The sequence below is a fragment of the Agelaius phoeniceus genome, chromosome 22, assembly GCF_051311805.1.
Source record: "Agelaius phoeniceus isolate bAgePho1 chromosome 22, bAgePho1.hap1, whole genome shotgun sequence".
NCBI classification, from domain to species: domain Eukaryota; kingdom Metazoa; phylum Chordata; class Aves; order Passeriformes; family Icteridae; genus Agelaius; species Agelaius phoeniceus.
This window is the reverse complement of record NC_135286.1, coordinates 8,830,323-8,901,756: the sequence shown is the minus strand read 5'-3', so window position 1 is coordinate 8,901,756 and position 71,434 is coordinate 8,830,323.

Sequence of the window (71,434 nt, the reverse complement as noted above, 5' to 3'; positions counted from 1 at the left end):
TGGCTGCAGATCTTCACAGCACAGACGCTTTCTTCTGCATGCTGTTCTTTCCCAGTTCAGGGCTCCTTCAAGGCTCTCCCTGAATGGCTAAGCCGCCCCCTTTTATCCCAGTTCTCTTCAATGCTCACAGCTGCAGCCCATCAAGGACAACCAGGACCTGTGGGACAGATATTCAAATAGAATCCATTTCCTCTACTCTAGCCAGTAAGTACTACCCTACAAGTCCTCAGAACCCCAAAGGCCACCTTTCATCTGACACCCAGACCCTGGGGAAAGGACTTCTTTTTCCCATGGCAAATGGCCTCCCTTGGCAGCCACTCACCCTGGCAGAAAGTGGGAGCCTAGCTAGAATGATGCAATCGTTGCTGGATTTTTCCAAAAGAAAAGCTGGCAGCAACTAGGGCCCTGGAAGTACTTAGAGCCTCAAACGCCACCTTGAACATATTACTGAGACCCTGGGGAAAGGACTTCGTTTTTCCCATGGAAAATGGCCTTCATTTCTGGCCACTTGGCCTGGCAGGCAGGGCAGTGCCAAGCCAGGAATCTACAAACTGTGCTGGATCCTTCCAGAACGAAAGCTGCCAGCAACTAGGACCCTGCAAGTCCTTACAGCCCCAGATGCCACCAGTCATCTGACACCCAGAGCCTGGGCCAATGACTTCGTTTTCCCCATGGAAAATGGCCTCCATTTCTGGCCACTCGCCCTGACCAAGAGGGTGGTGCCCAGCAAGAAATTTGCAAGCTTTGCTGGATTGCTCCAAATCGAAAGCTGCCACTTGTTGTTGTTCTATTTCTCTAGAGTCCCATCATGCTGTTCTCAGATTGCTAAAGTCCATACCTCCTCGGTGTGTTCTTATGGCTGCAGATCTTCACAGCACAGACGCTTTCTTCTGCATGCTGTTCTTTCCCAGTTCAGGGCTCCTTCAAGGCTCTCCCTGAATGGCTACGCCGCCCCCTTTTATCCCAGTTCTCTTCAATGCTCACAGCTGCAGCCCATCAAGGACAACCAGGACCTGTGGGACAGATATTCAAATAGAATCCATTTCCTCTACTCTAGCCAGTAAGTACTACCCTACAAGTCCTCAGAACCCCAAAGGCCACCTTTCATCTGACACCCAGACCCTGGGGAAAGGACTTCTTTTTCCCATGGCAAATGGCCTCCCTTGGCAGCCACTCACCCTGGCAGAAAGTGGGAGCCTAGCTAGAATGATGCAATCGTTGCTGGATTTTTCCAAAAGAAAAGCTGCCAGCAACTAGGGCCCTGGAAGTACTTAGAGCCTCAAACGCCACCTTGAACATATTACTGAGACCCTGGGGAAAGGACTTCGTTTTTCCCATGGAAAATGGCCTTCATTTGTGGCCACTCTGCCTGGCAGGCAGGGCAGTGCCAAGCCAGGAATCTACAAACTGTGCTGGATCCTTCCAGAACGAAAGCTGCCAGCAACTAGGACCCTGCAAGTCCTTACAGCCCCAGATGCCACCAGTCATCTGACACCCAGAGCCTGGGCCAATGACTTCGTTTTCCCCATGGAAAATGGCCTCCATTTCTGGCCACTCGCCCTGACCAAGAGGGTGGTGCCCAGCAAGAAATTTGCAAGCTTTGCTGGATTGCTCCAAATCTAAAGCTACCACTTGTTGTTGTTCTATTTCTCTAGAGTCCCATCATGCTGTTCTCAGATTGCTAAAGTCCATACCTCCTCGGTGTGTTCTTATGGCTGCAGATCTTCACAGCACAGACGCTTTCTTCTGCATGCTGTTCTTTCCCAGTTCAGGGCTCCTTCAAGGCTCTCCCTGAATGGCTACGCCGCCCCCTTTTATCCCAGTTCTCTTCAATGCTCACAGCTGCAGCCCATCAAGGACAACCAGGACCTGTGGGACAGATATTCAAATAGAATCCATTTCCTCTACTCTAGCCAGTAAGTACTACCCTACAAGTCCTCAGAACCCCAAAGGCCACCTTTCATCTGACACCCAGACCCTGGGGAAAGGACTTCTTTTTCCCATGGCAAATGGCCTCCCTTGGCAGCCACTCACCCTGGCAGAAAGTGGGAGCCTAGCTAGAATGATGCAATCGTTGCTGGATTTTTCCAAAAGAAAAGCTGGCAGCAACTAGGGCCCTGGAAGTACTTAGAGCCTCAAACGCCACCTTGAACATATTACTGAGACCCTGGGGAAAGGACTTCGTTTTTCCCATGGAAAATGGCCTTCATTTGTGGCCACTCTGCCTGGCAGGCAGGGCAGTGCCAAGCCAGGAATCTACAAACTCTGCTGGATCCTTCCAGAACGAAAGCTGCCAGCAACTAGGACCCTGCAAGTCCTTACAGCCCCAGATGCCACCAGTCATCTGACACCCAGAGCCTGGGCCAATGACTTCGTTTTCCCCATGGAAAATGGCCTCCATTTCTGGCCACTCGCCCTGACCAAGAGGGTGGTGCCCAGCAAGAAATTTGCAAGCTTTGCTGGATTGCTCCAAATCGAAAGCTGCCACTTGTTGTTGTTCTATTTCTCTAGAGTCCCATCATGCTGTTCTCAGATTGCTAAAGTCCATACCTCCTCGGTGTGTTCTTATGGCTGCAGATCTTCACAGCACAGACGCTTTCTTCTGCATGCTGTTCTTTCCCAGTTCAGGGCTCCTTCAAGGCTCTCCCTGAATGGCTACGCCGCCCCCTTTTATCCCAGTTCTCTTCAATGCTCACAGCTGCAGCCCATCAAGGACAACCAGGACCTGTGGGACAGATATTCAAATAGAATCCATTTCCTCTACTCTAGCCAGTAAGTACTACCCTACAAGTCCTCAGAACCCCAAAGGCCACCTTTCATCTGACACCCAGACCCTGGGGAAAGGACTTCTTTTTCCCATGGCAAATGGCCTCCCTTGGCAGCCACTCACCCTGGCAGAAAGTGGGAGCCTAGCTAGAATGATGCAATCGTTGCTGGATTTTTCCAAAAGAAAAGCTGGCAGCAACTAGGGCCCTGGAAGTACTTAGAGCCTCAAACGCCACCTTGAACATATTACTGAGACCCTGGGGAAAGGACTTCGTTTTTCCCATGGAAAATGGCCTTCATTTCTGGCCACTTGGCCTGGCAGGCAGGGCAGTGCCAAGCCAGGAATCTACAAACTGTGCTGGATCCTTCCAGAACGAAAGCTGCCAGCAACTAGGACCCTGCAAGTCCTTACAGCCCCAGATGCCACCAGTCATCTGACACCCAGAGCCTGGGCCAATGACTTCGTTTTCCCCATGGAAAATTGCCTCCATTTCTGGCCACTCGCCCTGACCAAGAGGGTGGTGCCCAGCAAGAAATTTGCAAGCTTTGCTGGATTGCTCCAAATCTAAAGCTACCACTTGTTGTTGTTCTATTTCTCTAGAGTCCCATCATGCTGTTCTCAGATTGCTAAAGTCCATACCTCCTCGGTGTGTTCTTATGGCTGCAGATCTTCACAGCACAGACGCTTTCTTCTGCATGCTGTTCTTTCCCAGTTCAGGGCTCCTTCAAGGCTCTCCCTGAATGGCTACGCCGCCCCCTTTTATCCCAGTTCTCTTCAATGCTCACAGCTGCAGCCCATCAAGGACAACCAGGACCTGTGGGACAGATATTCAAATAGAATCCATTTCCTCTACTCTAGCCAGTAAGTAGTACCCTACAAGTCCTCAGAACCCCAAAGGCCACCTTTCATCTGACACCCAGACCCTGGGGAAAGGACTTCTTTTTCCCATGGCAAATGGCCTCCCTTGGCAGCCACTCACCCTGGCAGAAAGTGGGAGCCTAGCTAGAATGATGCAATCGTTGCTGGATTTTTCCAAAAGAAAAGCTGGCAGCAACTAGGGCCCTGGAAGTACTTAGAGCCTCAAACGCCACCTTGAACATATTCCTGAGACCCTGGGGAAAGGACTTCGTTTTTCCCATGGAAAATGGCCTTCATTTGTGGCCACTCTGCCTGGCAGGCAGGGCAGTGCCAAGCCAGGAATCTACAAACTGTGCTGGATCCTTCCAGAACGAAAGCTGCCAGCAACTAGGACCCTGCAAGTCCTTACAGCCCCAGATGCCACCAGTCATCTGACACCCAGAGCCTGGGCCAATGACTTCGTTTTCCCCATGGAAAATGGCCTCCATTTCTGGCCACTCGCCCTGACCAAGAGGGTGGTGCCCAGCAAGAAATTTGCAAGCTTTGCTGGATTGCTCCAAATCTAAAGCTACCACTTGTTGTTGTTCTATTTCTCTAGAGTCCCATCATGCTGTTCTCAGATTGCTAAAGTCCATACCTCCTCGGTGTGTTCTTATGGCTGCAGATCTTCACAGCACAGACGCTTTCTTCTGCATGCTGTTCTTTCCCAGTTCAGGGCTCCTTCAAGGCTCTCCCTGAATGGCTAAGCCGCCCCCTTTTATCCCAGTTCTCTTCAATGCTCACAGCTGCAGCCCATCAAGGACAACCAGGACCTGTGGGACAGATATTCAAATAGAATCCATTTCCTCTACTCTAGCCAGTAAGTACTACCCTACAAGTCCTCAGAACCCCAAAGGCCACCTTTCATCTGACACCCAGACCCTGGGGAAAGGACTTCTTTTTCCCATGGCAAATGGCCTCCCTTGGCAGCCACTCACCCTGGCAGAAAGTGGGAGCCTAGCTAGAATGATGCAATCGTTGCTGGATTTTTCCAAAAGAAAAGCTGGCAGCAACTAGGGCCCTGGAAGTACTTAGAGCCTCAAACGCCACCTTGAACATATTCCTGAGACCCTGGGGAAAGGACTTCGTTTTTCCCATGGAAAATGGCCTTCATTTGTGGCCACTCTGCCTGGCAGGCAGGGCAGTGCCAAGCCAGGAATCTACAAACTCTGCTGGATCCTTCCAGAACGAAAGCTGCCAGCAACTAGGACCCTGCAAGTCCTTACAGCCCCAGATGCCACCAGTCATCTGACACCCAGAGCCTGGGCCAATGACTTCGTTTTCCCCATGGAAAATGGCCTCCATTTCTGGCCACTCGCCCTGACCAAGAGGGTGGTGCCCAGCAAGAAATTTGCAAGCTTTGCTGGATTGCTCCAAATCGAAAGCTACCACTTGTTGTTGTTCTATTTCTCTAGAGTCCCATCATGCTGTTCTCAGATTGCTAAAGTCCATACCTCCTCGGTGTGTTCTTATGGCTGCAGATCTTCACAGCACAGACGCTTTCTTCTGCATGCTGTTCTTTCCCAGTTCAGGGCTCCTTCAAGGCTCTCCCTGAATGGCTACGCCGCCCCCTTTTATCCCAGTTCTCTTCAATGCTCACAGCTGCAGCCCATCAAGGACAACCAGGACCTGTGGGACAGATATTCAAATAGAATCCATTTCCTCTACTCTAGCCAGTAAGTACTACCCTACAAGTCCTCAGAACCCCAAAGGCCACCTTTCATCTGACACCCAGACCCTGGGGAAAGGACTTCTTTTTCCCATGGCAAATGGCCTCCCTTGGCAGCCACTCACCCTGGCAGAAAGTGGGAGCCTAGCTAGAATGATGCAATCGTTGCTGGATTTTTCCAAAAGAAAAGCTGGCAGCAACTAGGGCCCTGGAAGTACTTAGAGCCTCAAACGCCACCTTGAACATATTACTGAGACCCTGGGGAAAGGACTTCGTTTTTCCCATGGGAAATGGCCTTCATTTGTGGCCACTCTGCCTGGCAGGCAGGGCAGTGCCAAGCCAGGAATCTACAAACTGTGCTGGATCCTTCCAGAACGAAAGCTGCCAGCAACTAGGACCCTGCAAGTCCTTACAGCCCCAGATGCCACCAGTCATCTGACACCCAGAGCCTGGGCCAATGACTTCGTTTTCCCCATGGAAAATGGCCTCCATTTCTGGCCACTCGCCCTGACCAAGAGGGTGGTGCCCAGCAAGAAATTTGCAAGCTTTGCTGGATTGCTCCAAATCGAAAGCTGCCACTTGTTGTTCTTCTATTTCTCTAGAGTCCCATCATGCTGTTCTCAGATTGCTAAAGTCCATACCTCCTCGGTGTGTTCTTATGGCTGCAGATCTTCACAGCACAGACGCTTTCTTCTGCATGCTGTTCTTTCCCAGTTCAGGGCTCCTTCAAGGCTCTCCCTGAATGGCTAAGCCGCCCCCTTTTATCCCAGTTCTCTTCAATGCTCACAGCTGCAGCCCATCAAGGACAACCAGGACCTGTGGGGCAAAGCCTCTAGACAGATATTCAAATAGAATCCATTTCCTCTACTCTAGCCAGTAAGTACTACCCTACAAGTCCTCAGAACCCCAAAGGCCACCTTTCATCTGACACCCAGACCCTGGGGAAAGGACTTCTTTTTCCCATGGCAAATGGCCTCCCTTGGCAGCCACTCACCCTGGCAGAAAGTGGGAGCCTAGCTAGAATGATGCAATCGTTGCTGGATTTTTCCAAAAGAAAAGCTGCCAGCAACTAGGGCCCTGGAAGTACTTAGAGCCTCAAACGCCACCTTGAACATATTACTGAGACCCTGGGGAAAGGACTTCGTTTTTCCCATGGAAAATGGCCTTCATTTGTGGCCACTCTGCCTGGCAGGCAGGGCAGTGCCAAGCCAGGAATCTACAAACTGTGCTGGATCCTTCCAGAACGAAAGCTGCCAGCAACTAGGACCCTGCAAGTCCTTACAGCCCCAGATGCCACCAGTCATCTGACACCCAGAGCCTGGGCCAATGACTTCGTTTTCCCCATGGAAAATTGCCTCCATTTCTGGCCACTCGCCCTGACCAAGAGGGTGGTGCCCAGCAAGAAATTTGCAAGCTTTGCTGGATTGCTCCAAATCTAAAGCTACCACTTGTTGTTGTTCTATTTCTCTAGAGTCCCATCATGCTGTTCTCAGATTGCTAAAGTCCATACCTCCTCGGTGTGTTCTTATGGCTGCAGATCTTCACAGCACAGACGCTTTCTTCTGCATGCTGTTCTTTCCCAGTTCAGGGCTCCTTCAAGGCTCTCCCTGAATGGCTACGCCGCCCCCTTTTATCCCAGTTCTCTTCAATGCTCACAGCTGCAGCCCATCAAGGACAACCAGGACCTGTGGGACAGATATTCAAATAGAATCCATTTCCTCTACTCTAGCCAGTAAGTACTACCCTACAAGTCCTCAGAACCCCAAAGGCCACCTTTCATCTGACACCCAGACCCTGGGGAAAGGACTTCTTTTTCCCATGGCAAATGGCCTCCCTTGGCAGCCACTCACCCTGGCAGAAAGTGGGAGCCTAGCTAGAATGATGCAATCGTTGCTGGATTTTTCCAAAAGAAAAGCTGGCAGCAACTAGGGCCCTGGAAGTACTTAGAGCCTCAAACGCCACCTTGAACATATTACTGAGACCCTGGGGAAAGGACTTCGTTTTTCCCATGGAAAATGGCCTTCATTTGTGGCCACTCTGCCTGGCAGGCAGGGCAGTGCCAAGCCAGGAATCTACAAACTCTGCTGGATCCTTCCAGAACGAAAGCTGCCAGCAACTAGGACCCTGCAAGTCCTTACAGCCCCAGATGCCACCAGTCATCTGACACCCAGAGCCTGGGCCAATGACTTCGTTTTCCCCATGGAAAATGGCCTCCATTTCTGGCCACTCGCCCTGACCAAGAGGGTGGTGCCCAGCAAGAAATTTGCAAGCTTTGCTGGATTGCTCCAAATCTAAAGCTGCCACTTGTTGTTGTTCTATTTCTCTAGAGTCCCATCATGCTGTTCTCAGATTGCTAAAGTCCATACCTCCTCGGTGTGTTCTTATGGCTGCAGATCTTCACAGCACAGACGCTTTCTTCTGCATGCTGTTCTTTCCCAGTTCAGGGCTCCTTCAAGGCTCTCCCTGAATGGCTACGCCGCCCCCTTTTATCCCAGTTCTCTTCAATGCTCACAGCTGCAGCCCATCAAGGACAACCAGGACCTGTGGGACAGATATTCAAATAGAATCCATTTCCTCTACTCTAGCCAGTAAGTACTACCCTACAAGTCCTCAGAACCCCAAAGGCCACCTTTCATCTGACACCCAGACCCTGGGGAAAGGACTTCTTTTTCCCATGGCAAATGGCCTCCCTTGGCAGCCACTCACCCTGGCAGAAAGTGGGAGCCTAGCTAGAATGATGCAATCGTTGCTGGATTTTTCCAAAAGAAAAGCTGGCAGCAACTAGGGCCCTGGAAGTACTTAGAGCCTCAAACGCCACCTTGAACATATTCCTGAGACCCTGGGGAAAGGACTTCGTTTTTCCCATGGAAAATGGCCTTCATTTGTGGCCACTTGGCCTGGCAGGCAGGGCAGTGCCAAGCCAGGAATCTACAAACTGTGCTGGATCCTTCCAGAACGAAAGCTGCCAGCAACTAGGACCCTGCAAGTCCTTACAGCCCCAGATGCCACCAGTCATCTGACACCCAGAGCCTGGGCCAATGACTTCGTTTTCCCCATGGAAAATGGCCTCCATTTCTGGCCACTCGCCCTGACCAAGAGGGTGGTGCCCAGCAAGAAATTTGCAAGCTTTGCTGGATTGCTCCAAATCGAAAGCTACCACTTGTTGTTGTTCTATTTCTCTAGAGTCCCATCATGCTGTTCTCAGATTGCTAAAGTCCATACCTCCTCGGTGTGTTCTTATGGCTGCAGATCTTCACAGCACAGACGCTTTCTTCTGCATGCTGTTCTTTCCCAGTTCAGGGCTCCTTCAAGGCTCTCCCTGAATGGCTACGCCGCCCCCTTTTATCCCAGTTCTCTTCAATGCTCACAGCTGCAGCCCATCAAGGACAACCAGGACCTGTGGGGCAAAGCCTCTAGACAGATATTCAAATAGAATCCATTTCCTCTACTCTAGCCAGTAAGTACTACCCTACAAGTCCTCAGAACCCCAAAGGCCACCTTTCATCTGACACCCAGACCCTGGGGAAAGGACTTCTTTTTCCCATGGCAAATGGCCTCCCTTGGCAGCCACTCACCCTGGCAGAAAGTGGGAGCCTAGCTAGAATGATGCAATCGTTGCTGGATTTTTCCAAAAGAAAAGCTGGCAGCAACTAGGGCCCTGGAAGTACTTAGAGCCTCAAACGCCACCTTGAACATATTCCTGAGACCCTGGGGAAAGGACTTCGTTTTTCCCATGGAAAATGGCCTTCATTTGTGGCCACTTGGCCTGGCAGGCAGGGCAGTGCCAAGCCAGGAATCTACAAACTGTGCTGGATCCTTCCAGAACGAAAGCTGCCAGCAACTAGGACCCTGCAAGTCCTTACAGCCCCAGATGCCACCAGTCATCTGACACCCAGAGCCTGGGCCAATGACTTCGTTTTCCCCATGGAAAATGGCCTCCATTTCTGGCCACTCGCCCTGACCAAGAGGGTGGTGCCCAGCAAGAAATTTGCAAGCTTTGCTGGATTGCTCCAAATCTAAAGCTACCACTTGTTGTTGTTCTATTTCTCTAGAGTCCCATCATGCTGTTCTCAGATTGCTAAAGTCCATACCTCCTCGGTGTGTTCTTATGGCTGCAGATCTTCACAGCACAGACGCTTTCTTCTGCATGCTGTTCTTTCCCAGTTCAGGGCTCCTTCAAGGCTCTCCCTGAATGGCTACGCCGCCCCCTTTTATCCCAGTTCTCTTCAATGCTCACAGCTGCAGCCCATCAAGGACAACCAGGACCTGTGGGACAGATATTCAAATAGAATCCATTTCCTCTACTCTAGCCAGTAAGTACTACCCTACAAGTCCTCAGAACCCCAAAGGCCACCTTTCATCTGACACCCAGACCCTGGGGAAAGGACTTCTTTTTCCCATGGCAAATGGCCTCCCTTGGCAGCCACTCACCCTGGCAGAAAGTGGGAGCCTAGCTAGAATGATGCAATCGTTGCTGGATTTTTCCAAAAGAAAAGCTGGCAGCAACTAGGGCCCTGGAAGTACTTAGAGCCTCAAACGCCACCTTGAACATATTCCTGAGACCCTGGGGAAAGGACTTCGTTTTTCCCATGGAAAATGGCCTTCATTTGTGGCCACTTGGCCTGGCAGGCAGGGCAGTGCCAAGCCAGGAATCTACAAACTGTGCTGGATCCTTCCAGAACGAAAGCTGCCAGCAACTAGGACCCTGCAAGTCCTTACAGCCCCAGATGCCACCAGTCATCTGACACCCAGAGCCTGGGCCAATGACTTCGTTTTCCCCATGGAAAATGGCCTCCATTTCTGGCCACTCGCCCTGACCAAGAGGGTGGTGCCCAGCAAGAAATTTGCAAGCTTTGCTGGATTGCTCCAAATCTAAAGCTGCCACTTGTTCTTCTATTTCTCTAGAGTCCCATCATGCTGTTCTCAGATTGCTAAAGTCCATACCTCCTCGGTGTGTTCTTATGGCTGCAGATCTTCACAGCACAGACGCTTTCTTCTGCATGCTGTTCTTTCCCAGTTCAGGGCTCCTTCAAGGCTCTCCCTGAATGGCTACGCCGCCCCCTTTTATCCCAGTTCTCTTCAATGCTCACAGCTGCAGCCCATCAAGGACAACCAGGACCTGTGGGGCAAAGCCTCTAGACAGATATTCAAATAGAATCCATTTCCTCTACTCTAGCCAGTAAGTACTACCCTACAAGTCCTCAGAACCCCAAAGGCCACCTTTCATCTGACACCCAGACCCTGGGGAAAGGACTTCTTTTTCCCATGGCAAATGGCCTCCCTTGGCAGCCACTCACCCTGGCAGAAAGTGGGAGCCTAGCTAGAATGATGCAATCGTTGCTGGATTTTTCCAAAAGAAAAGCTGGCAGCAACTAGGGCCCTGGAAGTACTTAGAGCCTCAAACGCCACCTTGAACATATTACTGAGACCCTGGGGAAAGGACTTCGTTTTTCCCATGGAAAATGGCCTTCATTTGTGGCCACTCTGCCTGGCAGGCAGGGCAGTGCCAAGCCAGGAATCTACAAACTGTGCTGGATCCTTCCAGAACGAAAGCTGCCAGCAACTAGGACCCTGCAAGTCCTTACAGCCCCAGATGCCACCAGTCATCTGACACCCAGAGCCTGGGCCAATGACTTCGTTTTCCCCATGGAAAATGGCCTCCATTTCTGGCCACTCGCCCTGACCAAGAGGGTGGTGCCCAGCAAGAAATTTGCAAGCTTTGCTGGATTGCTCCAAATCTAAAGCTACCACTTGTTGTTGTTCTATTTCTCTAGAGTCCCATCATGCTGTTCTCAGATTGCTAAAGTCCATACCTCCTCGGTGTGTTCTTATGGCTGCAGATCTTCACAGCACAGACGCTTTCTTCTGCATGCTGTTCTTTCCCAGTTCAGGGCTCCTTCAAGGCTCTCCCTGAATGGCTACGCCGCCCCCTTTTATCCCAGTTCTCTTCAATGCTCACAGCTGCAGCCCATCAAGGACAACCAGGACCTGTGGGACAGATATTCAAATAGAATCCATTTCCTCTACTCTAGCCAGTAAGTAGTACCCTACAAGTCCTCAGAACCCCAAAGGCCACCTTTCATCTGACACCCAGACCCTGGGGAAAGGACTTCTTTTTCCCATGGCAAATGGCCTCCCTTGGCAGCCACTCACCCTGGCAGAAAGTGGGAGCCTAGCTAGAATGATGCAATCGTTGCTGGATTTTTCCAAAAGAAAAGCTGGCAGCAACTAGGGCCCTGGAAGTACTTAGAGCCTCAAACGCCACCTTGAACATATTCCTGAGACCCTGGGGAAAGGACTTCGTTTTTCCCATGGAAAATGGCCTTCATTTGTGGCCACTCGGCCTGGCAGGCAGGGCAGTGCCAAGCCAGGAATCTACAAACTGTGCTGGATCCTTCCAGAACGAAAGCTGCCAGCAACTAGGACCCTGCAAGTCCTTACAGCCCCAGATGCCACCAGTCATCTGACACCCAGAGCCTGGGCCAATGACTTCGTTTTCCCCATGGAAAATGGCCTCCATTTCTGGCCACTCGCCCTGACCAAGAGGGTGGTGCCCAGCAAGAAATTTGCAAGCTTTGCTGGATTGCTCCAAATCGAAAGCTACCACTTGTTGTTGTTCTATTTCTCTAGAGTCCCATCATGCTGTTCTCAGATTGCTAAAGTCCATACCTCCTCGGTGTGTTCTTATGGCTGCAGATCTTCACAGCACAGACGCTTTCTTCTGCATGCTGTTCTTTCCCAGTTCAGGGCTCCTTCAAGGCTCTCCCTGAATGGCTAAGCCGCCCCCTTTTATCCCAGTTCTCTTCAATGCTCACAGCTGCAGCCCATCAAGGACAACCAGGACCTGTGGGGCAAAGCCTCTAGACAGATATTCAAATAGAATCCATTTCCTCTACTCTAGCCAGTAAGTAGTACCCTACAAGTCCTCAGAACCCCAAAGGCCACCTTTCATCTGACACCCAGACCCTGGGGAAAGGACTTCTTTTTCCCATGGCAAATGGCCTCCCTTGGCAGCCACTCACCCTGGCAGAAAGTGGGAGCCTAGCTAGAATGATGCAATCGTTGCTGGATTTTTCCAAAAGAAAAGCTGGCAGCAACTAGGGCCCTGGAAGTACTTAGAGCCTCAAACGCCACCTTGAACATATTCCTGAGACCCTGGGGAAAGGACTTCGTTTTTCCCATGGAAAATGGCCTTCATTTGTGGCCACTTGGCCTGGCAGGCAGGGCAGTGCCAAGCCAGGAATCTACAAACTGTGCTGGATCCTTCCAGAACGAAAGCTGCCAGCAACTAGGACCCTGCAAGTCCTTACAGCCCCAGATGCCACCAGTCATCTGACACCCAGAGCCTGGGCCAATGACTTCGTTTTCCCCATGGAAAATGGCCTCCATTTCTGGCCACTCGCCCTGACCAAGAGGGTGGTGCCCAGCAAGAAATTTGCAAGCTTTGCTGGATTGCTCCAAATCGAAAGCTACCACTTGTTGTTGTTCTATTTCTCTAGAGTCCCATCATGCTGTTCTCAGATTGCTAAAGTCCATACCTCCTCGGTGTGTTCTTGTGTTCTTATGGCTGCAGATCTTCACAGCACAGACGCTTTCTTCTGCATGCTGTTCTTTCCCAGTTCAGGGCTCCTTCAAGGCTCTCCCTGAATGGCTACGCCGCCCCCTTTTATCCCAGTTCTCTTCAATGCTCACAGCTGCAGCCCATCAAGGACAACCAGGACCTGTGGGGCAAAGCCTCTAGACAGATATTCAAATAGAATCCATTTCCTCTACTCTAGCCAGTAAGTAGTACCCTACAAGTCCTCAGAACCCCAAAGGCCACCTTTCATCTGACACCCAGACCCTGGGGAAAGGACTTCTTTTTCCCATGGCAAATGGCCTCCCTTGGCAGCCACTCACCCTGGCAGAAAGTGGGAGCCTAGCTAGAATGATGCAATCGTTGCTGGATTTTTCCAAAAGAAAAGCTGCCAGCAACTAGGGCCCTGGAAGTACTTAGAGCCTCAAACGCCACCTTGAACATATTACTGAGACCCTGGGGAAAGGACTTCGTTTTTCCCATGGAAAATGGCCTTCATTTGTGGCCACTCTGCCTGGCAGGCAGGGCAGTGCCAAGCCAGGAATCTACAAACTCTGCTGGATCCTTCCAGAACGAAAGCTGCCAGCAACTAGGACCCTGCAAGTCCTTACAGCCCCAGATGCCACCAGTCATCTGACACCCAGAGCCTGGGCCAATGACTTCGTTTTCCCCATGGAAAATGGCCTCCATTTCTGGCCACTCGCCCTGACCAAGAGGGTGGTGCCCAGCAAGAAATTTGCAAGCTTTGCTGGATTGCTCCAAATCTAAAGCTGCCACTTGTTGTTGTTCTATTTCTCTAGAGTCCCATCATGCTGTTCTCAGATTGCTAAAGTCCATACCTCCTCGGTGTGTTCTTATGGCTGCAGATCTTCACAGCACAGACGCTTTCTTCTGCATGCTGTTCTTTCCCAGTTCAGGGCTCCTTCAAGGCTCTCCCTGAATGGCTACGCCGCCCCCTTTTATCCCAGTTCTCTTCAATGCTCACAGCTGCAGCCCATCAAGGACAACCAGGACCTGTGGGACAGATATTCAAATAGAATCCATTTCCTCTACTCTAGCCAGTAAGTACTACCCTACAAGTCCTCAGAACCCCAAAGGCCACCTTTCATCTGACACCCAGACCCTGGGGAAAGGACTTCTTTTTCCCATGGCAAATGGCCTCCCTTGGCAGCCACTCACCCTGGCAGAAAGTGGGAGCCTAGCTAGAATGATGCAATCGTTGCTGGATTTTTCCAAAAGAAAAGCTGCCAGCAACTAGGGCCCTGGAAGTACTTAGAGCCTCAAACGCCACCTTGAACATATTCCTGAGACCCTGGGGAAAGGACTTCGTTTTTCCCATGGAAAATGGCCTTCATTTGTGGCCACTCTGCCTGGCAGGCAGGGCAGTGCCAAGCCAGGAATCTACAAACTCTGCTGGATCCTTCCAGAACGAAAGCTGCCAGCAACTAGGACCCTGCAAGTCCTTACAGCCCCAGATGCCACCAGTCATCTGACACCCAGAGCCTGGGCCAATGACTTCGTTTTCCCCATGGAAAATGGCCTCCATTTCTGGCCACTCGCCCTGACCAAGAGGGTGGTGCCCAGCAAGAAATTTGCAAGCTTTGCTGGATTGCTCCAAATCGAAAGCTACCACTTGTTGTTGTTCTATTTCTCTAGAGTCCCATCATGCTGTTCTCAGATTGCTAAAGTCCATACCTCCTCGGTGTGTTCTTATGGCTGCAGATCTTCACAGCACAGACGCTTTCTTCTGCATGCTGTTCTTTCCCAGTTCAGGGCTCCTTCAAGGCTCTCCCTGAATGGCTACGCCGCCCCCTTTTATCCCAGTTCTCTTCAATGCTCACAGCTGCAGCCCATCAAGGACAACCAGGACCTGTGGGGCAAAGCCTCTAGACAGATATTCAAATAGAATCCATTTCCTCTACTCTAGCCAGTAAGTACTACCCTACAAGTCCTCAGAACCCCAAAGGCCACCTTTCATCTGACACCCAGACCCTGGGGAAAGGACTTCTTTTTCCCATGGCAAATGGCCTCCCTTGGCAGCCACTCACCCTGGCAGAAAGTGGGAGCCTAGCTAGAATGATGCAATCGTTGCTGGATTTTTCCAAAAGAAAAGCTGCCAGCAACTAGGGCCCTGGAAGTACTTAGAGCCTCAAACGCCACCTTGAACATATTCCTGAGACCCTGGGGAAAGGACTTCGTTTTTCCCATGGGAAATGGCCTTCATTTGTGGCCACTTGGCCTGGCAGGCAGGGCAGTGCCAAGCCAGGAATCTACAAACTGTGCTGGATCCTTCCAGAACGAAAGCTGCCAGCAACTAGGACCCTGCAAGTCCTTACAGCCCCAGATGCCACCAGTCATCTGACACCCAGAGCCTGGGCCAATGACTTCGTTTTCCCCATGGAAAATGGCCTCCATTTCTGGCCACTCGCCCTGACCAAGAGGGTGGTGCCCAGCAAGAAATTTGCAAGCTTTGCTGGATTGCTCCAAATCGAAAGCTACCACTTGTTGTTGTTCTATTTCTCTAGAGTCCCATCATGCTGTTCTCAGATTGCTAAAGTCCATACCTCCTCGGTGTGTTCTTATGGCTGCAGATCTTCACAGCACAGACGCTTTCTTCTGCATGCTGTTCTTTCCCAGTTCAGGGCTCCTTCAAGGCTCTCCCTGAATGGCTACGCCGCCCCCTTTTATCCCAGTTCTCTTCAATGCTCACAGCTGCAGCCCATCAAGGACAACCAGGACCTGTGGGACAGATATTCAAATAGAATCCATTTCCTCTACTCTAGCCAGTAAGTACTACCCTACAAGTCCTCAGAACCCCAAAGGCCACCTTTCATCTGACACCCAGACCCTGGGGAAAGGACTTCTTTTTCCCATGGCAAATGGCCTCCCTTGGCAGCCACTCACCCTGGCAGAAAGTGGGAGCCTAGCTAGAATGATGCAATCGTTGCTGGATTTTTCCAAAAGAAAAGCTGGCAGCAACTAGGGCCCTGGAAGTACTTAGAGCCTCAAACGCCACCTTGAACATATTCCTGAGACCCTGGGGAAAGGACTTCGTTTTTCCCATGGAAAATGGCCTTCATTTGTGGCCACTTGGCCTGGCAGGCAGGGCAGTGCCAAGCCAGGAATCTACAAACTGTGCTGGATCCTTCCAGAACGAAAGCTGCCAGCAACTAGGACCCTGCAAGTCCTTACAGCCCCAGATGCCACCAGTCATCTGACACCCAGAGCCTGGGCCAATGACTTCGTTTTCCCCATGGAAAATGGCCTCCATTTCTGGCCACTCGCCCTGACCAAGAGGGTGGTGCCCAGCAAGAAATTTGCAAGCTTTGCTGGATTGCTCCAAATCTAAAGCTGCCACTTGTTCTTCTATTTCTCTAGAGTCCCATCATGCTGTTCTCAGATTGCTAAAGTCCATACCTCCTCGGTGTGTTCTTATGGCTGCAGATCTTCACAGCACAGACGCTTTCTTCTGCATGCTGTTCTTTCCCAGTTCAGGGCTCCTTCAAGGCTCTCCCTGAATGGCTACGCCGCCCCCTTTTATCCCAGTTCTCTTCAATGCTCACAGCTGCAGCCCATCAAGGACAACCAGGACCTGTGGGGCAAAGCCTCTAGACAGATATTCAAATAGAATCCATTTCCTCTACTCTAGCCAGTAAGTACTACCCTACAAGTCCTCAGAACCCCAAAGGCCACCTTTCATCTGACACCCAGACCCTGGGGAAAGGACTTCTTTTTCCCATGGCAAATGGCCTCCCTTGGCAGCCACTCACCCTGGCAGAAAGTGGGAGCCTAGCTAGAATGATGCAATCGTTGCTGGATTTTTCCAAAAGAAAAGCTGGCAGCAACTAGGGCCCTGGAAGTACTTAGAGCCTCAAACGCCACCTTGAACATATTACTGAGACCCTGGGGAAAGGACTTCGTTTTTCCCATGGAAAATGGCCTTCATTTGTGGCCACTCTGCCTGGCAGGCAGGGCAGTGCCAAGCCAGGAATCTACAAACTCTGCTGGATCCTTCCAGAACGAAAGCTGCCAGCAACTAGGACCCTGCAAGTCCTTACAGCCCCAGATGCCACCAGTCATCTGACACCCAGAGCCTGGGCCAATGACTTCGTTTTCCCCATGGAAAATGGCCTCCATTTCTGGCCACTCGCCCTGACCAAGAGGGTGGTGCCCAGCAAGAAATTTGCAAGCTTTGCTGGATTGCTCCAAATCTAAAGCTACCACTTGTTGTTGTTCTATTTCTCTAGAGTCCCATCATGCTGTTCTCAGATTGCTAAAGTCCATACCTCCTCGGTGTGTTCTTATGGCTGCAGATCTTCACAGCACAGACGCTTTCTTCTGCATGCTGTTCTTTCCCAGTTCAGGGCTCCTTCAAGGCTCTCCCTGAATGGCTACGCCGCCCCCTTTTATCCCAGTTCTCTTCAATGCTCACAGCTGCAGCCCATCAAGGACAACCAGGACCTGTGGGACAGATATTCAAATAGAATCCATTTCCTCTACTCTAGCCAGTAAGTAGTACCCTACAAGTCCTCAGAACCCCAAAGGCCACCTTTCATCTGACACCCAGACCCTGGGGAAAGGACTTCTTTTTCCCATGGCAAATGGCCTCCCTTGGCAGCCACTCACCCTGGCAGAAAGTGGGAGCCTAGCTAGAATGATGCAATCGTTGCTGGATTTTTCCAAAAGAAAAGCTGGCAGCAACTAGGGCCCTGGAAGTACTTAGAGCCTCAAACGCCACCTTGAACATATTCCTGAGACCCTGGGGAAAGGACTTCGTTTTTCCCATGGAAAATGGCCTTCATTTGTGGCCACTTGGCCTGGCAGGCAGGGCAGTGCCAAGCCAGGAATCTACAAACTGTGCTGGATCCTTCCAGAACGAAAGCTGCCAGCAACTAGGACCCTGCAAGTCCTTACAGCCCCAGATGCCACCAGTCATCTGACACCCAGAGCCTGGGCCAATGACTTCGTTTTCCCCATGGAAAATGGCCTCCATTTCTGGCCACTCGCCCTGACCAAGAGGGTGGTGCCCAGCAAGAAATTTGCAAGCTTTGCTGGATTGCTCCAAATCGAAAGCTACCACTTGTTGTTGTTCTATTTCTCTAGAGTCCCATCATGCTGTTCTCAGATTGCTAAAGTCCATACCTCCTCGGTGTGTTCTTATGGCTGCAGATCTTCACAGCACAGACGCTTTCTTCTGCATGCTGTTCTTTCCCAGTTCAGGGCTCCTTCAAGGCTCTCCCTGAATGGCTAAGCCGCCCCCTTTTATCCCAGTTCTCTTCAATGCTCACAGCTGCAGCCCATCAAGGACAACCAGGACCTGTGGGGCAAAGCCTCTAGACAGATATTCAAATAGAATCCATTTCCTCTACTCTAGCCAGTAAGTACTACCCTACAAGTCCTCAGAACCCCAAAGGCCACCTTTCATCTGACACCCAGACCCTGGGGAAAGGACTTCTTTTTCCCATGGCAAATGGCCTCCCTTGGCAGCCACTCACCCTGGCAGAAAGTGGGAGCCTAGCTAGAATGATGCAATCGTTGCTGGATTTTTCCAAAAGAAAAGCTGGCAGCAACTAGGGCCCTGGAAGTACTTAGAGCCTCAAACGCCACCTTGAACATATTCCTGAGACCCTGGGGAAAGGACTTCGTTTTTCCCATGGAAAATGGCCTTCATTTGTGGCCACTTGGCCTGGCAGGCAGGGCAGTGCCAAGCCAGGAATCTACAAACTGTGCTGGATCCTTCCAGAACGAAAGCTGCCAGCAACTAGGACCCTGCAAGTCCTTAGAGCCCCAGATGCCACCAGTCATCTGACACCCAGAGCCTGGGCCAATGACTTCGTTTTCCCCATGGAAAATGGCCTCCATTTCTGGCCACTCGCCCTGACCAAGAGGGTGGTGCCCAGCAAGAAATTTGCAAGCTTTGCTGGATTGCTCCAAATCGAAAGCTACCACTTGTTGTTGTTCTATTTCTCTAGAGTCCCATCATGCTGTTCTCAGATTGCTAAAGTCCATACCTCCTCGGTGTGTTCTTATGGCTGCAGATCTTCACAGCACAGACGCTTTCTTCTGCATGCTGTTCTTTCCCAGTTCAGGGCTCCTTCAAGGCTCTCCCTGAATGGCTACGCCGCCCCCTTTTATCCCAGTTCTCTTCAATGCTCACAGCTGCAGCCCATCAAGGACAACCAGGACCTGTGGGGCAAAGCCTCTAGACAGATATTCAAATAGAATCCATTTCCTCTACTCTAGCCAGTAAGTAGTACCCTACAAGTCCTCAGAACCCCAAAGGCCACCTTTCATCTGACACCCAGACCCTGGGGAAAGGACTTCTTTTTCCCATGGCAAATGGCCTCCCTTGGCAGCCACTCACCCTGGCAGAAAGTGGGAGCCTAGCTAGAATGATGCAATCGTTGCTGGATTTTTCCAAAAGAAAAGCTGCCAGCAACTAGGGCCCTGGAAGTACTTAGAGCCTCAAACGCCACCTTGAACATATTACTGAGACCCTGGGGAAAGGACTTCGTTTTTCCCATGGAAAATGGCCTTCATTTGTGGCCACTCTGCCTGGCAGGCAGGGCAGTGCCAAGCCAGGAATCTACAAACTCTGCTGGATCCTTCCAGAACGAAAGCTGCCAGCAACTAGGACCCTGCAAGTCCTTACAGCCCCAGATGCCACCAGTCATCTGACACCCAGAGCCTGGGCCAATGACTTCGTTTTCCCCATGGAAAATGGCCTCCATTTCTGGCCACTCGCCCTGACCAAGAGGGTGGTGCCCAGCAAGAAATTTGCAAGCTTTGCTGGATTGCTCCAAATCTAAAGCTGCCACTTGTTGTTGTTCTATTTCTCTAGAGTCCCATCATGCTGTTCTCAGATTGCTAAAGTCCATACCTCCTCGGTGTGTTCTTATGGCTGCAGATCTTCACAGCACAGACGCTTTCTTCTGCATGCTGTTCTTTCCCAGTTCAGGGCTCCTTCAAGGCTCTCCCTGAATGGCTACGCCGCCCCCTTTTATCCCAGTTCTCTTCAATGCTCACAGCTGCAGCCCATCAAGGACAACCAGGACCTGTGGGACAGATATTCAAATAGAATCCATTTCCTCTACTCTAGCCAGTAAGTACTACCCTACAAGTCCTCAGAACCCCAAAGGCCACCTTTCATCTGACACCCAGACCCTGGGGAAAGGACTTCTTTTTCCCATGGCAAATGGCCTCCCTTGGCAGCCACTCACCCTGGCAGAAAGTGGGAGCCTAGCTAGAATGATGCAATCGTTGCTGGATTTTTCCAAAAGAAAAGCTGCCAGCAACTAGGGCCCTGGAAGTACTTAGAGCCTCAAACGCCACCTTGAACATATTCCTGAGACCCTGGGGAAAGGACTTCGTTTTTCCCATGGAAAATGGCCTTCATTTGTGGCCACTCTGCCTGGCAGGCAGGGCAGTGCCAAGCCAGGAATCTACAAACTCTGCTGGATCCTTCCAGAACGAAAGCTGCCAGCAACTAGGACCCTGCAAGTCCTTACAGCCCCAGATGCCACCAGTCATCTGACACCCAGAGCCTGGGCCAATGACTTCGTTTTCCCCATGGAAAATGGCCTCCATTTCTGGCCACTCGCCCTGACCAAGAGGGTGGTGCCCAGCAAGAAATTTGCAAGCTTTGCTGGATTGCTCCAAATCGAAAGCTACCACTTGTTGTTGTTCTATTTCTCTAGAGTCCCATCATGCTGTTCTCAGATTGCTAAAGTCCATACCTCCTCGGTGTGTTCTTATGGCTGCAGATCTTCACAGCACAGACGCTTTCTTCTGCATGCTGTTCTTTCCCAGTTCAGGGCTCCTTCAAGGCTCTCCCTGAATGGCTACGCCGCCCCCTTTTATCCCAGTTCTCTTCAATGCTCACAGCTGCAGCCCATCAAGGACAACCAGGACCTGTGGGGCAAAGCCTCTAGACAGATATTCAAATAGAATCCATTTCCTCTACTCTAGCCAGTAAGTACTACCCTACAAGTCCTCAGAACCCCAAAGGCCACCTTTCATCTGACACCCAGACCCTGGGGAAAGGACTTCTTTTTCCCATGGCAAATGGCCTCCCTTGGCAGCCACTCACCCTGGCAGAAAGTGGGAGCCTAGCTAGAATGATGCAATCGTTGCTGGATTTTTCCAAAAGAAAAGCTGGCAGCAACTAGGGCCCTGGAAGTACTTAGAGCCTCAAACGCCACCTTGAACATATTCCTGAGACCCTGGGGAAAGGACTTCGTTTTTCCCATGGGAAATGGCCTTCATTTGTGGCCACTTGGCCTGGCAGGCAGGGCAGTGCCAAGCCAGGAATCTACAAACTGTGCTGGATCCTTCCAGAACGAAAGCTGCCAGCAACTAGGACCCTGCAAGTCCTTACAGCCCCAGATGCCACCAGTCATCTGACACCCAGAGCCTGGGCCAATGACTTCGTTTTCCCCATGGAAAATGGCCTCCATTTCTGGCCACTCGCCCTGACCAAGAGGGTGGTGCCCAGCAAGAAATTTGCAAGCTTTGCTGGATTGCTCCAAATCTAAAGCTACCACTTGTTGTTGTTCTATTTCTCTAGAGTCCCATCATGCTGTTCTCAGATTGCTAAAGTCCATACCTCCTCGGTGTGTTCTTATGGCTGCAGATCTTCACAGCACAGACGCTTTCTTCTGCATGCTGTTCTTTCCCAGTTCAGGGCTCCTTCAAGGCTCTCCCTGAATGGCTACGCCGCCCCCTTTTATCCCAGTTCTCTTCAATGCTCACAGCTGCAGCCCATCAAGGACAACCAGGACCTGTGGGACAGATATTCAAATAGAATCCATTTCCTCTACTCTAGCCAGTAAGTACTACCCTACAAGTCCTCAGAACCCCAAAGGCCACCTTTCATCTGACACCCAGACCCTGGGGAAAGGACTTCTTTTTCCCATGGCAAATGGCCTCCCTTGGCAGCCACTCACCCTGGCAGAAAGTGGGAGCCTAGCTAGAATGATGCAATCGTTGCTGGATTTTTCCAAAAGAAAAGCTGGCAGCAACTAGGGCCCTGGAAGTACTTAGAGCCTCAAACGCCACCTTGAACATATTCCTGAGACCCTGGGGAAAGGACTTCGTTTTTCCCATGGAAAATGGCCTTCATTTGTGGCCACTTGGCCTGGCAGGCAGGGCAGTGCCAAGCCAGGAATCTACAAACTGTGCTGGATCCTTCCAGAACGAAAGCTGCCAGCAACTAGGACCCTGCAAGTCCTTAGAGCCCCAGATGCCACCAGTCATCTGACACCCAGAGCCTGGGCCAATGACTTCGTTTTCCCCATGGAAAATGGCCTCCATTTCTGGCCACTCGCCCTGACCAAGAGGGTGGTGCCCAGCAAGAAATTTGCAAGCTTTGCTGGATTGCTCCAAATCTAAAGCTGCCACTTGTTCTTCTATTTCTCTAGAGTCCCATCATGCTGTTCTCAGATTGCTAAAGTCCATACCTCCTCGGTGTGTTCTTATGGCTGCAGATCTTCACAGCACAGACGCTTTCTTCTGCATGCTGTTCTTTCCCAGTTCAGGGCTCCTTCAAGGCTCTCCCTGAATGGCTAAGCCGCCCCCTTTTATCCCAGTTCTCTTCAATGCTCACAGCTGCAGCCCATCAAGGACAACCAGGACCTGTGGGGCAAAGCCTCTAGACAGATATTCAAATAGAATCCATTTCCTCTACTCTAGCCAGTAAGTACTACCCTACAAGTCCTCAGAACCCCAAAGGCCACCTTTCATCTGACACCCAGACCCTGGGGAAAGGACTTCTTTTTCCCATGGCAAATGGCCTCCCTTGGCAGCCACTCACCCTGGCAGAAAGTGGGAGCCTAGCTAGAATGATGCAATCGTTGCTGGATTTTTCCAAAAGAAAAGCTGGCAGCAACTAGGGCCCTGGAAGTACTTAGAGCCTCAAACGCCACCTTGAACATATTCCTGAGACCCTGGGGAAAGGACTTCGTTTTTCCCATGGAAAATGGCCTTCATTTGTGGCCACTCTGCCTGGCAGGCAGGGCAGTGCCAAGCCAGGAATCTACAAACTGTGCTGGATCCTTCCAGAACGAAAGCTGCCAGCAACTAGGACCCTGCAAGTCCTTACAGCCCCAGATGCCACCAGTCATCTGACACCCAGAGCCTGGGCCAATGACTTCGTTTTCCCCATGGAAAATGGCCTCCATTTCTGGCCACTCGCCCTGACCAAGAGGGTGGTGCCCAGCAAGAAATTTGCAAGCTTTGCTGGATTGCTCCAAATCTAAAGCTACCACTTGTTGTTGTTCTATTTCTCTAGAGTCCCATCATGCTGTTCTCAGATTGCTAAAGTCCATACCTCCTCGGTGTGTTCTTATGGCTGCAGATCTTCACAGCACAGACGCTTTCTTCTGCATGCTGTTCTTTCCCAGTTCAGGGCTCCTTCAAGGCTCTCCCTGAATGGCTACGCCGCCCCCTTTTATCCCAGTTCTCTTCAATGCTCACAGCTGCAGCCCATCAAGGACAACCAGGACCTGTGGGACAGATATTCAAATAGAATCCATTTCCTCTACTCTAGCCAGTAAGTACTACCCTACAAGTCCTCAGAACCCCAAAGGCCACCTTTCATCTGACACCCAGACCCTGGGGAAAGGACTTCTTTTTCCCATGGCAAATGGCCTCCCTTGGCAGCCACTCACCCTGGCAGAAAGTGGGAGCCTAGCTAGAATGATGCAATCGTTGCTGGATTTTTCCAAAAGAAAAGCTGCCAGCAACTAGGGCCCTGGAAGTACTTAGAGCCTCAAACGCCACCTTGAACATATTCCTGAGACCCTGGGGAAAGGACTTCGTTTTTCCCATGGAAAATGGCCTTCATTTGTGGCCACTTGGCCTGGCAGGCAGGGCAGTGCCAAGCCAGGAATCTACAAACTCTGCTGGATCCTTCCAGAACGAAAGCTGCCAGCAACTAGGACCCTGCAAGTCCTTACAGCCCCAGATGCCACCAGTCATCTGACACCCAGAGCCTGGGCCAATGACTTCGTTTTCCCCATGGAAAATGGCCTCCATTTCTGGCCACTCGCCCTGACCAAGAGGGTGGTGCCCAGCAAGAAATTTGCAAGCTTTGCTGGATTGCTCCAAATCGAAAGCTACCACTTGTTGTTGTTCTATTTCTCTAGAGTCCCATCATGCTGTTCTCAGATTGCTAAAGTCCATACCTCCTCGGTGTGTTCTTATGGCTGCAGATCTTCACAGCACAGACGCTTTCTTCTGCATGCTGTTCTTTCCCAGTTCAGGGCTCCTTCAAGGCTCTCCCTGAATGGCTAAGCCGCCCCCTTTTATCCCAGTTCTCTTCAATGCTCACAGCTGCAGCCCATCAAGGACAACCAGGACCTGTGGGGCAAAGCCTCTAGACAGATATTCAAATAGAATCCATTTCCTCTACTCTAGCCAGTAAGTACTACCCTACAAGTCCTCAGAACCCCAAAGGCCACCTTTCATCTGACACCCAGACCCTGGGGAAAGGACTTCTTTTTCCCATGGCAAATGGCCTCCCTTGGCAGCCACTCACCCTGGCAGAAAGTGGGAGCCTAGCTAGAATGATGCAATCGTTGCTGGATTTTTCCAAAAGAAAAGCTGGCAGCAACTAGGGCCCTGGAAGTACTTAGAGCCTCAAACGCCACCTTGAACATATTCCTGAGACCCTGGGGAAAGGACTTCGTTTTTCCCATGGAAAATGGCCTTCATTTGTGGCCACTTGGCCTGGCAGGCAGGGCAGTGCCAAGCCAGGAATCTACAAACTCTGCTGGATCCTTCCAGAACGAAAGCTGCCAGCAACTAGGACCCTGCAAGTCCTTACAGCCCCAGATGCCACCAGTCATCTGACACCCAGAGCCTGGGCCAATGACTTCGTTTTCCCCATGGAAAATGGCCTCCATTTCTGGCCACTCGCCCTGACCAAGAGGGTGGTGCCCAGCAAGAAATTTGCAAGCTTTGCTGGATTGCTCCAAATCGAAAGCTACCACTTGTTGTTGTTCTATTTCTCTAGAGTCCCATCATGCTGTTCTCAGATTGCTAAAGTCCATACCTCCTCGGTGTGTTCTTATGGCTGCAGATCTTCACAGCACAGACGCTTTCTTCTGCATGCTGTTCTTTCCCAGTTCAGGGCTCCTTCAAGGCTCTCCCTGAATGGCTACGCCGCCCCCTTTTATCCCAGTTCTCTTCAATGCTCACAGCTGCAGCCCATCAAGGACAACCAGGACCTGTGGGGCAAAGCCTCTAGACAGATATTCAAATAGAATCCATTTCCTCTACTCTAGCCAGTAAGTACTACCCTACAAGTCCTCAGAACCCCAAAGGCCACCTTTCATCTGACACCCAGACCCTGGGGAAAGGACTTCTTTTTCCCATGGCAAATGGCCTCCCTTGGCAGCCACTCACCCTGGCAGAAAGTGGGAGCCTAGCTAGAATGATGCAATCGTTGCTGGATTTTTCCAAAAGAAAAGCTGGCAGCAACTAGGGCCCTGGAAGTACTTAGAGCCTCAAACGCCACCTTGAACATATTCCTGAGACCCTGGGGAAAGGACTTCGTTTTTCCCATGGAAAATGGCCTTCATTTGTGGCCACTCTGCCTGGCAGGCAGGGCAGTGCCAAGCCAGGAATCTACAAACTGTGCTGGATCCTTCCAGAACGAAAGCTGCCAGCAACTAGGACCCTGCAAGTCCTTAGAGCCCCAGATGCCACCTGTCATCTGACACCCAGAGCCTGGGCCAATGACTTCGTTTTCCCCATGGAAAATGGCCTCCATTTCTGGCCACTCGCCCTGACCAAGAGGGTGGTGCCCAGCAAGAAATTTGCAAGCTTTGCTGGATTGCTCCAAATCTAAAGCTGCCACTTGTTGTTCTTCTATTTCTCTAGAGTCCCATCATGCTGTTCTCAGATTGCTAAAGTCCATACCTCCTCGGTGTGTTCTTATGGCTGCAGATCTTCACAGCACAGACGCTTTCTTCTGCATGCTGTTCTTTCCCAGTTCAGGGCTCCTTCAAGGCTCTCCCTGAATGGCTACGCCGCCCCCTTTTATCCCAGTTCTCTTCAATGCTCACAGCTGCAGCCCATCAAGGACAACCAGGACCTGTGGGGCAAAGCCTCTAGACAGATATTCAAATAGAATCCATTTCCTCTACTCTAGCCAGTAAGTACTACCCTACAAGTCCTCAGAACCCCAAAGGCCACCTTTCATCTGACACCCAGACCCTGGGGAAAGGACTTCTTTTTCCCATGGCAAATGGCCTCCCTTGGCAGCCACTCACCCTGGCAGAAAGTGGGAGCCTAGCTAGAATGATGCAATCGTTGCTGGATTTTTCCAAAAGAAAAGCTGGCAGCAACTAGGGCCCTGGAAGTACTTAGAGCCTCAAACGCCACCTTGAACATATTCCTGAGACCCTGGGGAAAGGACTTCGTTTTTCCCATGGAAAATGGCCTTCATTTGTGGCCACTCTGCCTGGCAGGCAGGGCAGTGCCAAGCCAGGAATCTACAAACTGTGCTGGATCCTTCCAGAACGAAAGCTGCCAGCAACTAGGACCCTGCAAGTCCTTACAGCCCCAGATGCCACCAGTCATCTGACACCCAGAGCCTGGGCCAATGACTTCGTTTTCCCCATGGAAAATGGCCTCCATTTCTGGCCACTCGCCCTGACCAAGAGGGTGGTGCCCAGCAAGAAATTTGCAAGCTTTGCTGGATTGCTCCAAATCGAAAGCTACCACTTGTTGTTGTTCTATTTCTCTAGAGTCCCATCATGCTGTTCTCAGATTGCTAAAGTCCATACCTCCTCGGTGTGTTCTTATGGCTGCAGATCTTCACAGCACAGACGCTTTCTTCTGCATGCTGTTCTTTCCCAGTTCAGGGCTCCTTCAAGGCTCTCCCTGAATGGCTACGCCGCCCCCTTTTATCCCAGTTCTCTTCAATGCTCACAGCTGCAGCCCATCAAGGACAACCAGGACCTGTGGGACAGATATTCAAATAGAATCCATTTCCTCTACTCTAGCCAGTAAGTACTACCCTACAAGTCCTCAGAACCCCAAAGGCCACCTTTCATCTGACACCCAGACCCTGGGGAAAGGACTTCTTTTTCCCATGGCAAATGGCCTCCCTTGGCAGCCACTCACCCTGGCAGAAAGTGGGAGCCTAGCTAGAATGATGCAATCGTTGCTGGATTTTTCCAAAAGAAAAGCTGGCAGCAACTAGGGCCCTGGAAGTACTTAGAGCCTCAAACGCCACCTTGAACATATTCCTGAGACCCTGGGGAAAGGACTTTGTTTTTCCCATGGAAAATGGCCTTCATTTGTGGCCACTTGGCCTGGCAGGCAGGGCAGTGCCAAGCCAGGAATCTACAAACTCTGCTGGATCCTTCCAGAACGAAAGCTGCCAGCAACTAGGACCCTGCAAGTCCTTACAGCCCCAGATGCCACCAGTCATCTGACACCCAGAGCCTGGGCCAATGACTTCGTTTTCCCCATGGAAAATGGCCTCCATTTCTGGCCACTCGCCCTGACCAAGAGGGTGGTGCCCAGCAAGAAATTTGCAAGCTTTGCTGGATTGCTCCAAATCTAAAGCTACCACTTGTTGTTGTTCTATTTCTCTAGAGTCCCATCATGCTGTTCTCAGATTGCTAAAGTCCATACCTCCTCGGTGTGTTCTTATGGCTGCAGATCTTCACAGCACAGACGCTTTCTTCTGCATGCTGTTCTTTCCCAGTTCAGGGCTCCTTCAAGGCTCTCCCTGAATGGCTAAGCCGCCCCCTTTTATCCCAGTTCTCTTCAATGCTCACAGCTGCAGCCCATCAAGGACAACCAGGACCTGTGGGGCAAAGCCTCTAGACAGATATTCAAATAGAATCCATTTCCTCTACTCTAGCCAGTAAGTACTACCCTACAAGTCCTCAGAACCCCAAAGGCCACCTTTCATCTGACACCCAGACCCTGGGGAAAGGACTTCTTTTTCCCATGGCAAATGGCCTCCCTTGGCAGCCACTCACCCTGGCAGAAAGTGGGAGCCTAGCTAGAATGATGCAATCGTTGCTGGATTTTTCCAAAAGAAAAGCTGGCAGCAACTAGGGCCCTGGAAGTACTTAGAGCCTCAAACGCCACCTTGAACATATTCCTGAGACCCTGGGGAAAGGACTTCGTTTTTCCCATGGGAAATGGCCTTCATTTGTGGCCACTTGGCCTGGCAGGCAGGGCAGTGCCAAGCCAGGAATCTACAAACTGTGCTGGATCCTTCCAGAACGAAAGCTGCCAGCAACTAGGACCCTGCAAGTCCTTAGAGCCCCAGATGCCACCAGTCATCTGACACCCAGAGCCTGGGCCAATGACTTCGTTTTCCCCATGGAAAATGGCCTCCATTTCTGGCCACTCGCCCTGACCAAGAGGGTGGTGCCCAGCAAGAAATTTGCAAGCTTTGCTGGATTGCTCCAAATCGAAAGCTGCCACTTGTTGTTGTTCTATTTCTCTAGAGTCCCATCATGCTGTTCTCAGATTGCTAAAGTCCATACCTCCTCGGTGTGTTCTTATGGCTGCAGATCTTCACAGCACAGACGCTTTCTTCTGCATGCTGTTCTTTCCCAGTTCAGGGCTCCTTCAAGGCTCTCCCTGAATGGCTACGCCGCCCCCTTTTATCCCAGTTCTCTTCAATGCTCACAGCTGCAGCCCATCAAGGACAACCAGGACCTGTGGGGCAAAGCCTCTAGACAGATATTCAAATAGAATCCATTTCCTCTACTCTAGCCAGTAAGTACTACCCTACAAGTCCTCAGAACCCCAAAGGCCACCTTTCATCTGACACCCAGACCCTGGGGAAAGGACTTCTTTTTCCCATGGCAAATGGCCTCCCTTGGCAGCCACTCACCCTGGCAGAAAGTGGGAGCCTAGCTAGAATGATGCAATCGTTGCTGGATTTTTCCAAAAGAAAAGCTGGCAGCAACTAGGGCCCTGGAAGTACTTAGAGCCTCAAACGCCACCTTGAACATATTCCTGAGACCCTGGGGAAAGGACTTCGTTTTTCCCATGGAAAATGGCCTTCATTTGTGGCCACTCTGCCTGGCAGGCAGGGCAGTGCCAAGCCAGGAATCTACAAACTGTGCTGGATCCTTCCAGAACGAAAGCTGCCAGCAACTAGGACCCTGCAAGTCCTTACAGCCCCAGATGCCACCAGTCATCTGACACCCAGAGCCTGGGCCAATGACTTCGTTTTCCCCATGGAAAATGGCCTCCATTTCTGGCCACTCGCCCTGACCAAGAGGGTGGTGCCCAGCAAGAAATTTGCAAGCTTTGCTGGATTGCTCCAAATCGAAAGCTACCACTTGTTGTTGTTCTATTTCTCTAGAGTCCCATCATGCTGTTCTCAGATTGCTAAAGTCCATACCTCCTCGGTGTGTTCTTATGGCTGCAGATCTTCACAGCACAGACGCTTTCTTCTGCATGCTGTTCTTTCCCAGTTCAGGGCTCCTTCAAGGCTCTCCCTGAATGGCTACGCCGCCCCCTTTTATCCCAGTTCTCTTCAATGCTCACAGCTGCAGCCCATCAAGGACAACCAGGACCTGTGGGACAGATATTCAAATAGAATCCATTTCCTCTACTCTAGCCAGTAAGTACTACCCTACAAGTCCTCAGAACCCCAAAGGCCACCTTTCATCTGACACCCAGACCCTGGGGAAAGGACTTCTTTTTCCCATGGCAAATGGCCTCCCTTGGCAGCCACTCACCCTGGCAGAAAGTGGGAGCCTAGCTAGAATGATGCAATCGTTGCTGGATTTTTCCAAAAGAAAAGCTGGCAGCAACTAGGGCCCTGGAAGTACTTAGAGCCTCAAACGCCACCTTGAACATATTACTGAGACCCTGGGGAAAGGACTTCGTTTTTCCCATGGAAAATGGCCTTCATTTGTGGCCACTCTGCCTGGCAGGCAGGGCAGTGCCAAGCCAGGAATCTACAAACTCTGCTGGATCCTTCCAGAACGAAAGCTGCCAGCAACTAGGACCCTGCAAGTCCTTACAGCCCCAGATGCCACCAGTCATCTGACACCCAGAGCCTGGGCCAATGACTTCGTTTTCCCCATGGAAAATGGCCTCCATTTCTGGCCACTCGCCTTGACCAAGAGGGTGGTGCCCAGCAAGAAATTTGCAAGCTTTGCTGGATTGCTCCAAATCGAAAGCTGCCACTTGTTGTTGTTCTATTTCTCTAGAGTCCCATCATGCTGTTCTCAGATTGCTAAAGTCCATACCTCCTCGGTGTGTTCTTATGGCTGCAGATCTTCACAGCACAGACGCTTTCTTCTGCATGCTGTTCTTTCCCAGTTCAGGGCTCCTTCAAGGCTCTCCCTGAATGGCTACGCCGCCCCCTTTTATCCCAGTTCTCTTCAATGCTCACAGCTGCAGCCCATCAAGGACAACCAGGACCTGTGGGGCAAAGCCTCTAGACAGATATTCAAATAGAATCCATTTCCTCTACTCTAGCCAGTAAGTACTACCCTACAAGTCCTCAGAACCCCAAAGGCCACCTTTCATCTGACACCCAGACCCTGGGGAAAGGACTTCTTTTTCCCATGGCAAATGGCCTCCCTTGGCAGCCACTCACCCTGGCAGAAAGTGGGAGCCTAGCTAGAATGATGCAATCGTTGCTGGATTTTTCCAAAAGAAAAGCTGGCAGCAACTAGGGCCCTGGAAGTACTTAGAGCCTCAAACGCCACCTTGAACATATTACTGAGACCCTGGGGAAAGGACTTCGTTTTTCCCATGGAAAATGGCCTTCATTTGTGGCCACTTGGCCTGGCAGGCAGGGCAGTGCCAAGCCAGGAATCTACAAACTCTGCTGGATCCTTCCAGAACGAAAGCTGCCAGCAACTAGGACCCTGCAAGTCCTTACAGCCCCAGATGCCACCAGTCATCTGACACCCAGAGCCTGGGCCAATGACTTCGTTTTCCCCATGGAAAATTGCCTCCATTTCTGGCCACTCGCCCTGACCAAGAGGGTGGTGCCCAGCAAGAAATTTGCAAGCTTTGCTGGATTGCTCCAAATCTAAAGCTACCACTTGTTGTTGTTCTATTTCTCTAGAGTCCCATCATGCTGTTCTCAGATTGCTAAAGTCCATACCTCCTCGGTGTGTTCTTATGGCTGCAGATCTTCACAGCACAGACGCTTTCTTCTGCATGCTGTTCTTTCCCAGTTCAGGGCTCCTTCAAGGCTCTCCCTGAATGGCTACGCCGCCCCCTTTTATCCCAGTTCTCTTCAATGCTCACAGCTGCAGCCCATCAAGGACAACCAGGACCTGTGGGACAGATATTCAAATAGAACCCATTTCCTCTACTCTAGCCAGTAAGTACTACCCTACAAGTCCTCAGAACCCCAAAGGCCACCTTTCATCTGACACCCAGACCCTGGGGAAAGGACTTCTTTTTCCCATGGCAAATGGCCTCCCTTGGCAGCCACTCACCCTGGCAGAAAGTGGGAGCCTAGCTAGAATGATGCAATCGTTGCTGGATTTTTCCAAAAGAAAAGCTGGCAGCAACTAGGGCCCTGGAAGTACTTAGAGCCTCAAACGCCACCTTGAACATATTACTGAGACCCTGGGGAAAGGACTTCGTTTTTCCCATGGAAAATGGCCTTCATTTGTGGCCACTCTGCCTGGCAGGCAGGGCAGTGCCAAGCCAGGAATCTACAAACTGTGCTGGATCCTTCCAGAACGAAAGCTGCCAGCAACTAGGACCCTGCAAGTCCTTACAGCCCCAGATGCCACCAGTCATCTGACACCCAGAGCCTGGGCCAATGACTTCGTTTTCCCCATGGAAAATGGCCTCCATTTCTGGCCACTCGCCCTGACCAAGAGGGTGGTGCCCAGCAAGAAATTTGCAAGCTTTGCTGGATTGCTCCAAATCTAAAGCTACCACTTGTTGTTGTTCTATTTCTCTAGAGTCCCATCATGCTGTTCTCAGATTGCTAAAGTCCATACCTCCTCGGTGTGTTCTTATGGCTGCAGATCTTCACAGCACAGACGCTTTCTTCTGCATGCTGTTCTTTCCCAGTTCAGGGCTCCTTCAAGGCTCTCCCTGAATGGCTACGCCGCCCCCTTTTATCCCAGTTCTCTTCAATGCTCACAGCTGCAGCCCATCAAGGACAACCAGGACCTGTGGGACAGATATTCAAATAGAATCCATTTCCTCTACTCTAGCCAGTAAGTACTACCCTACAAGTCCTCAGAACCCCAAAGGCCACCTTTCATCTGACACCCAGACCCTGGGGAAAGGACTTCTTTTTCCCATGGCAAATGGCCTCCCTTGGCAGCCACTCACCCTGGCAGAAAGTGGGAGCCTAGCTAGAATGATGCAATCGTTGCTGGATTTTTCCAAAAGAAAAGCTGCCAGCAACTAGGGCCCTGGAAGTACTTAGAGCCTCAAACGCCACCTTGAACATATTCCTGAGACCCTGGGGAAAGGACTTCGTTTTTCCCATGGAAAATGGCCTTCATTTGTGGCCACTCTGCCTGGCAGGCAGGGCAGTGCCAAGCCAGGAATCTACAAACTCTGCTGGATCCTTCCAGAACGAAAGCTGCCAGCAACTAGGACCCTGCAAGTCCTTACAGCCCCAGATGCCACCAGTCATCTGACACCCAGAGCCTGGGCCAATGACTTCGTTTTCCCCATGGAAAATGGCCTCCATTTCTGGCCACTCGCCCTGACCAAGAGGGTGGTGCCCAGCAAGAAATTTGCAAGCTTTGCTGGATTGCTCCAAATCTAAAGCTACCACTTGTTGTTGTTCTATTTCTCTAGAGTCCCATCATGCTGTTCTCAGATTGCTAAAGTCCATACCTCCTCGGTGTGTTCTTATGGCTGCAGATCTTCACAGCACAGACGCTTTCTTCTGCATGCTGTTCTTTCCCAGTTCAGGGCTCCTTCAAGGCTCTCCCTGAATGGCTAAGCCGCCCCCTTTTATCCCAGTTCTCTTCAATGCTCACAGCTGCAGCCCATCAAGGACAACCAGGACCTGTGGGACAGATATTCAAATAGAATCCATTTCCTCTACTCTAGCCAGTAAGTACTACCCTACAAGTCCTCAGAACCCCAAAGGCCACCTTTCATCTGACACCCAGACCCTGGGGAAAGGACTTCTTTTTCCCATGGCAAATGGCCTCCCTTGGCAGCCACTCACCCTGGCAGAAAGTGGGAGCCTAGCTAGAATGATGCAATCGTTGCTGGATTTTTCCAAAAGAAAAGCTGGCAGCAACTAGGGCCCTGGAAGTACTTAGAGCCTCAAACGCCACCTTGAACATATTACTGAGACCCTGGGGAAAGGACTTCGTTTTTCCCATGGAAAATGGCCTTCATTTGTGGCCACTTGGCCTGGCAGGCAGGGCAGTGCCAAGCCAGGAATCTACAAACTCTGCTGGATCCTTCCAGAACGAAAGCTGCCAGCAACTAGGACCCTGCAAGTCCTTACAGCCCCAGATGCCACCAGTCATCTGACACCCAGAGCCTGGGCCAATGACTTCGTTTTCCCCATGGAAAATGGCCTCCATTTCTGGCCACTCGCCCTGACCAAGAGGGTGGTGCCCAGCAAGAAATTTGCAAGCTTTGCTGGATTGCTCCAAATCGAAAGCTGCCACTTGTTGTTGTTCTATTTCTCTAGAGTCCCATCATGCTGTTCTCAGATTGCTAAAGTCCATACCTCCTCGGTGTGTTCTTATGGCTGCAGATCTTCACAGCACAGACGCTTTCTTCTGCATGCTGTTCTTTCCCAGTTCAGGGCTCCTTCAAGGCTCTCCCTGAATGGCTACGCCGCCCCCTTTTATCCCAGTTCTCTTCAATGCTCACAGCTGCAGCCCATCAAGGACAACCAGGACCTGTGGGGCAAAGCCTCTAGACAGATATTCAAATAGAATCCATTTCCTCTACTCTAGCCAGTAAGTACTACCCTACAAGTCCTCAGAACCCCAAAGGCCACCTTTCATCTGACACCCAGACCCTGGGGAAAGGACTTCTTTTTCCCATGGCAAATGGCCTCCCTTGGCAGCCACTCACCCTGGCAGAAAGTGGGAGCCTAGCTAGAATGATGCAATCGTTGCTGGATTTTTCCAAAAGAAAAGCTGGCAGCAACTAGGGCCCTGGAAGTACTTAGAGCCTCAAACGCCACCTTGAACATATTACTGAGACCCTGGGGAAAGGACTTCGTTTTTCCCATGGAAAATGGCCTTCATTTGTGGCCACTCTGCCTGGCAGGCAGGGCAGTGCCAAGCCAGGAATCTACAAACTCTGCTGGATCCTTCCAGAACGAAAGCTGCCAGCAACTAGGACCCTGCAAGTCCTTACAGCCCCAGATGCCACCAGTCATCTGACACCCAGAGCCTGGGCCAATGACTTCGTTTTCCCCATGGAAAATGGCCTCCATTTCTGGCCACTCGCCCTGACCAAGAGGGTGGTGCCCAGCAAGAAATTTGCAAGCTTTGCTGGATTGCTCCAAATCTAAAGCTACCACTTGTTGTTGTTCTATTTCTCTAGAGTCCCATCATGCTGTTCTCAGATTGCTAAAGTCCATACCTCCTCGGTGTGTTCTTATGGCTGCAGATCTTCACAGCACAGACGCTTTCTTCTGCATGCTGTTCTTTCCCAGTTCAGGGCTCCTTCAAGGCTCTCCCTGAATGGCTACGCCGCCCCCTTTTATCCCAGTTCTCTTCAATGCTCACAGCTGCAGCCCATCAAGGACAACCAGGACCTGTGGGACAGATATTCAAATAGAATCCATTTCCTCTACTCTAGCCAGTAAGTACTATCCTACAAGTCCTCAGAACCCCAAAGGCCACCTTTCATCTGACACCCAGACCCTGGGGAAAGGACTTCTTTTTCCCATGGCAAATGGCCTCCCTTGGCAGCCACTCACCCTGGCAGAAAGTGGGAGCCTAGCTAGAATGATGCAATCGTTGCTGGATTTTTCCAAAAGAAAAGCTGGCAGCAACTAGGGCCCTGGAAGTACTTAGAGCCTCAAACGCCACCTTGAACATATTCCTGAGACCCTGGGGAAAGGACTTCGTTTTTCCCATGGAAAATGGCCTTCATTTCTGGCCACTCTGCCTGGCAGGCAGGGCAGTGCCAAGCCAGGAATCTACAAACTCTGCTGGATCCTTCCAGAACGAAAGCTGCCAGCAACTAGGACCCTGCAAGTCCTTACAGCCCCAGATGCCACCAGTCATCTGACACCCAGAGCCTGGGCCAATGACTTCGTTTTCCCCATGGAAAATGGCCTCCATTTCTGGCCACTCGCCCTGACCAAGAGGGTGGTGCCCAGCAAGAAATTTGCAAGCTTTGCTGGATTGCTCCAAATCGAAAGCTGCCACTTGTTGTTGTTCTATTTCTCTAGAGTCCCATCATGCTGTTCTCAGATTGCTAAAGTCCATACCTCCTCGGTGTGTTCTTATGGCTGCAGATCTTCACAGCACAGACGCTTTCTTCTGCATGCTGTTCTTTCCCAGTTCAGGGCTCCTTCAAGGCTCTCCCTGAATGGCTACGCCGCCCCCTTTTATCCCAGTTCTCTTCAATGCTCACAGCTGCAGCCCATCAAGGACAACCAGGACCTGTGGGGCAAAGCCTCTAGACAGATATTCAAATAGAATCCATTTCCTCTACTCTAGCCAGTAAGTACTACCCTACAAGTCCTCAGAACCCCAAAGGCCACCTTTCATCTGACACCCAGACCCTGGGGAAAGGACTTCTTTTTCCCATGGCAAATGGCCTCCCTTGGCAGCCACTCACCCTGGCAGAAAGTGGGAGCCTAGCTAGAATGATGCAATCGTTGCTGGATTTTTCCAAAAGAAAAGCTGGCAGCAACTAGGGCCCTGGAAGTACTTAGAGCCTCAAACGCCACCTTGAACATATTCCTGAGACCCTGGGGAAAGGACTTCGTTTTTCCCATGGAAAATGGCCTTCATTTCTGGCCACTCTGCCTGGCAGGCAGGGCAGTGCCAAGCCAGGAATCTACAAACTGTGCTGGATCCTTCCAGAACGAAAGCTGCCAGCAACTAGGACCCTGCAAGTCCTTACAGCCCCAGATGCCACCAGTCATCTGACACCCAGAGCCTGGGCCAATGACTTCGTTTTCCCCATGGAAAATGGCCTCCATTTCTGGCCACTCGCCCTGACCAAGAGGGTGGTGCCCAGCAAGAAATTTGCAAGCTTTGCTGGATTGCTCCAAATCTAAAGCTACCACTTGTTGTTGTTCTATTTCTCTAGAGTCCCATCATGCTGTTCTCAGATTGCTAAAGTCCATACCTCCTCGGTGTGTTCTTATGGCTGCAGATCTTCACAGCACAGACGCTTTCTTCTGCATGCTGTTCTTTCCCAGTTCAGGGCTCCTTCAAGGCTCTCCCTGAATGGCTACGCCGCCCCCTTTTATCCCAGTTCTCTTCAATGCTCACAGCTGCAGCCCATCAAGGACAACCAGGACCTGTGGGACAGATATTCAAATAGAATCCATTTCCTCTACTCTAGCCAGTAAGTACTACCCTACAAGTCCTCAGAACCCCAAAGGCCACCTTTCATCTGACACCCAGACCCTGGGGAAAGGACTTCTTTTTCTCATGGCAAATGGCCTCCCTTGGCAGCCACTCACCCTGGCAGAAAGTGGGAGCCTAGCTAGAATGATGCAATCGTTGCTGGATTTTTCCAAAAGAAAAGCTGGCAGCAACTAGGGCCCTGGAAGTACTTAGAGCCTCAAACGCCACCTTGAACATATTACTGAGACCCTGGGGAAAGGACTTCGTTTTTCCCATGGAAAATGGCCTTCATTTGTGGCCACTTGGCCTGGCAGGCAGGGCAGTGCCAAGCCAGGAATCTACAAACTGTGCTGGATCCTTCCAGAACGAAAGCTGCCAGCAACTAGGACCCTGCAAATCCTTACAGCCCCAGATGCCACCAGTCATCTGACACCCAGAGCCTGGGCCAATGACTTCGTTTTCCCCATGGAAAATGGCCTCCATTTCTGGCCACTCGCCCTGACCAAGAGGGTGGTGCCCAGCAAGAAATTTGCAAGCTTTGCTGGATTGCTCCAAATCTAAAGCTGCCACTTGTTGTTCTTCTATTTCTCTAGAGTCCCATAATGCTGTTCTCAGATTGCTAAAGTCCATACCTCCTCGGTGTGTTCTTATGGCTGCAGATCTTCACAGCACAGACGCTTTCTTCTGCATGCTGTTCTTTCCCAGTTCAGGGCTCCTTCAAGGCTCTCCCTGAATGGCTAAGCCGCCCCCTTTTATCCCAGTTCTCTTCAATGCTCACAGCTGCAGCCCATCAAGGACAACCAGGACCTGTGGGGCAAAGCCTCTAGACAGATATTCAAATAGAATCCATTTCCTCTACTCTAGCCAGTAAGTACTACCCTACAAGTCCTCAGAACCCCAAAGGCCACCTTTCATCTGACACCCAGACCCTGGGGAAAGGACTTCTTTTTCCCATGGCAAATGGCCTCCCTTGGCAGCCACTCACCCTGGCAGAAAGTGGGAGCCTAGCTAGAATGATGCAATCGTTGCTGGATTTTTCCAAAAGAAAAGCTGCCAGCAACTAGGGCCCTGGAAGTACTTAGAGCCTCAAACGCCACCTTGAACATATTACTGAGACCCTGGGGAAAGGACTTCGTTTTTCCCATGGAAAATGGCCTTCATTTGTGGCCACTTGGCCTGGCAGGCAGGGCAGTGCCAAGCCAGGAATCTACAAACTGTGCTGGATCCTTCCAGAACGAAAGCTGCCAGCAACTAGGACCCTGCAAGTCCTTAGAGCCCCAGATGCCACCTGTCATCTGACACCCAGAGCCTGGGCCAATGACTTCGTTTTCCCCATGGAAAATGGCCTCCATTTCTGGCCACTCGCCCTGACCAAGAGGGTGGTGCCCAGCAAGAAATTTGCAAGCTTTGCTGGATTGCTCCAAATCTAAAGCTACCACTTGTTGTTGTTCTATTTCTCTAGAGTCCCATCATGCTGTTCTCAGATTGCTAAAGTCCATACCTCCTCGGTGTGTTCTTATGGCTGCAGATCTTCACAGCACAGACGCTTTCTTCTGCATGCTGTTCTTTCCCAGTTCAGGGCTCCTTCAAGGCTCTCCCTGAATGGCTACGCCGCCCCCTTTTATCCCAGTTCTCTTCAATGCTCACAGCTGCAGCCCATCAAGGACAACCAGGACCTGTGGGACAGATATTCAAATAGAACCCATTTCCTCTACTCTAGCCAGTAAGTACTACCCTACAAGTCCTCAGAACCCCAAAGGCCACCTTTCATCTGACACCCAGACCCTGGGGAAAGGACTTCTTTTTCCCATGGCAAATGGCCTCCCTTGGCAGCCACTCACCCTGGCAGAAAGTGGGAGCCTAGCTAGAATGATGCAATCGTTGCTGGATTTTTCCAAAAGAAAAGCTGGCAGCAACTAGGGCCCTGGAAGTACTTAGAGCCTCAAACGCCACCTTGAACATATTACTGAGACCCTGGGGAAAGGACTTCGTTTTTCCCATGGAAAATGGCCTTCATTTCTGGCCACTCTGCCTGGCAGGCAGGGCAGTGCCAAGCCAGGAATCTACAAACTCTGCTGGATCCTTCCAGAACGAAAGCTGCCAGCAACTAGGACCCTGCAAGTCCTTAGAGCCCCAGATGCCACCAGACATCTGACACCCAGAGCCTGGGCCAATGACTTCGTTTTCCCCATGGAAAATGGCCTCCATTTCTGGCCACTCGCCCTGACCAAGAGGGTGGTGCCCAGCAAGAAATTTGCAAGCTTTGCTGGATTGCTCCAAATCTAAAGCTGCCACTTGTTGTTGTTCTATTTCTCTAGAGTCCCATCATGCTGTTCTCAGATTGCTAAAGTCCATACCTCCTCGGTGTGTTCTTATGGCTGCAGATCTTCACAGCACAGACGCTTTCTTCTGCATGCTGTTCTTTCCCAGTTCAGGGCTCCTTCAAGGCTCTCCCTGAATGGCTACGCCGCCCCCTTTTATCCCAGTTCTCTTCAATGCTCACAGCTGCAGCCCATCAAGGACAACCAGGACCTGTGGGGCAAAGCCTCTAGACAGATATTCAAATAGAATCCATTTCCTCTACTCTAGCCAGTAAGTACTACCCTACAAGTCCTCAGAACCCCAAAGGCCACCTTTCATCTGACACCCAGACCCTGGGGAAAGGACTTCTTTTTCCCATGGCAAATGGCCTCCCTTGGCAGCCACTCACCCTGGCAGAAAGTGGGAGCCTAGCTAGAATGATGCAATCGTTGCTGGATTTTTCCAAAAGAAAAGCTGGCAGCAACTAGGGCCCTGGAAGTACTTAGAGCCTCAAACGCCACCTTGAACATATTCCTGAGACCCTGGGGAAAGGACTTCGTTTTTCCCATGGAAAATGGCCTTCATTTCTGGCCACTCTGCCTGGCAGGCAGGGCAGTGCCAAGCCAGGAATCTACAAACTCTGCTGGATCCTTCCAGAACGAAAGCTGCCAGCAACTAGGACCCTGCAAGTCCTTACAGCCCCAGATGCCACCAGTCATCTGACACCCAGAGCCTGGGCCAATGACTTCGTTTTCCCCATGGAAAATGGCCTCCATTTCTGGCCACTCGCCCTGACCAAGAGGGTGGTGCCCAGCAAGAAATTTGCAAGCTTTGCTGGATTGCTCCAAATCTAAAGCTGCCACTTGTTGTTGTTCTATTTCTCTAGAGTCCCATCATGCTGTTCTCAGATTGCTAAAGTCCATACCTCCTCGGTGTGTTCTTATGGCTGCAGATCTTCACAGCACAGACGCTTTCTTCTGCATGCTGTTCTTTCCCAGTTCAGGGCTCCTTCAAGGCTCTCCCTGAATGGCTACGCCGCCCCCTTTTATCCCAGTTCTCTTCAATGCTCACAGCTGCAGCCCATCAAGGACAACCAGGACCTGTGGGACAGATATTCAAATAGAATCCATTTCCTCTACTCTAGCCAGTAAGTACTACCCTACAAGTCCTCAGAACCCCAAAGGCCACCTTTCATCTGACACCCAGACCCTGGGGAAAGGACTTCTTTTTCCCATGGCAAATGGCCTCCCTTGGCAGCCACTCACCCTGGCAGAAAGTGGGAGCCTAGCTAGAATGATGCAATCGTTGCTGGATTTTTCCAAAAGAAAAGCTGGCAGCAACTAGGGCCCTGGAAGTACTTAGAGCCTCAAACGCCACCTTGAACATATTACTGAGACCCTGGGGAAAGGACTTCGTTTTTCCCATGGAAAATGGCCTTCATTTCTGGCCACTCTGCCTGGCAGGCAGGGCAGTGCCAAGCCAGGAATCTACAAACTCTGCTGGATCCTTCCAGAACGAAAGCTGCCAGCAACTAGGACCCTGCAAGTCCTTACAGCCCCAGATGCCACCAGACATCTGACACCCAGAGCCTGGGCCAATGACTTCGTTTTCCCCATGGAAAATGGCCTCCATTTCTGGCCACTCGCCCTGACCAAGAGGGTGGTGCCCAGCAAGAAATTTGCAAGCTTTGCTGGATTGCTCCAAATCTAAAGCTGCCACTTGTTGTTCTTCTATTTCTCTAGAGTCCCATCATGCTGTTCTCAGATTGCTAAAGTCCATACCTCCTCGGTGTGTTCTTATGGCTGCAGATCTTCACAGCACAGACGCTTTCTTCTGCATGCTGTTCTTTCCCAGTTCAGGGCTCCTTCAAGGCTCTCCCTGAATGGCTACGCCGCCCCCTTTTATCCCAGTTCTCTTCAATGCTCACAGCTGCAGCCCATCAAGGACAACCAGGACCTGTGGGGCAAAGCCTCTAGACAGATATTCAAATAGAATCCATTTCCTCTACTCTAGCCAGTAAGTACTACCCTACAAGTCCTCAGAACCCCAAAGGCCACCTTTCATCTGACACCCAGACCCTGGGGAAAGGACTTCTTTTTCCCATGGCAAATGGCCTCCCTTGGCAGCCACTCACCCTGGCAGAAAGTGGGAGCCTAGCTAGAATGATGCAATCGTTGCTGGATTTTTCCAAAAGAAAAGCTGGCAGCAACTAGGGCCCTGGAAGTACTTAGAGCCTCAAACGCCACCTTGAACATATTACTGAGACCCTGGGGAAAGGACTTCGTTTTTCCCATGGAAAATGGCCTTCATTTCTGGCCACTCTGCCTGGCAGGCAGGGCAGTGCCAAGCCAGGAATCTACAAACTCTGCTGGATCCTTCCAGAACGAAAGCTGCCAGCAACTAGGACCCTGCAAGTCCTTACAGCCCCAGATGCCACCAGTCATCTGACACCCAGAGCCTGGGCCAATGACTTCGTTTTCCCCATGGAAAATGGCCTCCATTTCTGGCCACTCGCCCTGACCAAGAGGGTGGTGCCCAGCAAGAAATTTGCAAGCTTTGCTGGATTGCTCCAAATCTAAAGCTGCCACTTGTTGTTGTTCTATTTCTCTAGAGTCCCATCATGCTGTTCTCAGATTGCTAAAGTCCATACCTCCTCGGTGTGTTCTTATGGCTGCAGATCTTCACAGCACAGACGCTTTCTTCTGCATGCTGTTCTTTCCCAGTTCAGGGCTCCTTCAAGGCTCTCCCTGAATGGCTACGCCGCCCCCTTTTATCCCAGTTCTCTTCAATGCTCACAGCTGCAGCCCATCAAGGACAACCAGGACCTGTGGGACAGATATTCAAATAGAATCCATTTCCTCTACTCTAGCCAGTAAGTACTACCCTACAAGTCCTCAGAACCCCAAAGGCCACCTTTCATCTGACACCCAGACCCTGGGGAAAGGACTTCTTTTTCCCATGGCAAATGGCCTCCCTTGGCAGCCACTCACCCTGGCAGAAAGTGGGAGCCTAGCTAGAATGATGCAATCGTTGCTGGATTTTTCCAAAAGAAAAGCTGGCAGCAACTAGGGCCCTGGAAGTACTTAGAGCCTCAAACGCCACCTTGAACATATTCCTGAGACCCTGGGGAAAGGACTTCGTTTTTCCCATGGAAAATGGCCTTCATTTGTGGCCACTCTGCCTGGCAGGCAGGGCAGTGCCAAGCCAGGAATCTACAAACTGTGCTGGATCCTTCCAGAACGAAAGCTGCCAGCAACTAGGACCCTGCAAGTCCTTACAGCCCCAGATGCCACCAGTCATCTGACACCCAGAGCCTGGGCCAATGACTTCGTTTTCCCCATGGAAAATGGCCTCCATTTCTGGCCACTCGCCCTGACCAAGAGGGTGGTGCCCAGCAAGAAATTTGCAAGCTTTGCTGGATTGCTCCAAATCTAAAGCTGCCACTTGTTGTTCTTCTATTTCTCTAGAGTCCCATCATGCTGTTCTCAGATTGCTAAAGTCCATACCTCCTCGGTGTGTTCTTATGGCTGCAGATCTTCACAGCACAGACGCTTTCTTCTGCATGCTGTTCTTTCCCAGTTCAGGGCTCCTTCAAGGCTCTCCCTGAATGGCTACGCCACCCCCTTTTATCCCAGTTCTCTTCAATGCTCACAGCTGCAGCCCATCAAGGACAACCAGGACCTGTGGGGCAAAGCCTCTAGACAGATATTCAAATAGAATCCATTTCCTCTACTCTAGCCAGTAAGTACTACCCTACAAGTCCTCAGAACCCCAAAGGCCACCTTTCATCTGACACTCAGACCCTGGGGAAAGGACTTCTTTTTCCCATGGCAAATGGCCTCCCTTGGCAGCCACTCACCTTGGCAGAAAGTGGGAGCCTAGCTAGAATGATGCAATCGTTGCTGGATTTTTCCAAAAGAAAAGCTGGCAGCAACTAGGGCCCTGGAAGTACTTAGAGCCTCAAACGCCACCTTGAACATATTACTGAGACCCTGGGGAAAGGACTTCGTTTTTCCCATGGAAAATGGCCTTCATTTGTGGCCACTTGGCCTGGCAGGCAGGGCAGTGCCAAGCCAGGAATCTACAAACTCTGCTGGATCCTTCCAGAACGAAAGCTGCCAGCAACTAGGACCCTGCAAGTCCTTACAGCCCCAGATGCCACCAGTCATCTGACACCCAGAGCCTGGGCCAATGACTTCGTTTTCCCCATGGAAAATTGCCTCCATTTCTGGCCACTCGCCCTGACCAAGAGGGTGGTGCCCAGCAAGAAATTTGCAAGCTTTGCTGGATTGCTCCAAATCTAAAGCTACCACTTGTTGTTGTTCTATTTCTCTAGAGTCCCATCATGCTGTTCTCAGATTGCTAAAGTCCATACCTCCTCGGTGTGTTCTTATGGCTGCAGATCTTCACAGCACAGACGCTTTCTTCTGCATGCTGTTCTTTCCCAGTTCAGGGCTCCTTCAAGGCTCTCCCTGAATGGCTACGCCGCCCCCTTTTATCCCAGTTCTCTTCAATGCTCACAGCTGCAGCCCATCAAGGACAACCAGGACCTGTGGGACAGATATTCAAATAGAATCCATTTCCTCTACTCTAGCCAGTAAGTACTACCCTACAAGTCCTCAGAACCCCAAAGGCCACCTTTCATCTGACACCCAGACCCTGGGGAAAGGACTTCTTTTTCCCATGGCAAATGGCCTCCCTTGGCAGCCACTCACCCTGGCAGAAAGTGGGAGCCTAGCTAGAATGATGCAATCGTTGCTGGATTTTTCCAAAAGAAAAGCTGGCAGCAACTAGGGCCCTGGAAGTACTTAGAGCCTCAAACGCCACCTTGAACATATTACTGAGACCCTGGGGAAAGGACTTCGTTTTTCCCATGGAAAATGGCCTTCATTTCTGGCCACTCTGCCTGGCAGGCAGGGCAGTGCCAAGCCAGGAATCTACAAACTCTGCTGGATCCTTCCAGAACGAAAGCTGCCAGCAACTAGGACCCTGCAAGTCCTTACAGCCCCAGATGCCACCAGTCATCTGACACCCAGAGCCTGGGCCAATGACTTCGTTTTCCCCATGGAAAATGGCCTCCATTTCTGGCCACTCGCCCTGACCAAGAGGGTGGTGCCCAGCAAGAAATTTGCAAGCTTTGCTGGATTGCTCCAAATCGAAAGCTGCCACTTGTTGTTCTTCTATTTCTCTAGAGTCCCATCATGCTGTTCTCAGATTGCTAAAGTCCATACCTCCTCGGTGTGTTCTTATGGCTGCAGATCTTCACAGCACAGACGCTTTCTTCTGCATGCTGTTCTTTCCCAGTTCAGGGCTCCTTCAAGGCTCTCCCTGAATGGCTACGCCGCCCCCTTTTATCCCAGTTCTCTTCAATGCTCACAGCTGCAGCCCATCAAGGACAACCAGGACCTGTGGGGCAAAGCCTCTAGACAGATATTCAAATAGAATCCATTTCCTCTACTCTAGCCAGTAAGTACTACCCTACAAGTCCTCAGAACCCCAAAGGCCACCTTTCATCTGACACCCAGACCCTGGGGAAAGGACTTCTTTTTCCCATGGCAAATGGCCTCCCTTGGCAGCCACTCACCCTGGCAGAAAGTGGGAGCCTAGCTAGAATGATGCAATCGTTGCTGGATTTTTCCAAAAGAAAAGCTGGCAGCAACTAGGGCCCTGGAAGTACTTAGAGCCTCAAACGCCACCTTGAACATATTACTGAGACCCTGGGGAAAGGACTTCGTTTTTCCCATGGAAAATGGCCTTCATTTGTGGCCACTCTGCCTGGCAGGCAGGGCAGTGCCAAGCCAGGAATCTACAAACTGTGCTGGATCCTTCCAGAACGAAAGCTGCCAGCAACTAGGACCCTGCAAGTCCTTACAGCCCCAGATGCCACCAGTCATCTGACACCCAGAGCCTGGGCCAATGACTTCGTTTTCCCCATGGAAAATGGCCTCCATTTCTGGCCACTCGCCCTGACCAAGAGGGTGGTGCCCAGCAAGAAATTTGCAAGCTTTGCTGGATTGCTCCAAATCTAAAGCTGCCACTTGTTGTTGTTCTATTTCTCTAGAGTCCCATCATGCTGTTCTCAGATTGCTAAAGTCCATACCTCCTCGGTGTGTTCTTATGGCTGCAGATCTTCACAGCACAGACGCTTTCTTCTGCATGCTGTTCTTTCCCAGTTCAGGGCTCCTTCAAGGCTCTCCCTGAATGGCTACGCCGCCCCCTTTTATCCCAGTTCTCTTCAATGCTCACAGCTGCAGCCCATCAAGGACAACCAGGACCTGTGGGGCAAAGCCTCTAGACAGATATTCAAATAGAATCCATTTCCTCTACTCTAGCCAGTAAGTACTACCCTACAAGTCCTCAGAACCCCAAAGGCCACCTTTCATCTGACACCCAGACCCTGGGGAAAGGACTTCTTTTTCCCATGGCAAATGGCCTCCCTTGGCAGCCACTCACCCTGGCAGAAAGTGGGAGCCTAGCTAGAATGATGCAATCGTTGCTGGATTTTTCCAAAAGAAAAGCTGGCAGCAACTAGGGCCCTGGAAGTACTTAGAGCCTCAAACGCCACCTTGAACATATTCCTGAGACCCTGGGGAAAGGACTTCGTTTTTCCCATGGAAAATGGCCTTCATTTCTGGCCACTCTGCCTGGCAGGCAGGGCAGTGCCAAGCCAGGAATCTACAAACTCTGCTGGATCCTTCCAGAACGAAAGCTGCCAGCAACTAGGACCCTGCAAGTCCTTACAGCCCCAGATGCCACCAGTCATCTGACACCCAGAGCCTGGGCCAATGACTTCGTTTTCCCCATGGAAAATGGCCTCCATTTCTGGCCACTCGCCCTGACCAAGAGGGTGGTGCCCAGCAAGAAATTTGCAAGCTTTGCTGGATTGCTCCAAATCTAAAGCTGCCACTTGTTGTTGTTCTATTTCTCTAGAGTCCCATCATGCTGTTCTCAGATTGCTAAAGTCCATACCTCCTCGGTGTGTTCTTATGGCTGCAGATCTTCACAGCACAGACGCTTTCTTCTGCATGCTGTTCTTTCCCAGTTCAGGGCTCCTTCAAGGCTCTCCCTGAATGGCTACGCCGCCCCCTTTTATCCCAGTTCTCTTCAATGCTCACAGCTGCAGCCCATCAAGGACAACCAGGACCTGTGGGACAGATATTCAAATAGAATCCATTTCCTCTACTCTAGCCAGTAAGTACTACCCTACAAGTCCTCAGAACCCCAAAGGCCACCTTTCATCTGACACCCAGACCCTGGGGAAAGGACTTCTTTTTCCCATGGCAAATGGCCTCCCTTGGCAGCCACTCACCCTGGCAGAAAGTGGGAGCCTAGCTAGAATGATGCAATCGTTGCTGGATTTTTCCAAAAGAAAAGCTGGCAGCAACTAGGGCCCTGGAAGTACTTAGAGCCTCAAACGCCACCTTGAACATATTCCTGAGACCCTGGGGAAAGGACTTCGTTTTTCCCATGGAAAATGGCCTTCATTTCTGGCCACTCTGCCTGGCAGGCAGGGCAGTGCCAAGCCAGGAATCTACAAACTGTGCTGGATCCTTCCAGAACGAAAGCTGCCAGCAACTAGGACCCTGCAAGTCCTTACAGCCCCAGATGCCACCAGTCATCTGACACCCAGAGCCTGGGCCAATGACTTCGTTTTCCCCATGGAAAATGGCCTCCATTTCTGGCCACTCGCCCTGACCAAGAGGGTGGTGCCCAGCAAGAAATTTGCAAGCTTTGCTGGATTGCTCCAAATCTAAAGCTGCCACTTGTTGTTGTTCTATTTCTCTAGAGTCCCATCATGCTGTTCTCAGATTGCTAAAGTCCATACCTCCTCGGTGTGTTCTTATGGCTGCAGATCTTCACAGCACAGACGCTTTCTTCTGCATGCTGTTCTTTCCCAGTTCAGGGCTCCTTCAAGGCTCTCCCTGAATGGCTACGCCGCCCCCTTTTATCCCAGTTCTCTTCAATGCTCACAGCTGCAGCCCATCAAGGACAACCAGGACCTGTGGGGCAAAGCCTCTAGACAGATATTCAAATAGAATCCATTTCCTCTACTCTAGCCAGTAAGTACTACCCTACAAGTCCTCAGAACCCCAAAGGCCACCTTTCATCTGACACCCAGACCCTGGGGAAAGGACTTCTTTTTCCCATGGCAAATGGCCTCCCTTGGCAGCCACTCACCCTGGCAGAAAGTGGGAGCCTAGCTAGAATGATGCAATCGTTGCTGGATTTTTCCAAAAGAAAAGCTGGCAGCAACTAGGGCCCTGGAAGTACTTAGAGCCTCAAACGCCACCTTGAACATATTACTGAGACCCTGGGGAAAGGACTTCGTTTTTCCCATGGAAAATGGCCTTCATTTCTGGCCACTCTGCCTGGCAGGCAGGGCAGTGCCAAGCCAGGAATCTACAAACTCTGCTGGATCCTTCCAGAACGAAAGCTGCCAGCAACTAGGACCCTGCAAGTCCTTACAGCCCCAGATGCCACCAGTCATCTGACACCCAGAGCCTGGGCCAATGACTTCGTTTTCCCCATGGAAAATGGCCTCCATTTCTGGCCACTCGCCCTGACCAAGAGGGTGGTGCCCAGCAAGAAATTTGCAAGCTTTGCTGGATTGCTCCAAATCTAAAGCTGCCACTTGTTGTTGTTCTATTTCTCTAGAGTCCCATCATGCTGTTCTCAGATTGCTAAAGTCCATACCTCCTCGGTGTGTTCTTATGGCTGCAGATCTTCACAGCACAGACGCTTTCTTCTGCATGCTGTTCTTTCCCAGTTCAGGGCTCCTTCAAGGCTCTCCCTGAATGGCTACGCCGCCCCCTTTTATCCCAGTTCTCTTCAATGCTCACAGCTGCAGCCCATCAAGGACAACCAGGACCTGTGGGACAGATATTCAAATAGAATCCATTTCCTCTACTCTAGCCAGTAAGTACTACCCTACAAGTCCTCAGAACCCCAAAGGCCACCTTTCATCTGACACCCAGACCCTGGGGAAAGGACTTCTTTTTCCCATGGCAAATGGCCTCCCTTGGCAGCCACTCACCCTGGCAGAAAGTGGGAGCCTAGCTAGAATGATGCAATCGTTGCTGGATTTTTCCAAAAGAAAAGCTGGCAGCAACTAGGGCCCTGGAAGTACTTAGAGCCTCAAACGCCACCTTGAACATATTCCTGAGACCCTGGGGAAAGGACTTCGTTTTTCCCATGGAAAATGGCCTTCATTTCTGGCCACTCTGCCTGGCAGGCAGGGCAGTGCCAAGCCAGGAATCTACAAACTGTGCTGGATCCTTCCAGAACGAAAGCTGCCAGCAACTAGGACCCTGCAAGTCCTTACAGCCCCAGATGCCACCAGTCATCTGACACCCAGAGCCTGGGCCAATGACTTCGTTTTCCCCATGGAAAATGGCCTCCATTTCTGGCCACTCGCCCTGACCAAGAGGGTGGTGCCCAGCAAGAAATTTGCAAGCTTTGCTGGATTGCTCCAAATCTAAAGCTGCCACTTGTTGTTCTTCTATTTCTCTAGAGTCCCATCATGCTGTTCTCAGATTGCTAAAGTCCATACCTCCTCGGTGTGTTCTTATGGCTGCAGATCTTCACAGCACAGACGCTTTCTTCTGCATGCTGTTCTTTCCCAGTTCAGGGCTCCTTCAAGGCTCTCCCTGAATGGCTACGCCACCCCCTTTTATCCCAGTTCTCTTCAATGCTCACAGCTGCAGCCCATCAAGGACAACCAGGACCTGTGGGGCAAAGCCTCTAGACAGATATTCAAATAGAATCCATTTCCTCTACTCTAGCCAGTAAGTACTACCCTACAAGTCCTCAGAACCCCAAAGGCCACCTTTCATCTGACACCCAGACCCTGGGGAAAGGACTTCTTTTTCCCATGGCAAATGGCCTCCCTTGGCAGCCACTCACCCTGGCAGAAAGTGGGAGCCTAGCTAGAATGATGCAATCGTTGCTGGATTTTTCCAAAAGAAAAGCTGGCAGCAACTAGGGCCCTGGAAGTACTTAGAGCCTCAAACGCCACCTTGAACATATTACTGAGACCCTGGGGAAAGGACTTCGTTTTTCCCATGGAAAATGGCCTTCATTTCTGGCCACTCTGCCTGGCAGGCAGGGCAGTGCCAAGCCAGGAATCTACAAACTCTGCTGGATCCTTCCAGAACGAAAGCTGCCAGCAACTAGGACCCTGCAAGTCCTTAGAGCCCCAGATGCCACCAGTCATCTGACACCCAGAGCCTGGGCCAATGACTTCGTTTTCCCCATGGAAAATGGCCTCCATTTCTGGCCACTCGCCCTGACCAAGAGGGTGGTGCCCAGCAAGAAATTTGCAAGCTTTGCTGGATTGCTCCAAATCTAAAGCTGCCACTTGTTGTTGTTCTATTTCTCTAGAGTCCCATCATGCTGTTCTCAGATTGCTAAAGTCCATACCTCCTCGGTGTGTTCTTATGGCTGCAGATCTTCACAGCACAGACGCTTTCTTCTGCATGCTGTTCTTTCCCAGTTCAGGGCTCCTTCAAGGCTCTCCCTGAATGGCTACGCCGCCCCCTTTTATCCCAGTTCTCTTCAATGCTCACAGCTGCAGCCCATCAAGGACAACCAGGACCTGTGGGGCAAAGCCTCTAGACAGATATTCAAATAGAATCCATTTCCTCTACTCTAGCCAGTAAGTACTACCCTACAAGTCCTCAGAACCCCAAAGGCCACCTTTCATCTGACACCCAGACCCTGGGGAAAGGACTTCTTTTTCCCACGGCAAATGGCCTCCCTTGGCAGCCACTCACCCTGGCAGAAAGTGGGAGCCTAGCTAGAATGATGCAATCGTTGCTGGATTTTTCCAAAAGAAAAGCTGGCAGCAACTAGGGCCCTGGAAGTACTTAGAGCCTCAAACGCCACCTTGAACATATTACTGAGACCCTGGGGAAAGGACTTCGTTTTTCCCATGGAAAATGGCCTTCATTTGTGGCCACTCTGCCTGGCAGGCAGGGCAGTGCCAAGCCAGGAATCTACAAACTGTGCTGGATCCTTCCAGAACGAAAGCTGCCAGCAACTAGGACCCTGCAAGTCCTTAGAGCCCCAGATGCCACCAGTCATCTGACACCCAGAGCCTGGGCCAATGACTTCGTTTTCCCCATGGAAAATGGCCTCCATTTCTGGCCACTCGCCCTGACCAAGAGGGTGGTGCCCAGCAAGAAATTTGCAAGCTTTGCTGGATTGCTCCAAATCTAAAGCTGCCACTTGTTGTTGTTCTATTTCTCTAGAGTCCCATCATGCTGTTCTCAGATTGCTAAAGTCCATACCTCCTCGGTGTGTTCTTATGGCTGCAGATCTTCACAGCACAGACGCTTTCTTCTGCATGCTGTTCTTTCCCAGTTCAGGGCTCCTTCAAGGCTCTCCCTGAATGGCTACGCCGCCCCCTTTTATCCCAGTTCTCTTCAATGCTCACAGCTGCAGCCCATCAAGGACAACCAGGACCTGTGGGGCAAAGCCTCTAGACAGATATTCAAATAGAATCCATTTCCTCTACTCTAGCCAGTAAGTACTACCCTACAAGTCCTCAGAACCCCAAAGGCCACCTTTCATCTGACACCCAGACCCTGGGGAAAGGACTTCTTTTTCCCATGGCAAATGGCCTCCCTTGGCAGCCACTCACCCTGGCAGAAAGTGGGAGCCTAGCTAGAATGATGCAATCGTTGCTGGATTTTTCCAAAAGAAAAGCTGGCAGCAACTAGGGCCCTGGAAGTACTTAGAGCCTCAAACGCCACCTTGAACATATTCCTGAGACCCTGGGGAAAGGACTTCGTTTTTCCCATGGAAAATGGCCTTCATTTCTGGCCACTTGGCCTGGCAGGCAGGGCAGTGCCAAGCCAGGAATCTACAAACTGTGCTGGATCCTTCCAGAACGAAAGCTGCCAGCAACTAGGACCCTGCAAGTCCTTACAGCCCCAGATGCCACCAGTCATCTGACACCCAGAGCCTGGGCCAATGACTTCGTTTTCCCCATGGAAAATGGCCTCCATTTCTGGCCACTCGCCCTGACCAAGAGGGTGGTGCCCAGCAAGAAATTTGCAAGCTTTGCTGGATTGCTCCAAATCTAAAGCTACCACTTGTTGTTGTTCTATTTCTCTAGAGTCCCATCATGCTGTTCTCAGATTGCTAAAGTCCATACCTCCTCGGTGTGTTCTTATGGCTGCAGATCTTCACAGCACAGACGCTTTCTTCTGCATGCTGTTCTTTCCCAGTTCAGGGCTCCTTCAAGGCTCTCCCTGAATGGCTACGCCGCCCCCTTTTATCCCAGTTCTCTTCAATGCTCACAGCTGCAGCCCATCAAGGACAACCAGGACCTGTGGGACAGATATTCAAATAGAACCCATTTCCTCTACTCTAGCCAGTAAGTACTACCCTACAAGTCCTCAGAACCCCAAAGGCCACCTTTCATCTGACACCCAGACCCTGGGGAAAGGACTTCTTTTTCCCATGGCAAATGGCCTCCCTTGGCAGCCACTCACCCTGGCAGAAAGTGGGAGCCTAGCTAGAATGATGCAATCGTTGCTGGATTTTTCCAAAAGAAAAGCTGGCAGCAACTAGGGCCCTGGAAGTACTTAGAGCCTCAAACGCCACCTTGAACATATTACTGAGACCCTGGGGAAAGGACTTCGTTTTTCCCATGGAAAATGGCCTTCATTTGTGGCCACTTGGCCTGGCAGGCAGGGCAGTGCCAAGCCAGGAATCTACAAACTGTGCTGGATCCTTCCAGAACGAAAGCTGCCAGCAACTAGGACCCTGCAAGTCCTTACAGCCCCAGATGCCACCAGTCATCTGACACCCAGAGCCTGGGCCAATGACTTCGTTTTCCCCATGGAAAATGGCCTCCATTTCTGGCCACTCGCCCTGACCAAGAGGGTGGTGCCCAGCAAGAAATTTGCAAGCTTTGCTGGATTGCTCCAAATCGAAAGCTGCCACTTGTTGTTGTTCTATTTCTCTAGAGTCCCATCATGCTGTTCTCAGATTGCTAAAGTCCATACCTCCTCGGTGTGTTCTTATGGCTGCAGATCTTCACAGCACAGACGCTTTCTTCTGCATGCTGTTCTTTCCCAGTTCAGGGCTCCTTCAAGGCTCTCCCTGAATGGCTACGCCGCCCCCTTTTATCCCAGTTCTCTTCAATGCTCACAGCTGCAGCCCATCAAGGACAACCAGGACCTGTGGGACAGATATTCAAAAAAAATCCATTTCCTCTACTCTAGCCAGTAAGTACTACCCTACAAGTCCTCAGAACCCCAAAGGCCACCTTTCATCTGACACCCAGACCCTGGGGAAAGGACTTCTTTTTCTCATGGCAAATGGCCTCCCTTGGCAGCCACTCACCCTGGCAGAAAGTGGGAGCCTAGCTAGAATGATGCAATCGTTGCTGGATTTTTCCAAAAGAAAAGCTGGCAGCAACTAGGGCCCTGGAAGTACTTAGAGCCTCAAACGCCACCTTGAACATATTCCTGAGACCCTGGGGAAAGGACTTCGTTTTTCCCATGGAAAATGGCCTTCATTTGTGGCCACTTGGCCTGGCAGGCAGGGCAGTGCCAAGCCAGGAATCTACAAACTGTGCTGGATCCTTCCAGAACGAAAGCTGCCAGCAACTAGGACCCTGCAAATCCTTACAGCCCCAGATGCCACCAGTCATCTGACACCCAGAGCCTGGGCCAATGACTTCGTTTTCCCCATGGAAAATGGCCTCCATTTCTGGCCACTCGCCCTGACCAAGAGGGTGGTGCCCAGCAAGAAATTTGCAAGCTTTGCTGGATTGCTCCAAATCTAAAGCTGCCACTTGTTGTTCTTCTATTTCTCTAGAGTCCCATAATGCTGTTCTCAGATTGCTAAAGTCCATACCTCCTCGGTGTGTTCTTATGGCTGCAGATCTTCACAGCACAGACGCTTTCTTCTGCATGCTGTTCTTTCCCAGTTCAGGGCTCCTTCAAGGCTCTCCCTGAATGGCTAAGCCGCCCCCTTTTATCCCAGTTCTCTTCAATGCTCACAGCTGCAGCCCATCAAGGACAACCAGGACCTGTGGGGCAAAGCCTCTAGACAGATATTCAAATAGAATCCATTTCCTCTACTCTAGCCAGTAAGTACTACCCTACAAGTCCTCAGAACCCCAAAGGCCACCTTTCATCTGACACCCAGACCCTGGGGAAAGGACTTCTTTTTCCCATGGCAAATGGCCTCCCTTGGCAGCCACTCACCCTGGCAGAAAGTGGGAGCCTAGCTAGAATGATGCAATCGTTGCTGGATTTTTCCAAAAGAAAAGCTGGCAGCAACTAGGGCCCTGGAAGTACTTAGAGCCTCAAACGCCACCTTGAACATATTACTGAGACCCTGGGGAAAGGACTTCTTTTTCCCATGGAAAATGGCCTTCATTTGTGGCCACTTGGCCTGGCAGGCAGGGCAGTGCCAAGCCAGGAATCTACAAACTGTGCTGGATCCTTCCAGAATGAAAGCTGCCAGCAACTAGGACCCTGCAAGTCCTTACAGCCCCAGATGCCACCAGTCATCTGACACCCAGAGCCTGGGCCAATGACTTCGTTTTCCCCATGGAAAATTGCCTCCATTTCTGGCCACTCGCCCTGACCAAGAGGGTGGTGCCCAGCAAGAAATTTGCAAGCTTTGCTGGATTGCTCCAAATCTAAAGCTACCACTTGTTGTTGTTCTATTTCTCTAGAGTCCCATCATGCTGTTCTCAGATTGCTAAAGTCCATACCTCCTCGGTGTGTTCTTATGGCTGCAGATCTTCACAGCACAGACGCTTTCTTCTGCATGCTGTTCTTTCCCAGTTCAGGGCTCCTTCAAGGCTCTCCCTGAATGGCTACGCCGCCCCCTTTTATCCCAGTTCTCTTCAATGCTCACAGCTGCAGCCCATCAAGGACAACCAGGACCTGTGGGACAGATATTCAAATAGAACCCATTTCCTCTACTCTAGCCAGTAAGTACTACCCTACAAGTCCTCAGAACCCCAAAGGCCACCTTTCATCTGACACCCAGACCCTGGGGAAAGGACTTCTTTTTCCCATGGCAAATGGCCTCCCTTGGCAGCCACTCACCCTGGCAGAAAGTGGGAGCCTAGCTAGAATGATGCAATCGTTGCTGGATTTTTCCAAAAGAAAAGCTGGCAGCAACTAGGGCCCTGGAAGTACTTAGAGCCTCAAACGCCACCTTGAACATATTACTGAGACCCTGGGGAAAGGACTTCGTTTTTCCCATGGAAAATGGCCTTCATTTGTGGCCACTCTGCCTGGCAGGCAGGGCAGTGCCAAGCCAGGAATCTACAAACTGTGCTGGATCCTTCCAGAACGAAAGCTGCCAGCAACTAGGACCCTGCAAGTCCTTAGAGCCCCAGATGCCACCAGTCATCTGACACCCAGAGCCTGGGCCAATGACTTCGTTTTCCCCATGGAAAATGGCCTCCATTTCTGGCCACTCGCCCTGACCAAGAGGGTGGTGCCCAGCAAGAAATTTGCAAGCTTTGCTGGATTGCTCCAAATCTAAAGCTGCCACTTGTTGTTGTTCTATTTCTCTAGAGTCCCATCATGCTGTTCTCAGATTGCTAAAGTCCATACCTCCTCGGTGTGTTCTTATGGCTGCAGATCTTCACAGCACAGACGCTTTCTTCTGCATGCTGTTCTTTCCCAGTTCAGGGCTCCTTCAAGGCTCTCCCTGAATGGCTACGCCGCCCCCTTTTATCCCAGTTCTCTTCAATGCTCACAGCTGCAGCCCATCAAGGACAACCAGGACCTGTGGGACAGATATTCAAATAGAATCCATTTCCTCTACTCTAGCCAGTAAGTACTACCCTACAAGTCCTCAGAACCCCAAAGGCCACCTTTCATCTGACACCCAGACCCTGGGGAAAGGACTTCTTTTTCCCATGGCAAATGGCCTCCCTTGGCAGCCACTCACCCTGGCAGAAAGTGGGAGCCTAGCTAGAATGATGCAATCGTTGCTGGATTTTTCCAAAAGAAAAGCTGGCAGCAACTAGGGCCCTGGAAGTACTTAGAGCCTCAAACGCCACCTTGAACATATTCCTGAGACCCTGGGGAAAGGACTTCGTTTTTCCCATGGAAAATGGCCTTCATTTCTGGCCACTCTGCCTGGCAGGCAGGGCAGTGCCAAGCCAGGAATCTACAAACTGTGCTGGATCCTTCCAGAACGAAAGCTGCCAGCAACTAGGACCCTGCAAGTCCTTACAGCCCCAGATGCCACCAGTCATCTGACACCCAGAGCCTGGGCCAATGACTTCGTTTTCCCCATGGAAAATGGCCTCCATTTCTGGCCACTCGCCCTGACCAAGAGGGTGGTGCCCAGCAAGAAATTTGCAAGCTTTGCTGGATTGCTCCAAATCTAAAGCTGCCACTTGTTGTTCTTCTATTTCTCTAGAGTCCCATCATGCTGTTCTCAGATTGCTAAAGTCCATACCTCCTCGGTGTGTTCTTATGGCTGCAGATCTTCACAGCACAGACGCTTTCTTCTGCATGCTGTTCTTTCCCAGTTCAGGGCTCCTTCAAGGCTCTCCCTGAATGGCTACGCCACCCCCTTTTATCCCAGTTCTCTTCAATGCTCACAGCTGCAGCCCATCAAGGACAACCAGGACCTGTGGGGCAAAGCCTCTAGACAGATATTCAAATAGAATCCATTTCCTCTACTCTAGCCAGTAAGTACTACCCTACAAGTCCTCAGAACCCCAAAGGCCACCTTTCATCTGACACCCAGACCCTGGGGAAAGGACTTCTTTTTCCCATGGCAAATGGCCTCCCTTGGCAGCCACTCACCTTGGCAGAAAGTGGGAGCCTAGCTAGAATGATGCAATCGTTGCTGGATTTTTCCAAAAGAAAAGCTGGCAGCAACTAGGGCCCTGGAAGTACTTAGAGCCTCAAACGCCACCTTGAACATATTACTGAGACCCTGGGGAAAGGACTTCGTTTTTCCCATGGAAAATGGCCTTCATTTGTGGCCACTTGGCCTGGCAGGCAGGGCAGTGCCAAGCCAGGAATCTACAAACTCTGCTGGATCCTTCCAGAACGAAAGCTGCCAGCAACTAGGACCCTGCAAGTCCTTACAGCCCCAGATGCCACCAGTCATCTGACACCCAGAGCCTGGGCCAATGACTTCGTTTTCCCCATGGAAAATGGCCTCCATTTCTGGCCACTCGCCCTGACCAAGAGGGTGGTGCCCAGCAAGAAATTTGCAAGCTTTGCTGGATTGCTCCAAATCTAAAGCTACCACTTGTTGTTGTTCTATTTCTCTAGAGTCCCATCATGCTGTTCTCAGATTGCTAAAGTCCATACCTCCTCGGTGTGTTCTTATGGCTGCAGATCTTCACAGCACAGACGCTTTCTTCTGCATGCTGTTCTTTCCCAGTTCAGGGCTCCTTCAAGGCTCTCCCTGAATGGCTACGCCGCCCCCTTTTATCCCAGTTCTCTTCAATGCTCACAGCTGCAGCCCATCAAGGACAACCAGGACCTGTGGGACAGATATTCAAATAGAATCCATTTCCTCTACTCTAGCCAGTAAGTACTACCCTACAAGTCCTCAGAACCCCAAAGGCCACCTTTCATCTGACACCCAGACCCTGGGGAAAGGACTTCTTTTTCCCATGGCAAATGGCCTCCCTTGGCAGCCACTCACCCTGGCAGAAAGTGGGAGCCTAGCTAGAATGATGCAATCGTTGCTGGATTTTTCCAAAAGAAAAGCTGGCAGCAACTAGGGCCCTGGAAGTACTTAGAGCCTCAAACGCCACCTTGAACATATTCCTGAGACCCTGGGGAAAGGACTTCGTTTTTCCCATGGAAAATGGCCTTCATTTCTGGCCACTCTGCCTGGCAGGCAGGGCAGTGCCAAGCCAGGAATCTACAAACTGTGCTGGATCCTTCCAGAACGAAAGCTGCCAGCAACTAGGACCCTGCAAGTCCTTACAGCCCCAGATGCCACCAGTCATCTGACACCCAGAGCCTGGGCCAATGACTTCGTTTTCCCCATGGAAAATGGCCTCCATTTCTGGCCACTCGCCCTGACCAAGAGGGTGGTGCCCAGCAAGAAATTTGCAAGCTTTGCTGGATTGCTCCAAATCTAAAGCTGCCACTTGTTGTTGTTCTATTTCTCTAGAGTCCCATCATGCTGTTCTCAGATTGCTAAAGTCCATACCTCCTCGGTGTGTTCTTATGGCTGCAGATCTTCACAGCACAGACGCTTTCTTCTGCATGCTGTTCTTTCCCAGTTCAGGGCTCCTTCAAGGCTCTCCCTGAATGGCTACGCCGCCCCCTTTTATCCCAGTTCTCTTCAATGCTCACAGCTGCAGCCCATCAAGGACAACCGGGACCTGTGGGGCAAAGCCTCTAGACAGATATTCAAATAGAATCCATTTCCTCTACTCTAGCCAGTAAGTACTACCCTACAAGTCCTCAGAACCCCAAAGGCCACCTTTCATCTGACACCCAGACCCTGGGGAAAGGACTTCTTTTTCCCATGGCAAATGGCCTCCCTTGGCAGCCACTCACCCTGGCAGAAAGTGGGAGCCTAGCTAGAATGATGCAATCGTTGCTGGATTTTTCCAAAAGAAAAGCTGCCAGCAACTAGGGCCCTGGAAGTACTTAGAGCCTCAAACGCCACCTTGAACATATTACTGAGACCCTGGGGAAAGGACTTCGTTTTTCCCATGGAAAATGGCCTTCATTTGTGGCCACTCTGCCTGGCAGGCAGGGCAGTGCCAAGCCAGAATCTACAAACTGTGCTGGATCCTTCCAGAACGAAAGCTGCCAGCAACTAGGACCCTGCAAGTCCTTACAGCCCCAGATGCCACCAGTCATCTGACACCCAGAGCCTGGGCCAATGACTTCGTTTTCCCCATGGAAAATGGCCTCCATTTCTGGCCACTCGTCCTGACCAAGAGGGTGGTGCCCAGCAAGAAATTTGCAAGCTTTGCTGGATTGCTCCAAATCTAAAGCTGCCACTTGTTGTTGTTCTATTTCTCTAGAGTCCCATCATGCTGTTCTCAGATTGCTAAAGTCCATACCTCCTCGGTGTGTTCTTATGGCTGCAGATCTTCACAGCACAGACGCTTTCTTCTGCATGCTGTTCTTTCCCAGTTCAGGGCTCCTTCAAGGCTCTCCCTGAATGGCTACGCCACCCCCTTTTATCCCAGTTCTCTTCAATGCTCACAGCTGCAGCCCATCAAGGACAACCAGGACCTGTGGGGCAAAGCCTCTAGACAGATATTCAAATAGAATCCATTTCCTCTACTCTAGCCAGTAAGTACTACCCTACAAGTCCTCAGAACCCCAAAGGCCACCTTTCATCTGACACCCAGACCCTGGGGAAAGGACTTCTTTTTCCCATGGCAAATGGCCTCCCTTGGCAGCCACTCACCTTGGCAGAAAGTGGGAGCCTAGCTAGAATGATGCAATCGTTGCTGGATTTTTCCAAAAGAAAAGCTGGCAGCAACTAGGGCCCTGGAAGTACTTAGAGCCTCAAACGCCACCTTGAACATATTACTGAGACCCTGGGGAAAGGACTTCGTTTTTCCCATGGAAAATGGCCTTCATTTGTGGCCACTTGGCCTGGCAGGCAGGGCAGTGCCAAGCCAGGAATCTACAAACTCTGCTGGATCCTTCCAGAACGAAAGCTGCCAGCAACTAGGACCCTGCAAGTCCTTACAGCCCCAGATGCCACCAGTCATCTGACACCCAGAGCCTGGGCCAATGACTTCGTTTTCCCCATGGAAAATTGCCTCCATTTCTGGCCACTCGCCCTGACCAAGAGGGTGGTGCCCAGCAAGAAATTTGCAAGCTTTGCTGGATTGCTCCAAATCTAAAGCTACCACTTGTTGTTGTTCTATTTCTCTAGAGTCCCATCATGCTGTTCTCAGATTGCTAAAGTCCATACCTCCTCGGTGTGTTCTTATGGCTGCAGATCTTCACAGCACAGACGCTTTCTTCTGCATGCTGTTCTTTCCCAGTTCAGGGCTCCTTCAAGGCTCTCCCTGAATGGCTACGCCGCCCCCTTTTATCCCAGTTCTCTTCAATGCTCACAGCTGCAGCCCATCAAGGACAACCAGGACCTGTGGAACAGATATTCAAATAGAATCCATTTCCTCTACTCTAGCCAGTAAGTACTACCCTACAAGTCCTCAGAACCCCAAAGGCCACCTTTCATCTGACACCCAGACCCTGGGGAAAGGACTTCTTTTTCCCATGGCAAATGGCCTCCCTTGGCAGCCACTCACCCTGGCAGAAAGTGGGAGCCTAGCTAGAATGATGCAATCGTTGCTGGATTTTTCCAAAAGAAAAGCTGGCAGCAACTAGGGCCCTGGAAGTACTTAGAGCCTCAAACGCCACCTTGAACATATTACTGAGACCCTGGGGAAAGGACTTCGTTTTTCCCATGGAAAATGGCCTTCATTTCTGGCCACTCTGCCTGGCAGGCAGGGCAGTGCCAAGCCAGGAATCTACAAACTCTGCTGGATCCTTCCAGAACGAAAGCTGCCAGCAACTAGGACCCTGCAAGTCCTTACAGCCCCAGATGCCACCAGTCATCTGACACCCAGAGCCTGGGCCAATGACTTCGTTTTCCCCATGGAAAATGGCCTCCATTTCTGGCCACTCGCCCTGACCAAGAGGGTGGTGCCCAGCAAGAAATTTGCAAGCTTTGCTGGATTGCTCCAAATCGAAAGCTGCCACTTGTTGTTGTTCTATTTCTCTAGAGTCCCATCATGCTGTTCTCAGATTGCTAAAGTCCATACCTCCTCGGTGTGTTCTTATGGCTGCAGATCTTCACAGCACAGACGCTTTCTTCTGCATGCTGTTCTTTCCCAGTTCAGGGCTCCTTCAAGGCTCTCCCTGAATGGCTACGCCGCCCCCTTTTATCCCAGTTCTCTTCAATGCTCACAGCTGCAGCCCATCAAGGACAACCAGGACCTGTGGGGCAAAGCCTCTAGACAGATATTCAAATAGAATCCATTTCCTCTACTCTAGCCAGTAAGTACTACCCTACAAGTCCTCAGAACCCCAAAGGCCACCTTTCATCTGACACCCAGACCCTGGGGAAAGGACTTCTTTTTCCCATGGCAAATGGCCTCCCTTGGCAGCCACTCACCCTGGCAGAAAGTGGGAGCCTAGCTAGAATGATGCAATCGTTGCTGGATTTTTCCAAAAGAAAAGCTGCCAGCAACTAGGGCCCTGGAAGTACTTAGAGCCTCAAACGCCACCTTGAACATATTACTGAGACCCTGGGGAAAGGACTTCGTTTTTCCCATGGAAAATGGCCTTCATTTGTGGCCACTCTGCCTGGCAGGCAGGGCAGTGCCAAGCCAGAATCTACAAACTGTGCTGGATCCTTCCAGAACGAAAGCTGCCAGCAACTAGGACCCTGCAAGTCCTTACAGCCCCAGATGCCACCAGTCATCTGACACCCAGAGCCTGGGCCAATGACTTCGTTTTCCCCATGGAAAATGGCCTCCATTTCTGGCCACTCGTCCTGACCAAGAGGGTGGTGCCCAGCAAGAAATTTGCAAGCTTTGCTGGATTGCTCCAAATCTAAAGCTGCCACTTGTTGTTGTTCTATTTCTCTAGAGTCCCATCATGCTGTTCTCAGATTGCTAAAGTCCATACCTCCTCGGTGTGTTCTTATGGCTGCAGATCTTCACAGCACAGACGCTTTCTTCTGCATGCTGTTCTTTCCCAGTTCAGGGCTCCTTCAAGGCTCTCCCTGAATGGCTACGCCACCCCCTTTTATCCCAGTTCTCTTCAATGCTCACAGCTGCAGCCCATCAAGGACAACCAGGACCTGTGGGGCAAAGCCTCTAGACAGATATTCAAATAGAATCCATTTCCTCTACTCTAGCCAGTAAGTACTACCCTACAAGTCCTCAGAACCCCAAAGGCCACCTTTCATCTGACACCCAGACCCTGGGGAAAGGACTTCTTTTTCCCATGGCAAATGGCCTCCCTTGGCAGCCACTCACCTTGGCAGAAAGTGGGAGCCTAGCTAGAATGATGCAATCGTTGCTGGATTTTTCCAAAAGAAAAGCTGGCAGCAACTAGGGCCCTGGAAGTACTTAGAGCCTCAAACGCCACCTTGAACATATTACTGAGACCCTGGGGAAAGGACTTCGTTTTTCCCATGGAAAATGGCCTTCATTTGTGGCCACTTGGCCTGGCAGGCAGGGCAGTGCCAAGCCAGGAATCTACAAACTCTGCTGGATCCTTCCAGAACGAAAGCTGCCAGCAACTAGGACCCTGCAAGTCCTTACAGCCCCAGATGCCACCAGTCATCTGACACCCAGAGCCTGGGCCAATGACTTCGTTTTCCCCATGGAAAATTGCCTCCATTTCTGGCCACTCGCCCTGACCAAGAGGGTGGTGCCCAGCAAGAAATTTGCAAGCTTTGCTGGATTGCTCCAAATCTAAAGCTACCACTTGTTGTTGTTCTATTTCTCTAGAGTCCCATCATGCTGTTCTCAGATTGCTAAAGTCCATACCTCCTCGGTGTGTTCTTATGGCTGCAGATCTTCACAGCACAGACGCTTTCTTCTGCATGCTGTTCTTTCCCAGTTCAGGGCTCCTTCAAGGCTCTCCCTGAATGGCTACGCCGCCCCCTTTTATCCCAGTTCTCTTCAATGCTCACAGCTGCAGCCCATCAAGGACAACCAGGACCTGTGGGACAGATATTCAAATAGAATCCATTTCCTCTACTCTAGCCAGTAAGTACTACCCTACAAGTCCTCAGAACCCCAAAGGCCACCTTTCATCTGACACCCAGACCCTGGGGAAAGGACTTCTTTTTCCCATGGCAAATGGCCTCCCTTGGCAGCCACTCACCCTGGCAGAAAGTGGGAGCCTAGCTAGAATGATGCAATCGTTGCTGGATTTTTCCAAAAGAAAAGCTGGCAGCAACTAGGGCCCTGGAAGTACTTAGAGCCTCAAACGCCACCTTGAACATATTACTGAGACCCTGGGGAAAGGACTTCGTTTTTCCCATGGAAAATGGCCTTCATTTCTGGCCACTCTGCCTGGCAGGCAGGGCAGTGCCAAGCCAGGAATCTACAAACTCTGCTGGATCCTTCCAGAACGAAAGCTGCCAGCAACTAGGACCCTGCAAGTCCTTACAGCCCCAGATGCCACCAGTCATCTGACACCCAGAGCCTGGGCCAATGACTTCGTTTTCCCCATGGAAAATGGCCTCCATTTCTGGCCACTCGCCCTGACCAAGAGGGTGGTGCCCAGCAAGAAATTTGCAAGCTTTGCTGGATTGCTCCAAATCGAAAGCTGCCACTTGTTGTTGTTCTATTTCTCTAGAGTCCCATCATGCTGTTCTCAGATTGCTAAAGTCCATACCTCCTCGGTGTGTTCTTATGGCTGCAGATCTTCACAGCACAGACGCTTTCTTCTGCATGCTGTTCTTTCCCAGTTCAGGGCTCCTTCAAGGCTCTCCCTGAATGGCTACGCCGCCCCCTTTTATCCCAGTTCTCTTCAATGCTCACAGCTGCAGCCCATCAAGGACAACCAGGACCTGTGGGGCAAAGCCTCTAGACAGATATTCAAATAGAATCCATTTCCTCTACTCTAGCCAGTAAGTACTACCCTACAAGTCCTCAGAACCCCAAAGGCCACCTTTCATCTGACACCCAGACCCTGGGGAAAGGACTTCTTTTTCCCATGGCAAATGGCCTCCCTTGGCAGCCACTCACCCTGGCAGAAAGTGGGAGCCTAGCTAGAATGATGCAATCGTTGCTGGATTTTTCCAAAAGAAAAGCTGGCAGCAACTAGGGCCCTGGAAGTACTTAGAGCCTCAAACGCCACCTTGAACATATTACTGAGACCCTGGGGAAAGGACTTCGTTTTTCCCATGGAAAATGGCCTTCATTTGTGGCCACTCTGCCTGGCAGGCAGGGCAGTGCCAAGCCAGAATCTACAAACTGTGCTGGATCCTTCCAGAACGAAAGCTGCCAGCAACTAGGACCCTGCAAGTCCTTACAGCCCCAGATGCCACCAGTCATCTGACACCCAGAGCCTGGGCCAATGACTTCGTTTTCCCCATGGAAAATGGCCTCCATTTCTGGCCACTCGCCCTGACCAAGAGGGTGGTGCCCAGCAAGAAATTTGCAAGCTTTGCTGGATTGCTCCAAATCTAAAGCTGCCACTTGTTGTTGTTCTATTTCTCTAGAGTCCCATCATGCTGTTCTCAGATTGCTAAAGTCCATACCTCCTCGGTGTGTTCTTATGGCTGCAGATCTTCACAGCACAGACGCTTTCTTCTGCATGCTGTTCTTTCCCAGTTCAGGGCTCCTTCAAGGCTCTCCCTGAATGGCTACGCCGCCCCCTTTTATCCCAGTTCTCTTCAATGCTCACAGCTGCAGCCCATCAAGGACAACCAGGACCTGTGGGACAGATATTCAAATAGAATCCATTTCCTCTACTCTAGCCAGTAAGTACTACCCTACAAGTCCTCAGAACCCCAAAGGCCACCTTTCATCTGACACCCAGACCCTGGGGAAAGGACTTCTTTTTCCCATGGCAAATGGCCTCCCTTGGCAGCCACTCACCCTGGCAGAAAGTGGGAGCCTAGCTAGAATGATGCAATCGTTGCTGGATTTTTCCAAAAGAAAAGCTGGCAGCAACTAGGGCCCTGGAAGTACTTAGAGCCTCAAACGCCACCTTGAACATATTCCTGAGACCCTGGGGAAAGGACTTCGTTTTTCCCATGGAAAATGGCCTTCATTTGTGGCCACTCTGCCTGGCAGGCAGGGCAGTGCCAAGCCAGGAATCTACAAACTGTGCTGGATCCTTCCAGAACGAAAGCTGCCAGCAACTAGGACCCTGCAAGTCCTTACAGCCCCAGATGCCACCAGTCATCTGACACCCAGAGCCTGGGCCAATGACTTCGTTTTCCCCATGGAAAATGGCCTCCATTTCTGGCCACTCGCCCTGACCAAGAGGGTGGTGCCCAGCAAGAAATTTGCAAGCTTTGCTGGATTGCTCCAAATCTAAAGCTGCCACTTGTTGTTCTTCTATTTCTCTAGAGTCCCATCATGCTGTTCTCAGATTGCTAAAGTCCATACCTCCTCGGTGTGTTCTTATGGCTGCAGATCTTCACAGCACAGACGCTTTCTTCTGCATGCTGTTCTTTCCCAGTTCAGGGCTCCTTCAAGGCTCTCCCTGAATGGCTACGCCGCCCCCTTTTATCCCAGTTCTCTTCAATGCTCACAGCTGCAGCCCATCAAGGACAACCAGGACCTGTGGGGCAAAGCCTCTAGACAGATATTCAAATAGAATCCATTTCCTCTACTCTAGCCAGTAAGTACTACCCTACAAGTCCTCAGAACCCCAAAGGCCACCTTTCATCTGACACCCAGACCCTGGGGAAAGGACTTCTTTTTCCCATGGCAAATGGCCTCCCTTGGCAGCCACTCACCCTGGCAGAAAGTGGGAGCCTAGCTAGAATGATGCAATCGTTGCTGGATTTTTCCAAAAGAAAAGCTGGCAGCAACTAGGGCCCTGGAAGTACTTAGAGCCTCAAACGCCACCTTGAACATATTACTGAGACCCTGGGGAAAGGACTTCGTTTTTCCCATGGAAAATGGCCTTCATTTGTGGCCACTTGGCCTGGCAGGCAGGGCAGTGCCAAGCCAGGAATCTACAAACTGTGCTGGATCCTTCCAGAACCAAAGCTGCCAGCAACTAGGACCCTGCAAGTCCTTACAGCCCCAGATGCCACCAGTCATCTGACACCCAGAGCCTGGGCCAATGACTTCGTTTTCCCCATGGAAAATTGCCTCCATTTCTGGCCACTCGCCCTGACCAAGAGGGTGGTGCCCAGCAAGAAATTTGCAAGCTTTGCTGGATTGCTCCAAATCTAAAGCTACCACTTGTTGTTGTTCTATTTCTCTAGAGTCCCATCATGCTGTTCTCAGATTGCTAAAGTCCATACCTCCTCGGTGTGTTCTTATGGCTGCAGATCTTCACAGCACAGACGCTTTCTTCTGCATGCTGTTCTTTCCCAGTTCAGGGCTCCTTCAAGGCTCTCCCTGAATGGCTAAGCCGCCCCCTTTTATCCCAGTTCTCTTCAATGCTCACAGCTGCAGCCCATCAAGGACAACCAGGACCTGTGGGACAGATATTCAAATAGAATCCATTTCCTCTACTCTAGCCAGTAAGTACTACCCTACAAGTCCTCAGAACCCCAAAGGCCACCTTTCATCTGACACCCAGACCCTGGGGAAAGGACTTCTTTTTCCCATGGCAAATGGCCTCCCTTGGCAGCCACTCACCCTGGCAGAAAGTGGGAGCCTAGCTAGAATGATGCAATCGTTGCTGGATTTTTCCAAAAGAAAAGCTGGCAGCAACTAGGGCCCTGGAAGTACTTAGAGCCTCAAACGCCACCTTGAACATATTCCTGAGACCCTGGGGAAAGGACTTCGTTTTTCCCATGGAAAATGGCCTTCATTTCTGGCCACTCTGCCTGGCAGGCAGGGCAGTGCCAAGCCAGGAATCTACAAACTGTGCTGGATCCTTCCAGAACGAAAGCTGCCAGCAACTAGGACCCTGCAAGTCCTTACAGCCCCAGATGCCACCAGTCATCTGACACCCAGAGCCTGGGCCAATGACTTCGTTTTCCCCATGGAAAATGGCCTCCATTTCTGGCCACTCGTCCTGACCAAGAGGGTGGTGCCCAGCAAGAAATTTGCAAGCTTTGCTGGATTGCTCCAAATCTAAAGCTGCCACTTGTTGTTGTTCTATTTCTCTAGAGTCCCATCATGCTGTTCTCAGATTGCTAAAGTCCATACCTCCTCGGTGTGTTCTTATGGCTGCAGATCTTCACAGCACAGACGCTTTCTTCTGCATGCTGTTCTTTCCCAGTTCAGGGCTCCTTCAAGGCTCTCCCTGAATGGCTACGCCACCCCCTTTTATCCCAGTTCTCTTCAATGCTCACAGCTGCAGCCCATCAAGGACAACCAGGACCTGTGGGGCAAAGCCTCTAGACAGATATTCAAATAGAATCCATTTCCTCTACTCTAGCCAGTAAGTACTACCCTACAAGTCCTCAGAACCCCAAAGGCCACCTTTCATCTGACACCCAGACCCTGGGGAAAGGACTTCTTTTTCCCATGGCAAATGGCCTCCCTTGGCAGCCACTCACCCTGGCAGAAAGTGGGAGCCTAGCTAGAATGATGCAATCGTTGCTGGATTTTTCCAAAAGAAAAGCTGGCAGCAACTAGGGCCCTGGAAGTACTTAGAGCCTCAAACGCCACCTTGAACATATTACTGAGACCCTGGGGAAAGGACTTCGTTTTTCCCATGGAAAATGGCCTTCATTTGTGGCCACTTGGCCTGGCAGGCAGGGCAGTGCCAAGCCAGGAATCTACAAACTCTGCTGGATCCTTCCAGAACGAAAGCTGCCAGCAACTAGGACCCTGCAAGTCCTTACAGCCCCAGATGCCACCAGTCATCTGACACCCAGAGCCTGGGCCAATGACTTCGTTTTCCCCATGGAAAATGGCCTCCATTTCTGGCCACTCGCCCTGACCAAGAGGGTGGTGCCCAGCAAGAAATTTGCAAGCTTTGCTGGATTGCTCCAAATCGAAAGCTGCCACTTGTTGTTGTTCTATTTCTCTAGAGTCCCATCATGCTGTTCTCAGATTGCTAAAGTCCATACCTCCTCGGTGTGTTCTTATGGCTGCAGATCTTCACAGCACAGACGCTTTCTTCTGCATGCTGTTCTTTCCCAGTTCAGGGCTCCTTCAAGGCTCTCCCTGAATGGCTACGCCGCCCCCTTTTATCCCAGTTCTCTTCAATGCTCACAGCTGCAGCCCATCAAGGACAACCAGGACCTGTGGGGCAAAGCCTCTAGACAGATATTCAAATAGAATCCATTTCCTCTACTCTAGCCAGTAAGTACTACCCTACAAGTCCTCAGAACCCCAAAGGCCACCTTTCATCTGACACCCAGACCCTGGGGAAAGGACTTCTTTTTCCCATGGCAAATGGCCTCCCTTGGCAGCCACTCACCCTGGCAGAAAGTGGGAGCCTAGCTAGAATGATGCAATCGTTGCTGGATTTTTCCAAAAGAAAAGCTGGCAGCAACTAGGGCCCTGGAAGTACTTAGAGCCTCAAACGCCACCTTGAACATATTACTGAGACCCTGGGGAAAGGACTTCGTTTTTCCCATGGAAAATGGCCTTCATTTGTGGCCACTCTGCCTGGCAGGCAGGGCAGTGCCAAGCCAGAATCTACAAACTGTGCTGGATCCTTCCAGAACGAAAGCTGCCAGCAACTAGGACCCTGCAAGTCCTTACAGCCCCAGATGCCACCAGTCATCTGACACCCAGAGCCTGGGCCAATGACTTCGTTTTCCCCATGGAAAATGGCCTCCATTTCTGGCCACTCGCCCTGACCAAGAGGGTGGTGCCCAGCAAGAAATTTGCAAGCTTTGCTGGATTGCTCCAAATCTAAAGCTGCCACTTGTTGTTGTTCTATTTCTCTAGAGTCCCATCATGCTGTTCTCAGATTGCTAAAGTCCATACCTCCTCGGTGTGTTCTTATGGCTGCAGATCTTCACAGCACAGACGCTTTCTTCTGCATGCTGTTCTTTCCCAGTTCAGGGCTCCTTCAAGGCTCTCCCTGAATGGCTACGCCGCCCCCTTTTATCCCAGTTCTCTTCAATGCTCACAGCTGCAGCCCATCAAGGACAACCAGGACCTGTGGGACAGATATTCAAATAGAATCCATTTCCTCTACTCTAGCCAGTAAGTACTACCCTACAAGTCCTCAGAACCCCAAAGGCCACCTTTCATCTGACACCCAGACCCTGGGGAAAGGACTTCTTTTTCCCATGGCAAATGGCCTCCCTTGGCAGCCACTCACCCTGGCAGAAAGTGGGAGCCTAGCTAGAATGATGCAATCGTTGCTGGATTTTTCCAAAAGAAAAGCTGGCAGCAACTAGGGCCCTGGAAGTACTTAGAGCCTCAAACGCCACCTTGAACATATTCCTGAGACCCTGGGGAAAGGACTTCGTTTTTCCCATGGAAAATGGCCTTCATTTGTGGCCACTCTGCCTGGCAGGCAGGGCAGTGCCAAGCCAGGAATCTACAAACTGTGCTGGATCCTTCCAGAACGAAAGCTGCCAGCAACTAGGACCCTGCAAGTCCTTACAGCCCCAGATGCCACCAGTCATCTGACACCCAGAGCCTGGGCCAATGACTTCGTTTTCCCCATGGAAAATGGCCTCCATTTCTGGCCACTCGCCCTGACCAAGAGGGTGGTGCCCAGCAAGAAATTTGCAAGCTTTGCTGGATTGCTCCAAATCTAAAGCTGCCACTTGTTGTTCTTCTATTTCTCTAGAGTCCCATCATGCTGTTCTCAGATTGCTAAAGTCCATACCTCCTCGGTGTGTTCTTATGGCTGCAGATCTTCACAGCACAGACGCTTTCTTCTGCATGCTGTTCTTTCCCAGTTCAGGGCTCCTTCAAGGCTCTCCCTGAATGGCTACGCCGCCCCCTTTTATCCCAGTTCTCTTCAATGCTCACAGCTGCAGCCCATCAAGGACAACCAGGACCTGTGGGGCAAAGCCTCTAGACAGATATTCAAATAGAATCCATTTCCTCTACTCTAGCCAGTAAGTACTACCCTACAAGTCCTCAGAACCCCAAAGGCCACCTTTCATCTGACACCCAGACCCTGGGGAAAGGACTTCTTTTTCCCATGGCAAATGGCCTCCCTTGGCAGCCACTCACCCTGGCAGAAAGTGGGAGCCTAGCTAGAATGATGCAATCGTTGCTGGATTTTTCCAAAAGAAAAGCTGGCAGCAACTAGGGCCCTGGAAGTACTTAGAGCCTCAAACGCCACCTTGAACATATTACTGAGACCCTGGGGAAAGGACTTCGTTTTTCCCATGGAAAATGGCCTTCATTTGTGGCCACTTGGCCTGGCAGGCAGGGCAGTGCCAAGCCAGGAATCTACAAACTGTGCTGGATCCTTCCAGAACGAAAGCTGCCAGCAACTAGGACCCTGCAAGTCCTTACAGCCCCAGATGCCACCAGTCATCTGACACCCAGAGCCTGGGCCAATGACTTCGTTTTCCCCATGGAAAATTGCCTCCATTTCTGGCCACTCGCCCTGACCAAGAGGGTGGTGCCCAGCAAGAAATTTGCAAGCTTTGCTGGATTGCTCCAAATCTAAAGCTACCACTTGTTGTTGTTCTATTTCTCTAGAGTCCCATCATGCTGTTCTCAGATTGCTAAAGTCCATACCTCCTCGGTGTGTTCTTATGGCTGCAGATCTTCACAGCACAGACGCTTTCTTCTGCATGCTGTTCTTTCCCAGTTCAGGGCTCCTTCAAGGCTCTCCCTGAATGGCTAAGCCGCCCCCTTTTATCCCAGTTCTCTTCAATGCTCACAGCTGCAGCCCATCAAGGACAACCAGGACCTGTGGGACAGATATTCAAATAGAATCCATTTCCTCTACTCTAGCCAGTAAGTACTACCCTACAAGTCCTCAGAACCCCAAAGGCCACCTTTCATCTGACACCCAGACCCTGGGGAAAGGACTTCTTTTTCCCATGGCAAATGGCCTCCCTTGGCAGCCACTCACCCTGGCAGAAAGTGGGAGCCTAGCTAGAATGATGCAATCGTTGCTGGATTTTTCCAAAAGAAAAGCTGGCAGCAACTAGGGCCCTGGAAGTACTTAGAGCCTCAAACGCCACCTTGAACATATTCCTGAGACCCTGGGGAAAGGACTTCGTTTTTCCCATGGAAAATGGCCTTCATTTCTGGCCACTCTGCCTGGCAGGCAGGGCAGTGCCAAGCCAGGAATCTACAAACTGTGCTGGATCCTTCCAGAACGAAAGCTGCCAGCAACTAGGACCCTGCAAGTCCTTACAGCCCCAGATGCCACCAGTCATCTGACACCCAGAGCCTGGGCCAATGACTTCGTTTTCCCCATGGAAAATGGCCTCCATTTCTGGCCACTCGTCCTGACCAAGAGGGTGGTGCCCAGCAAGAAATTTGCAAGCTTTGCTGGATTGCTCCAAATCTAAAGCTGCCACTTGTTGTTGTTCTATTTCTCTAGAGTCCCATCATGCTGTTCTCAGATTGCTAAAGTCCATACCTCCTCGGTGTGTTCTTATGGCTGCAGATCTTCACAGCACAGACGCTTTCTTCTGCATGCTGTTCTTTCCCAGTTCAGGGCTCCTTCAAGGCTCTCCCTGAATGGCTACGCCACCCCCTTTTATCCCAGTTCTCTTCAATGCTCACAGCTGCAGCCCATCAAGGACAACCAGGACCTGTGGGGCAAAGCCTCTAGACAGATATTCAAATAGAATCCATTTCCTCTACTCTAGCCAGTAAGTACTACCCTACAAGTCCTCAGAACCCCAAAGGCCACCTTTCATCTGACACCCAGACCCTGGGGAAAGGACTTCTTTTTCCCATGGCAAATGGCCTCCCTTGGCAGCCACTCACCCTGGCAGAAAGTGGGAGCCTAGCTAGAATGATGCAATCGTTGCTGGATTTTTCCAAAAGAAAAGCTGGCAGCAACTAGGGCCCTGGAAGTACTTAGAGCCTCAAACGCCACCTTGAACATATTACTGAGACCCTGGGGAAAGGACTTCGTTTTTCCCATGGAAAATGGCCTTCATTTGTGGCCACTTGGCCTGGCAGGCAGGGCAGTGCCAAGCCAGGAATCTACAAACTCTGCTGGATCCTTCCAGAACGAAAGCTGCCAGCAACTAGGACCCTGCAAGTCCTTACAGCCCCAGATGCCACCAGTCATCTGACACCCAGAGCCTGGGCCAATGACTTCGTTTTCCCCATGGAAAATGGCCTCCATTTCTGGCCACTCGCCCTGACCAAGAGGGTGGTGCCCAGCAAGAAATTTGCAAGCTTTGCTGGATTGCTCCAAATCGAAAGCTGCCACTTGTTGTTGTTCTATTTCTCTAGAGTCCCATCATGCTGTTCTCAGATTGCTAAAGTCCATACCTCCTCGGTGTGTTCTTATGGCTGCAGATCTTCACAGCACAGACGCTTTCTTCTGCATGCTGTTCTTTCCCAGTTCAGGGCTCCTTCAAGGCTCTCCCTGAATGGCTACGCCGCCCCCTTTTATCCCAGTTCTCTTCAATGCTCACAGCTGCAGCCCATCAAGGACAACCAGGACCTGTGGGGCAAAGCCTCTAGACAGATATTCAAATAGAATCCATTTCCTCTACTCTAGCCAGTAAGTACTACCCTACAAGTCCTCAGAACCCCAAAGGCCACCTTTCATCTGACACCCAGACCCTGGGGAAAGGACTTCTTTTTCCCATGGCAAATGGCCTCCCTTGGCAGCCACTCACCCTGGCAGAAAGTGGGAGCCTAGCTAGAATGATGCAATCGTTGCTGGATTTTTCCAAAAGAAAAGCTGGCAGCAACTAGGGCCCTGGAAGTACTTAGAGCCTCAAACGCCACCTTGAACATATTCCTGAGACCCTGGGGAAAGGACTTCGTTTTTCCCATGGAAAATGGCCTTCATTTGTGGCCACTCTGCCTGGCAGGCAGGGCAGTGCCAAGCCAGGAATCTACAAACTGTGCTGGATCCTTCCAGAACGAAAGCTGCCAGCAACTAGGACCCTGCAAGTCCTTACAGCCCCAGATGCCACCAGTCATCTGACACCCAGAGCCTGGGCCAATGACTTCGTTTTCCCCATGGAAAATGGCCTCCATTTCTGGCCACTCG